General features: G+C 34.4%; 1 protein-coding gene across 1 annotated transcript; it reads left to right on the top strand.

Moving 5' to 3' along the window:
* Nucleotides 1-50751: 50751 nt before the first annotated feature.
* LOC127078701 (mediator of RNA polymerase II transcription subunit 33A) lies at nt 50752-57414 on the top strand. The gene is made up of 12 exons (XM_051019137.1): nt 50752-51187; nt 51287-51397; nt 51662-52003; nt 52120-52439; nt 52538-52629; nt 52746-53112; nt 53249-53459; nt 54447-54561; nt 54651-54812; nt 54912-55566; nt 55678-55884; nt 56113-57414. The coding sequence occupies exons 1-12, from the start codon at nt 50925-50927 to the stop codon at nt 57240-57242; spliced, it is 3975 nt and encodes a 1324-aa protein (XP_050875094.1). The 5' UTR covers nt 50752-50924; the 3' UTR covers nt 57243-57414.
* The last annotated feature ends 14675 nt before the right edge of the window (nt 57415-72089 follow it).

Below are 72089 nucleotides of genomic sequence, written 5' to 3'. Positions count from 1 at the left end.
CGGCGCATTGATTCTTACAACTATGGATAGTGAAGAGTTCACTCGTCCTGTGAATGCAAATGCAATCAAGAAATACTTCTCCTAAATAATAAAAGAACAGCTCGCTAAGTTGAAAACCTGAAAGGGCGACTTAGGCAAAAATGAGCGTCTCGGTGGATTGAAAACCCGAAAGGGCGATCCAGGCAAAAATTAGAGACATAAAACATAAGAATTTCCCAAAAAGTTGAGTACCCCACCTTGGGGCAACTTATGCAAAAATTAGGGATTATGGCAAGTAATTGCATTCTGTTGATCTTCAGATTTGGAAGGCTTGTTTGAGCACCAGGGTTGACATCAATTCATCCCCAGCAGCGGTCAAGAGCACAGTGGATATCGAGAGTTGGTAGAAGGATTAAGGATAATTTAATTCAATGTAACCTTTTTCCATTGTAAATTACCATTTTCAACTTTGTAAAATCCATGGAGTCTTGTCATTTACAAACTACCATTCTATCAAATAAAGTTGAGCTTTTATCCAAATTGTTTCTACTCTCACTTACTTCAGCCAATAGTTTTAAATTTTATTATGATCATTTTGAAATTAAATTTAAAAAATTAAAATCAAGTCTTTTCTTAAATATATAAAAGCAAGAATTTTTCAAAGCAATTAAAATGAATATCAACAGCATTTCAATGAATAGCAAGTCCTTAAGTGCGAAACATCAGAGGTTCCCCAAGAAGTTAATCCTTCGGGTATCCCTAGATGTTTGTGTTGATTCAGTTCCTTGGCGGAATGTTTGATTCTCAGTGGAATCCCTTTCCTCGTCCCCATCTGATTTGGTTGATTCAGATACCCTGCGGTGTGTTATTTTCCCTGACAGAGTTTCTGCCTTCCCCAGCGAAGTTCGTATTTCCTCAGCATAAGTGGTTGATCTCCCTAGTAGATCTCTTTGGTGTCCCCACCAATCTCCATTCAACTTGCTCCCAGTCAGAGTTTCCTCCTGGTTTCTGAGCAGCTTGTTATGTTTATTCTCTGTAGGGTTGTCTCCCATTTTTATGGTGCTTACCTAAAATTCCCCAAAGATTGGATGTTCTGTCCTCAGCAGATCTCCTTCTTCCCCAGTTAGGTTTGAACCTTTGGGATGTTGATCTCTCTGTTCTCCATCAGTTGTCTCTATATTTTATGGATTGACCGAGGATTGTACCGGTGGTTCAAATTCTTTGTGACACCTTTATATCCTTTGTGATCATTTTGTCAGCATAATCATCATATGTACATATACATATACATTCATATAATTTCATAATTTGCATATCCTACATCCTCATATTTGATTTGTTTGAGATTTTTTATTCTCTGTTATGGCAGTATTTTATCCCCATACCAAATCTGGTGTCTGTCCTCCTTCAATTGTAGAGTGTCAACCCCGTAAGCAGAAAGACTTTAACCTTTCTCTGTTTCCCTACTGAGTTTGTTTCCTCGTGGATAGTTGTTATTTCAGTTTCCTCTTCAGTGGATATTCTAGATGGAATTACTCCCCTTGAGTTATGTCCTCATTGGGTTGAGTCTCGTTTGACTATTTCTTTCTAGCTCCTACCTAGATAGACACTTTGGTCCCCTAAGAGTCTATTACCCAGTAACTGGTAATATTCTTCTTAGTTTGCAGTTTGTTACTTCTTTCCCAATACCCGACAAAAGTACCCTTATTTTTCTCCTCAGTAGAGTCACCAGTGGATCTATTCCCTAGGAAGTGTATCCTTGATATGTTCATCCTAACTAGTGACAGATATCTTTCTTTCCCCTGCCTGAGTTTATCCTTGATATGTTCACTTTAACTAGTGACGGATATTCTCATTTTTGGTATTCTACCCAATAAAAAGGTAGTTGTAATCCCTATTTTGTTCCTAGAGAGTTCATCCTTGATATGTTCATCTTAACCGATGACGGGTTTTCTTCTCCTTGTGGTTTTCTACCTAGTAACCGGTAGTTGTAAATCCTACTTTGTCCCCTCGCAAAGTCTATCCTTGATATGTTCATCCTAACAGATGACAGATTTTCTCTCCGACAGTTTTCTACCAGCTTTCGATAGATGTAATTCTTACCTTTTTTGTTCAATTGGTATATCCTTGATATGTTCATCCTAACCGATGACGGATATCCTCCTTGGCACTTCCAGGCAAGTCTATCCTTGATATTTTCATCTTAACCGGTGATAGATTTTCTTCCCTGTTGAGTTTATCCTTGATATGTTCATCCTAACCGATGACGGATACTCTCACCCTTGGTCTTCTGCCCAGTAACTAGTAGTTGTAAATCTTATTTTTCTACAGTTACCCCCAGCAAGGCTATTCTTACCCAGCAACCAGTAATGAATTTTTTTCCTCTCCTGGAATCCTCAGCGAGTCATCCTTGATATGTTCATCCCAACCGATGACGGGTGTTCTCTCTGTCAGATCTTTATTATCTCCTTACCCAATAACAGGTAGTAGATAATAGATTTATGCTCCTCCTGTGTTGAAGTTTATCTTCCCCAGTTGAGTTGAGTGCACATTTCCTTAGTGAAATCGCTTTTCCCCTGCATAAGTCGAGTATTTCCGTTTTATCCTGACTTACTCATGTTCCCTGCAGATGTTGTTGTTCCCCGACTGAGTCTTTCCATTTTGTATGGAATTCCTCGAGTCCCCCAGTAGTTTTAAGTCGTAGCCTGACATATGCATAACTCCTTTTTCCCCCAGAGTCTCTGTCTCCCCAGTGAGTTTTCCTTACGGAATACATTATACTCCTGCGGACTTTTGGTCTCTCTGATTTCTTTTCCTTTGTGGCAGTATTTCCCCACAGAGCATTAACTTTTACATTCATATCATACGCATCATAAGGTCTCTTAGGGACCAAAGTTTGTTTCTATATTTTGTTACTTAAGCCCATTCTACTGATTCGACATGAAGATTTTAACCTTCGCCTCCTCAGTTAGAATGTCCTTAAATAGGGGCAGTTGTAAGACCCCAATTTTGACCCTAAGATCCCTCATGCAATTTCATCATAAGCATTAGCATTGGGATCATACCTTGGCATCCTCCTTACCCCTCTTTCATTGGGTTTGTTTTAGGAGAGATCACCAAGCACTTTGTGATTATATCATACTTGTATTTTATCATTTCACTAACCAAAATACCAAAATATGTCTTTGCATTTGTCTAACTCTTTTGTAGAAAGGGCATGATTCCATTGATTCATCAAGTTCACATCTAGGGTTTGAGACCCCCATGAACAAAGAGCACAACCAATAATTGATCCAAGAATGGTTATGAGCATCATATATGAGTCCCAATGATCTCTACATGTTATTTTGATCATGTTTTCTTCAAGAGTTTAAGGGTGATTTGCCTTGGAAACCCTAGTTTGACTGAGTATCTTGAGTAACTTCTCCAACAAGCTATCTCACCAATTGATCAAATTTCTCAAGGGACATTTCAAAATTCATCATCTTATTCATATATGATCTACCATGAGCCTATAAAATCAAGATAATTGAAGATTAGCAAGTTGGTTGATGGTGGTTGGCCAGATGATTTCATCTGATCAAGGCCATAACTTGCTCAATTTTTATGAGATGAAAGATTTCCAAGTTTCAGAATTAAATTAAATGTGTCTACTTCAACTTTGATGTTTGAAGTGGGAGCTAATTCAACTTTTTTGAGCATGTGATATGAGGTTACGTTATAGGTCACTTTTGACTTATACCATTGATCAAGTGATTTTTCCAAACTTCAAAAATGGATAACTCTATCATTTCAAATATAAATGATATGAAATTTGTGACCATTGTGAAGGTCTTGGAAAGAGCTACAACTTTGATGAAGACACGTTTCTCATTTGAAGCTCATATAAAAAGTTAAGCAATGTGGAATATTGAGACATATGGCTTGACACTTAGAAAAAATTTGATATGTCAAAAATTTCCAAACTTCCACCTCAAGTTTATTCAAGTTGAAAACTCCAAATAGAAAAGTGTTGAACCTGAAAGTTGTTCCTCTTAATCTCACCTTTCCAAAGAGCTCAAATTCATTCATTTTGGACAAGGAATGCATAGGTTGCGCACGGCATGAACATGGTGTCATCACTTGGCAAGGATCAAGCTTCAAATCAAAATATACACTTGCCTTGCAATCCAAGATGAATTCATACTATCTAACATTCATTTGTGGATTTATGGCAATGATTTTACGGGCCTATGCGCGCCGATGCACCCATGCATCATCAATGACCAAATTTGGAAATTGAATTCAAGTGTGCAAAAAGCAATGGATTCAGCTATAAATAGAGCCTCATATGCTCAGCAATGAACACACATTCGCGCTAGCTTTGATCCCCCATCTCTAACCCTCACATTGCAAAGGATAAACCTGAGAAATTCATTTGAATTTGAGGTTGAATTTACACTGTTTTGAAATTCAAATCTCCAGAATCCACAGCCTTTTGAGCATTCAATCCTTCTTCTACAAGCATTTGGAGTGAGATCAAGCACGAGCAAGAGCAAGATCAGTTGAATCCAGACCTCCATGGAAGGTATTTTCCAGAAATTTTGATCTCTTCAATTCTTGCTCAATTCTATTGATTCTTTGGTTGTCTGAAGTCCTACAAATATAGGCAATAAGATTGAGTTGCTTTGAGGTCAAATCGAAGCAACTCAGTTCATGTACCTCAAATTTTCAATCCATGTATCTCTCAATATACTTGGAGTTAGAGTGAATTGAGGCCATATTCGAACTCAGTGCCATTTTTACTTTGAAATCATGTCCTTGTTTTTAATTTTGGTGATGGTTGAAAGTGGACCAGTCCAGTGAGGTCCACCGGAGAATAAGACCGGAGCTACAGCTCTGGCGATGTGTTGGCATCTCTCACAACCATATGATCCATCTAATTTGTTTTAATCATGATCATTCCTTTTGAATACTAATGTTATGGTGCGCTGACTCATGTCCATCGTGGATAGCGCGTTTCTGGCCACTTGATCTGCCACCTCAATTAATGAGGGAGATCAAGTGGTCCACGTTTTTTTCTGATATTTTAATTTTCATTTTAATTGCATTATTTTCAATAATTCATATTAAATTCAATATTGATCCAAAAAATATGGGACTTTCACCAAAAAAAATCAAATATTTTTCTCTTTCATATTCTGAATTAAAATAATTTTTGGATCATTATTAATATTTTTCATGAATTAATTGATTTTGCGTTTGTTTTTAATTGTTTAAAAATATTTTTAAATGTCCAAAAATTATGAAATTTTTTCTCCAATGTCCTTTGACCTTGTTTGACCTATGGTAAATATCATGGCCATTTCTTTGGTGAGTTGATGAGATTTTAGGAATTGGACAAACCATATTTAATTTAAATGCACTATTTTAGTATTTTAATTTGAATAAATGTCAAATAAATTTGTTGACCAATTGCGATGACTTGTTTATGTTTGACTCTTGTTGTTAGACCTTGGTCAAGGTTGATTTGACTTTGTCAAATTAATATCATTGGATTTAGGGGATTGATGGAATGTATATTCCATCTCCCAAAATGAATGGATGATATTAATTAGGTAAAAGTCCTCCTTTCACCAATTTGTGATTTAATCCATTCCCCTCCTACTTCATCTTATTCCCTTTCTTCATTCATTCATTCCATTTGGCCTATGATATCACATAATCCTAAGCCTAGTTGATTGAAAAATTGACATGAGTATGGATGAGATTAGGCCATACCTTTTGCATATTCTTTTTGTGTGTGGTATATTTAGGAGCATAGTCCATTATACTATGTCTCTAACACGCATTAACACCAAAATTCTATTGCTTGACCTCAAATAGTTGTGACTTCTACATAAGTCCAATTAAGATTGCTTAACATAGCGCTAAATTTGTGACATAAAAGGCATAAGCATTCTAGTTAGTGAGATTGTAAGTCTCCCCTCTTTCATGGTATTGTGTGAAAACTTGGCCTTCTTTCCTTCCTTTGGAATATGTTTTGGCTCAAGGATTCATGCTTGTGATAAGTGGGTTGAGTGTTCTCCAAATAATGTCTTGAAAATGAAAAGAAAAAGCAAAAAAATACTAACTTCTAACCAATTAACTACTAACTTTTAATTTCAAGTCCTTTACTTTAATGCCATTTAATTTTTTGCCCCTATTCATTTGCCATTGTTCATATCATTCTAATTGTTTATGTTAATTAAATTTTCACTTTGTCCATTTGGACCATATTGTGTGATATATTTTGTTTGTGTATATTTTGCTTGTTTGTGTGGTCTTTGACCATTAATATACATAATAATAACAAAAACCCTAAAAAACTTTTGAGTGGACTGTTGGCTTGATCTTGGACAAATGGACTTAGAATATAGGAAACCTTCCTATGCTAAAGGACTTGGCCAATGCCAACTTGTTGAAGAACCAAGTGCTTGCAATTTAAAATTCATCTCATACATCTTTGAAGACATCTCTAAGTTCATCTGCAACATGATCATTGTGAAGCTGTTATTTTGAACTTGTGACTTGGGGAATTCATCTGTTACATGGGTTACTTTGAAGAAGATCATGGAATGGATAAGCTTGGATGTGGCTATCTTTATTTGATGCCTTGCTCTTCAAGATAATATAATTGTGCATTTGTGTGTTGCTTGATTCTAAAAGTCCAAGGAAATTCTGGGTTTCTATTGACATTCTTGTCTATTGGATTGCTACCCATTTGGTCAGATCTTTTCAACTCTAAACTTTTAATTTTGTACATAGGGTAGTCTCTTCATCTTCTCCCCATTTCTTTAATTTAAAAATCTCTCCCTCTATTTTTTCAAAATCTTCTTTGTGTGAACTACTTTTGTTCTAAACTTAGACTACTTTTGCAAAAAGATAAAAACTTTGGCCTTATGCCATTGCATTTTCAAACTTCTTTTCTTAAATCAAACTTGTAAATAGACTTAACTATACTTGACTTAAACTTTCAAAAATCCAAAAAGAACTAACTCATTCAAACCATTTTTAGGCCTTTGTGCCTTTCAAACTTAATTTTTGTTAAAAATAATGCATCCACTTTGAAATTTGTATCACGGACTACGAGGTTTTGATCCCTCATTTTTATGTTGGTACGTAGGCACAAGACCGAAGGTCTTGTCAAACACAAAAAATATAATTAATGAATTCTTTTCTCATCCCCCAATTCTATTTGTTTATAAACATCACTTTATACCAAGTACATATGCACACAAAAAGGGCTCCCTAAGAGTACCTAGGACACTTTGGGTGCTAACACCTTCCCTCTGTGTAACCAACCCCCTTACCTGTAATCTCTGACATTTTATTAGTTTTGATTTGAAAACTTCTTACTTTTGGGTTTTGTTCGTACTTTTTCCCTTTTCCCTTGGAAACAATAAAAGCGTGGTGACGACTCTTGTTTTTTGATCTCTAGCTTGTCAATAGCTTGATGATCATGAATTTCCCGCTAGAGAAATTAAGTGACCTTGTGCTCAAGAAGATTTTGACGTTCAAGCCGGATTCCAGAGGGAAATGGACTCCTAATTATGAAGGCCCATATGTTGTTGAGAGAGCCTTTTCAGGCGGCACATTGATTCTTACAACTATGGATGGTGAAGAGTTCACTCGTCCTGTGAATGCAGATGCAGTCAAGAAATACTTCGCCTAAATAATAAAAGAACAACTCGCTAAGTTGAAAACCCGAAAGGGCGGCTTAGGCAAAAATGAGCGTCTCGGTGGATATAAAACCCGAAAGGGCAATCCAGGCAAAAATTAGAGACATAAAATAGAAGAATTTCCCGATAAGTTAAGTACCCCACCTTGGGGAAACTTATGCAAAAATTAGGGATTATGGCAAGTAATGTAACAACCTGAGTTTTAGTGATGAAGAATTGACCGACCAGGGGAGGAACCACAATTTGGCTTTGCACATTTCCATGAATCGCCAAGAATATGCTTTGTCCAATATGATGGTTGACACTAGCTCTTCTCTGAATGTTATGCCAAAGTCTACTTTTTCCAAGCTCTCTTATCAAGGTGCTCCTATGAGGTTTAGTGGGGTTATGGTGAAAGCCTTTGATGGCTCGAGGAAAATTGTGATTGGAGAAGTTGATCTCCCGTTAAAGATAGGTTTGTGCTCTTTTCATATTATGTTTCAAGTGATGGACATTCATCCCGCCTATAGTTGTCTCCTGTGTAGCCCATGGATTCACGAAGATGGTGCAGTAACGTCAACCCTCTATCATAAGTTAAAATTTGTGAAAAACAAAAAATTAATGATTGTGGGTGGCGAACAGGCCATATTGGTAAGTCATCTCTTTATTCTCGTACATTGATGCTGACGAAGCTGTGGGAACTTTGTTCCAAGCTCTTTCTGTAGTCGATAATGTTGTTAAGAAGAATGGGTCATCCATGTCTTCTTTGAAAGATGCCCAACAAGTTATGGAGAATGGTCGATCTATTGGACGGGGTCAAGTTGTTGAGCTTGCTGAAAACAAAAACATAGCTAGTTTAGGCTTCTCGCTTGGTTCAACTCATAGAGACTTGAAGCATATTCGAGAAGTTTTTCACAGTGCTGGTTTCATCCACTCCGAAGATCAATTTGTTGCTGCAATCTTGGAAGATGATCAAGAACGAGAAGCGCCAAACTTTATGACGCACAAATTGATGTGCCAAAATTCAATTGTTGTTGACGTTCCCTCTATTGTTCACTTGTCAAAGTAATATGTTTTTGTTATTTTCAAAAATCCTTTCACCATGCCCAAGGTGAAAGAAAGTGAATTTATGTGGGCTTTGTTTCAAATATTATCATCATTAATAAAATATTATTTTGTTTATCCATATTATGTTTTCTCTTTTTTGCTTTTTCTGAAAAATGGTAACATAAAAAACCAAGATAATAATCACTTTTATATATGCAACATACAATGTATGTGTCGCAACGCGAAAAACAACCGGTGGAAAAAAAAATAGTTTACAGAGCCGCCACCGACGCTATTCATCCTATGATGGAAAGGAAGCGCATGACTAACCTAAGAAAGGGAAAGGAATGGTCTTACGACCAGAGATTACAAGGTACGGGAGTCGGTTACGCAAGGGGAAGGTATTAGCACCCCTCACGTCCGTCGTACTCGACGGGATCCACGCTCAAAAGAATAGGAAAAGAATAGAATAAGGTTGCTAATAAAATTGCTCGAAGAAATTGCACAAACTGGAACAATAAAACAGGTGAAAGAAGATGGAGGAAATGGCTTCGGCAGGATGTCGCATCCTGGGCCTACGTAGTTTGTCAGAAACAGACATCAGAGTCAACGTAGTTCGGGGAAATAGAAACATGCTCGCTAGGATATCGCATCCTATGCCTACGTATCTTCTCTATCCAGAGGAAGAATCAGAGCACTCGTAGCTCGGCTAACGCACGCCAAAACAAAACGCCAAAAAGAGACGTTGAGACGTCACAAGAAACACTCAACAGGAAACAGAATGCCAATACATGGACTTATATCCGGCTCCTAACAACAACAAACAAAAGGAAACAGAATGCCAATACATGGACTTACATCCGACTCTAAACAAACCCAAAGCAAGGAAACAAAATGCCAATACATGGACTTATATCCGACTCCTAACAATAACAGACGCTAACCAGCGTACACCAAAGAAAAAGGTTCTTAGAATGAACCTCAACAAAGTAAACAGATATCCAAAGATGAACCCCAATTGAGTGACAACCGTCACAAATGAACCCCAAGTGAGTGACAACCGTCACAAATGAACCCCAAAGATGATAACCGTCATCACAAATGAACCCCAAGTGAGTGACAACCGTCACAAATAAACCCCAAGTGAGTGACAACCGTCACAAATGAACCCCAAATATGATAACCATCATCACAAATGAACCCCAAGTGAGTGACAACCGTCACAAATGAACCCCATAAGGTATAAACATACCACACACACACACACATTGAACAAACGAGTACTCACACCAAAGAAGACAAACAAAGGGTGAACACACACAAGACAACACATCAAATAGAAAAAGGGTGCCCAGAGAGATTGCTCGCAACCTCCTACCTACGTATCTCATCTGGTATGAGAATCAGGGCGACGTAGTTCCCCTTAACAGGGGAAACAACAAACTAATAGGGAGTCTGGAACTCGAGCCTAATAGTTGTCATGCAAACAATATCCCTAAGTCGGGAATAAGAGTGATGAACACACACAAAACAACAAAGAAGAAAAGGTTTACCGGAGAGATCTCGCTCAATCTCCTGCCTACGTATCTCATCTGGTATGAGAATCAGGGCGACGTAGTTCCCCTTAACAGGGGTACAACACTCTCCTAACCAGAGACCACGGAAACAACAAACTAATAGGGAGACTGACTCGAGCCTAATAGTTGTCATGCAAACAATATCCCTAAGTCGGGAATAAGAGTGATGAACACACACAAAACAACAAAGAAGAAAAGGTTGCCCGGAGAGATCTCGCTCAATCTCCTGCCTATGTATCTCATCTGGTATGAGAATCAGGGCGACGTAGTTCCCCTTAACAGGGGTACAACACTCTCCTAACCAGAGACCAGGGAAACAACAAACTAATAGAGAGACTGACTCGAGCCTAATAGTTGTCATGCAAACAATGATCCCTAAGTTGAGGTCTCTAACATGCATCCTACTTCCTCAGAAGTCAATCAAACAACTCTTACAGAAATGGAGATGAGAAGAGGAAAACAGATAAACACACTAACATAAGTGAACAAGCATCACTCACTATATACAAACAAGAGGCTTCAAACCAAGGGGTAGGCTTTAGTCAAGAGGGATCATATCAACCTCGACAAACAAGCCAAACTGTACAAAGGTAATTTGTAGCTCTTAACCACTAACATTGAGAGTTAGGGTGAAGCTGATCAAAGATGGAAATGAGGATGAGACCTCATGCTCTTAACCCTGGCCTGGGTGAGCTTATGATAAAGAAAGCGTGGGGATCCAGAAAGTGGGATCCTATTCCACTTGACAGACACTGGACAAAGATCTTGGGTTCATGTTCAAGAGCATCAGCACGTAGTGCGAGCATAATGAACGACTCACTGAATAACAGGGGATTGATTGCTAATCCCTTTTATCAGTCAATTGCCTCTTCACGTAGGAGGACTTATCAAGTAACATGCCTCACTTGGAGGTCTTTGGCACAATCTGTAAACAAACACAAACAGAGCCTCTTAAGGAGGACTTCAGCCAGCAAAATGCCTGCCAAAAAGGTGACAGGACTTCCAGACTACATGGAGTAAGAGAATAGCTACCTAAGTGGTGTATCAACCATAATCCAAAGCTCAAGCAAGAGCTAAAAGCTAGCAACTAATGTACCTATACAAAAGCTAAACAGTTAATATCTCAGACAACCAATCAGAAAACAAACAGACAAACAGTCTAACTGTTACACAATTCAATGAGCAATGCTCAAGGACTCGTATGAAACAATGAGCTCAACACATCAACTCAAGTCCCTACAAAACACAAATAAATCAGAACACAATCCAATTTGCATCTCAAAAGGTGAGCAACTCAACCATTAATGCTAAGTGTCCAAACCTGAAACACAAGTCAAGGTTAGTTCATGTACAAAACACTAGTACAAAGACTAGGTCCAAAACCAAATCAAATGATCAAAACAGAAGTCAATCTTTCATATATTGCACATTCAAACAATCAATAAAATGTCCTCAAAAGGACCAATATCAATTCATAGGGCAAAGGAATCAAATGATCAATGTAAAGCAAAGGCAAGCAAATATGCACAAAATGGACATCCAAATTAGAAAATCCAAATCAAAATAGAAAAGCATGCAATGGCCTTGGGATTTTTTATGCAAGCTACTTATGTCATGAACAAGCAATGTGCAAAGTATCAAATCCAGAAGAGTTCAAATGATAGGTGAACAAAAATGCACAAATGCAATGCCCAAAATGTGACACAAATTGTCACACTACATCTTCATGTGTCAAAAACAGTGATAACATATGAGAAAAAATTCAAACCAGTGCTCAAAAATTCATACCACATGTGAAGATCAAGCATGCAAAAATTCAGATCAATTGGATCAACACATAACATTTCACAAAGCATTGATCATAACATGTCAAATTAGCACAAGGTTCAATCAAAAAATCCAAAATAAAAATCTAGAAACAAACAATTCATGAAAACAGCCCTATAAAAAACTAGACATTTAAACAAGATTATGAAAAAAAATTGGACTAAATTTGGAGCATTTTTCAATTTTTAATGATTTTTTAAAGATGAGCAACATAAGATGAAATATTAAAATGAAATGGAGGGAAAACAAATATTTGAAAATAACCAGAATTAATCTGAGCCACATGATCTAGCGCGAAAATATAATCAGCGGTCCACATTCAAAGAAGCAAAACGCAGCGCATCATTTATACAATCAGCATGCACACTAAGCATTCAAAGTACACATGGCATAGTCAAAGCAACATGGACGAATCAAACGCACACGCAATCAACATACAAGGCAGACACGCAAGGTAAATGAAACACTGCATTTCATTTACACAGTCATCACGCATACATCATCAGTCAAGTAACACATGGCGCGGTCAAAGGAATCCAGGCCAATGAAACTGCTACGCAGGCGCAAACGTGGAAGCATACATGGACAAAACCCTAAGAGTTGCAGACGGCGGAGCCGATCATCTTCTCTGGCCGTCTCCGGCGGAGCTTCAACAATATTTTTCCAGATTTGAACAAACAATACACCATTCGAAAGATCTTGCAGCATAGAACTCGAATATCATATTCATTTATCCTAAATCATCATGAATTGCACGGATCGAGCAAAAACATTTTCAACATCAAAACTTTAATTCAACCATACATGCTCATTTCTCAACCAAATTCAAAACTAATCATATCAACATGTTCAGCTAAAAGAGATCTACACATTCATGTACATAAAACATCAAAATGAGAGAATCGAATTCAACCTACTTGGAATTGCAGTTCTCTGAATTCGCGTGTTCAAGCTCTTTCCAGCTCCAGATCAACTTCCTTAACCTTGCCTTGAAGCTTTGTGCACAAAAGATCACTTGAAACCACCTAGATCTACTCCAATTTTAGAATTCCATTAACATGATGAAGCTTTTGATCTGCATGATTTCTAGCTCAATTGTCCAAACCAAGGGATGAATCTTGCTCAGAATTACACCAGGAGCATGAATCTACAAAGATCTTTGGTGTTTGTGTGGAGAATTTGAAGTTTCGAAGAGAGCGAATTTTGGAGGGAAATGGAAAATTTGAGATCTGAATTTTCTGTTATCAGCAATTGCAGTTAGGGTTTGGCTTTTATATGATGCACTAATCATGCTGCTAATCCAATTAAACTTGTGCTAATCATGATTAGAGAGAATTGAAGTGAAATACAAAAATGCAAAGTGAGCTTAGCATGGCCATGTAGCACGTGACCTTTCTCATGCAATGGCTGAAATTCACTTAAAATTAACCAATAATCATGATGGAATGGTTAAATTGCTTGTACCATAAGCCAAATTCAAATTGTGGAATTTCCCTCCAAAATGAACATGAATGGAATAGTGAGCATACAAGCTTCTCTCATGTATGGCAATGTTTCATTTGAAATTTATTGGTCACGAGGAGTACCTTGCAAAAAGAATGGACCAAATTGGAGCTTTGTATCAAAAGTTATGTCACTTTGAACTTCCATGCACACCTTGTGATCATTTGGCCATAACTTCTCAACCAATCATCATATGAACATGAAATAGGACTTTTTAGAAAGGGGAGACAAACATCTACAACTTTCATGTTCACCAAAAATCCATTTGAAACTTCTTTGATGTTGATAAGTCAATTTGAATATGGACCAGAAACTTGCCATTTTTGGAAACTTGAAATTACAGGTCATTTTCCATTTTTGGAAACTTTTGCCATGACTTCAAAATCTTCAAGATAGATATTTGAAATGACAAATAGACTTCATTTGAACATGAATGAGGTGTATCAACTCACTTCCCCAACCTCAAAGTCCTCAGTTGACTGCACAGTTGACCATTTGGTCTTCAGATGATCATGAAATGCTTGACTGAATTTGAGCCTCAAACCCTTGATGAAATGGCTTCAAAATGAAACCTTAGCTTATGTAAGCTCCTCATAACAATCATGTGATCTCCATCCCCAGCAAATACCTCATCTCCCTGAGAAACCCTAGCTGGAAGAATGACATTGATTAGGGTTGACCAGAGGTCACAACCCTCATCCAAAGGAACTTGAGGATGAATCATGAAACCCTTGATGATGATAGAACCATGATGATGGTAATATACCCTTGAAAACAATATAATTCTCAAGATCTTTGAAGAATCAAGAAACCTTAACTGAAGTCCATGCCCTCAGATGGTTGATCATCAATCAATAGAAACCCTCAGGCTTGAATCATGTAACTTCTCCATCTTTTGAAAAGACTTTGGAGGATGACCTTCTTATTGTCACATGAGATGCAAAAATGAAATGCCTAATGTCCTAAAATATGAAATGCAATGTGTCAAACTAGTCTCAAGAAGAGGAGGGCAAATTTTGAGGTGTTATAGTATGTTTATTTTTTCATATTCTAAAATCAAGCATAAAATCATTATGCAGATTGATTATTAAACCCATTGAAAATAATGACTCTATGCCCTCTCCGAACTTTGAATTACCAGTGTTTGAAATGGAAGAAGAGGATGTTAAAGAGATTCCTGATGATATTTCCTATTTGCTTGAGCATGAGGAAAAAACTATTAAGCCTTATAAAGAGCCGTTGGAAGTGATTAATTTGGGTTCTGAAGAGAATAAGAAAGAAGTCAAGATTGGGGCACTACTTCGTCCAGATGTTAAGAAGATGATGGTAGAGATTCTTAGAGAATATGTGGATGTGTTTACTTGGTCTTATCAAGATATGTTAGGTCTTGATGCTGATATCATGGAACATAGATTACCATTGAAGCAGAGTGTTCGCCAGTTAAATAGAAGTTGAGAAGAACTCATCCTGATATGGCTATTAAGATCAAGTAGGAGGTTCAAAAGAAGATTGATGTTGGTTTTCTTGTTACTTGTAAGTATCCTCAATGGGTGGACAACATTGTGCCTGTTCTAAATAAGGATGAAAAAGTTCGGATGTGTGTTGATTATAGATATTTGAATAAAGCTAGCCCAAAGGATGATTTTCCTCTGCCACACATTAACATGTTGGTAGATAATACAATTAAGTTCAATGTCTTCTCCTTTATGGATGGTTTCTCCGGTTATAATCAGATCAAGATGGCACCTGAGAACATGGAAAATATAACATTTATTACACCCTGGGGAACATTCTACTATAGAGTGATGCCTTTAGGTTTAAAGAATGTTGGTGTAACGTACCAGAGAGTTATGACTACTCTTTTAAATGACATGATGCATAAAGAGATAGAGGTCTATGTTGATGATATGATTTCTAAGTTGAAGACTGAAGAAGATTATGTTGAGTATTTGTTGAAGCTGTTTTAGCATTTGAGAAAGTTTAAACTCCGCTTGAATCCTAATAACTGTACTTTTGGTGTTTGTTCAGGAAAGTTGTTGGGCTTCATTATCATCCAGAATGGTATTAAGGAAGATCCTTATAAATTCAGAGTTATTCAAGAGATGCCTACACCAAAGACAAAAAAGCAAATTAGAGGATTCCTAGGGCGTTTGAATTACATCTCCAGACTTATATCTCACATGACTGCCATATGTGGGCCAATATTCAAGGTTCTCCATAAAGATCAAGGTTGTGTTTGGATAGAAGACTGCCATAAATATTTTGACAACATCAAAGAGTATCTTCTTGAACCTCCTATCTTGTATCCTCTAGTGGAAGGAAGACCATTGATCATGTATTTAACTGTGTTAGAAGAGTCCACAGGGTGTGTACTTGACAACAAGATGAAACTGGTATAAAGGAGCATGCCATTTACTATTTGAGTAAGAAGTTTACATACTGTGAGTCTCGGTACTCCATGCTTGAGAAGACTTGTTGTGCTTTATCCTGAGTCGCCAAATGTCTACGCCAGTATATGATTATTCATACCACTTTGGTTGATATCCAAAATGGATCCAATCAGGTATATTTTTGAAAAGCCTGCTTTGACTGGGAGGATTGCTCGTTGGCAGATGCTATTGTCTGAATATGATATTGAGTACTATACTCAGAAAGAGATTAAAGGAAGTATTCTTGCATATCATTTGGCTCACCAGCCAATTGATGATTATCAATCCATCATGTTTGACTTCCCTGATAAAGATGTTATGTACTTAAAAGCTAAAGATTGTGATGAACCATTTCCAGAAGAAGGACCAGAGCTTGGATCCTGGTGGGGTTTAGTGTTTGACGGAGATGTTAATGCTTATGGTAATGGAATTGGGGAAATCGTCATTACTCCTCAGGGTTCTCATATCCCTTTCACTACAAGATTCATGTTTGATTGTACAAACAACATGGCAGAATATGAAGCTTGTATCATGGGTGTTGAAGAAGTCTTTGACTTGAGAATTAAGATTCTTTATGTATATGGAGATCCAGCCTTGGTGGTTAATCAGATTAAAGGAGAATAGGAGACTCGTCATCCTGGATTGATTCCTTACAAAGATTATGCAAGGAGGTTGTTAACTTTCTTTAACAAAGTTGAGTTTCATCATATACCTCATGAAGAGAATCAGATGGCGGATGTTTTGGCTACTTTGTCTTCTATGTATAAATTAAATCGTTGGAACGACGCACCTCATATCAGAATTATGCACCTTGATAGGCCTACTTATATGTTCACAATAGAAGAAGTCACAGATGATAAGCCTTGGTATCATGATATCAAGTGTTTCCTCTAAAATCAGGAGTACCCGCTTGAGGCATCCAACAAAAATAAGAAGACTTTCAGAAGACTGGCTGGAAATTTCTTTCTGAATGAATATGTGTTGTACAAGAGAAACTTTGATATGGTCTTTCTCAGATGTGTGGATAGACACGAAGCAGACATGTTAATGCAAGAAGTTCATGAAGGATCTTTTGGTAGTCATTCCAATGGACATGCAATGGCTAAAAAGATGTTAAAGGTAGGTTACTACTGGTTGACAATGGAACCTGATTTTTGTAAATATGTGAAGAAATGCCATAAATGTCATATTTATGCTGATAAGACTCATGTGCCTCTGACTCTTCTCAATATTATTTCATCCTCATGGCTTTCTCTATATGGGGAATTGACATGATTGGTATGATTGAACCCAAATCTTTGAACGAACATTATTTCATTTTGGTAACTATTTATTAATTTACTAAATGGGTTGGAGCAGCATCTTATGCTAATGTGACCAAGCAGGTTGTGGTCAGATTTAGCAAGAATCAGATTATTTGCCGATATGGTGTTCCAAGTAAGATCATCACTGATAATGGGTCGAACTTGAATAATAAGATGATGAAAGAGCTTTGTGACGACTTTAAGATTGAACATCATAAATCTTCTCTTTATAGACCTAAGATGAATGAGGTTGTTGAAGCTGCAATTAAGAATATTAAGAAGATTCTCCAGAAAATGATTGTGACATATAAGGATTGGCATGAGATGCTCCCTTTTTCTTTGCATGGGTATCATACATCCATATGCACTTCAACAGGGGCCACCCTTTTCTCTCTTGTGTATGGCATGGAAGCAGTGCTCCCCATAGAGGTTGAGATCCCGTCAATGCGAGTCTTGATGGAAGCCAACTTGTTTGAGGCTGGACGGTGTCAAAGAAGATATGATCAATTGAATTTGATTGAAGAGAAGAGGATGACAACTTTGTGTCATGGCCAATCATATCAAAAGAGAATGGAGAAAGCATTTGACAAGAAGGTTCGACCCCTCGTATTCAGAGAAGGTGACCTCGTGCTAAAAAAGATCTTGTCTTTCAACACTGATTCTAGGGGCAAGTGGACTTCTAATTATGAAGGCTCATATGTTGTTAAGAAAGCCTTCTCTGGTGGTGTAATGACTCTTACGACTATGGATGGTGAGGAGCTCCCTCATCATGTAAATGTCGATGTAGTCAAGAAATACTTTGCCTAGAACAACTCGCTAAGTTTAAAATCGAAAGGATTTCTTAGGCAAAAATGAGCGTCTCGATGGACTAAAAACCCGAAAGGGAGGTCCAGGAAAAAATTAGAGACATAAACAGAAAATAATCATCCCGGTAGATTGAAAATCCGAGAGGGAAATCTAGGAAAAAGTTAGGGATTATGGCAAGTAACTGCATCAGGCCAGACTTGATCATTTGAAGCAACATTGCCTATAAAAGATTCTCATTCAGTCATCCTCGACCGAAGTTATGAGCATAGAGGAATTCAAAGTTGTTATGGAGAATAGTGGCCATTGTATTTCAATACAGCCCTTTCCATGTACTTCCCATTTTTCAGCTTTGTAATGATCCATGGAGTCACGCCATTCACGGACTAGCATTCTATCAATAAAATTTGAGCCTTTTACCCATTTTTTTTTGTTGTTTTTATCTTGTTTTAGTTTACGAAATTTCATTTATTTTTTATAATAAGTTTTGAAACAAAAGATATATAAACAATCATGTTTTTGAAATTTACAAAAATATTTTCCTCGATTTGTGAATATAAAATAGGAATGTCAATAGTGATCTCAAGGATGGTAAGATCTTGAAGAGTGGAGCTCAATGTTCTTCCAAGAAAGATTTTCCTTATGAGTGTATTAATATTCATTAGTTCTCATAACAGTGATTGCGAGAATGGTAGGATCCCCAGTGAAGTTGCCAACATGTCTTTATAGCAAATTTTGTTCGGACATTTCTTATCCTTATCGAACCTTTCCCTCCCTCGGGACGGAGTTCATGCTTTTAGAAGACTAGCTTTGGGTCTCCAAGAAATATCTTTTTTCTCACTCTAGAAGGATTTAAGCTTTGTATCAAGATTTAGCTCCTTTGATGGCTTATGATCATTCATTACAGGGTTTCCTTCAGCTGAATCCCTAGCAAGATCTCCAATAGCATCTCCACCTTGTTAAGATTAGCCGAGTATCCGGTTGTATTGTGTCATCGGTCTAATCCTTTGTGCCTGTTTTGTCAGCATATTCATACACATATTCATATGCATATGCATAACATCATGGTGTTTATGTGCATCTTGCATTTCTTGGTGTTTCCCCACTCTCTGGTGTTTTTCTCCCCATGGAGCATGTGCGTCCTCTCTCCAATAGAGTGTCGACCTTAAGCAAAAATGCGCTTATAATTCCCAATGGAGTTTGATCCTCGTGGAAGGTTTTGTTTTAATTTTCCTTTCCAGTTCATTATTTGGATGGAATTAATCCCCAGTTGAGTTCTTTTCCTCATTGGATTGAGTCTTCTTTGACCGTTTCTCTCCAGTTTATTCCTGGGTTGAACTTTGGTCCCTGGGCTTATTACATTTGTTAAGCTATCACTTGGCTGATAGTTAGGTAATATTTTTTCTTACATTTGGTAGGTTACCTTCTTAAGTTATCATGTGGCTGATAATTGGTAATCTTTCCTTTCGGGCTCATTACCTTTGTCATGTTATCACTTAGCTGGTAGTTAGGTAATATTCCTTCTTACCTTTGGTTGGTTACCTTGTTAATATATCACTTGGTTGGTAGTTAGTAATATTTCCTTTCAGGATTATTACCTTCGTTAGGCTATCACTTGGTTGATGGTTAGTCAATATTTCTTTTTACCTTTAGTTAGTTACCTTGCTAAATTATCACTTGGCTAGTAGTTGGTAATATTTCCTTTTGGGCTTATTACCTTTGTTAAGTTATCACTTGGCTTATAGTTATGTAATATTTCTCTTGCCTATGGTTGGTTACCTTGTTAAGCTATCACTTGGTCGGTAGTTGGTAATCTTTCCTTTTAGGCTTATTACCTTTGTTAAACTATCATTTGCTGATAGTTATGTAATATTTCTCTTACTTATGGTCGGTTACCTTGTTAAGCTATCACTTGGCTGGTAGTTGGTAATCTTTCCTTTTGGGCTTATTACCTTTGTTAAGCTATCACTTGGTTGGTGGTTAGATAATATTTCTTTTTACCTTTGTTTGTTTACCTTGTTAAGTTATCACTTGGCTGGTAGTTGATAGTAGTTCCTTTTGAGCTTATTACCTTTATTAAGCTATCACTTGGTTGATGTTAAATGATATTTATTTTTACCTTTGGTTGGTTACCTTGTTAAGCTATCACTTGGCTGGTAGTTAGTAATCTTTCATTTTGGGCTTATTACCTTTGTTAAGCTATCACTTGGCTGATTGTTAGGTAATATTTCTCTTACCTATGGTCGGGTACCTTGTTAAGATATCACTTGGTTGGTAGTTGGTAATATTTCCTTTTGAGCTTATTACCTTTTTTAAGTTATTACTTGGCTGAGAGTTAGGTAATATTTCTCTTACCTATGGTCGGTTACCTTGTTAAGCTATCAATTCGTTGATAGTTGGTAATATTTTCTTTGGGGCTTATTACCTTTGTTAAGTTATCACTTGGGCGATGGTTAGATAATATTTCTTTTTACCTTTGGTTGGTTACCTTGTTAAGTTATCACTTGGATAGTAGATGGTAATCTTTCCTTTTGGGCTTATTATCTTTGTTAAGCTATCACTTGGCTAATGGTTAGGTAATATTTCTTTTTACCTTTGGTTGGTTATCTTGTTAAGGTATAACTTGGTTGGTAGTAGGTAATCTTTCCTTTTGATCTTATTACCTTTGTTAAGCTATCACTTGGATGATAGTTAGGTAATACTTCTCTTACATATGACCGATTACCTTGTTAAGCTATCACTTGGCTGGTAGTTGGTAATCTTTCCTTTTGGACTTATTACCTTTGTTAAGCTATCACTTAGTCGATGGTTAGGTAATATTTATTTTTACCTTTGGTTGGTTACCTTATTAAGCTATCACTTGGCTGGTAGTTGGTAATCTTTCCTTTTGGGCTTATTACCTTTGTTAAGTTATCACTTAGCAGATAATTTGGTAATATTTTTTTTTACCTTTGATGGGTTACCTTGTTAAGTTATCAATTGGTTGGTAGCTGGTAATCTTTCCTTTCGACCTTGTTACCTTGTTAAGCTATCACTTGGTTGGTAGTTGGTATTATTCCTATTTATTCTTAATACCTTTGTTAAGCTATCATTTGATTGATAGTTAGGTAATTTCTTCCCCTAGTGGAGTTGGACATCCCCTTTGATTGATATTTTCCCCGACGGAGTCTTGCTTTGATAAGTCCCCCTCGATGGGTCCTTGGTTCATTTGTTTTCTGATTGTGCATTGGTTTCCTTCCAATACAATAGTTATTCCCGAGTCGAGTCGTTCCCCGGTGCTTTATTTTCCTGGAGGACATCCCCCTTTTCTCCAGCTATTTTGCACTGAAGTTTTGTATGCACATCTTTCTTTTCCCCTGCGGAACTTTGTTTGTCCCTAGTTGGGTCCCCCTTTGGAATCAGCTACTCTCCTGTAGAGTTTTAATCTCCTCTTTTCTCCAACAATTTTTTGTCTCGCATGGCAATATATTCCCCACAAAGATCCTTGTCTGCATTCATATCTTATCATAAGCATTTTTGCGGTATCTTAGGGCCAAAAATTGGGACTTCTGTATTTAAGTCCCTTCAATCTCGTTGAGACAAAGATTTCAATCTTCATATCTCCAAATTGAAGAAACTTAAATGGGGGCATATGTCATACCCTAATTTTTAATCCTAAGATCCCACATATCATTTGCATCCTTGCATACAAACAAGATCACATATTTGTCCTCTCCCTCTTATATTTGGGTTTACTTTTTGTAGAGATCATCAAGCACCTATTTGTTGGTGCTTTACTTTTGTGTTTATTACTTATCTAACCACTAATCAAAATAGCAAAAATGTGTCTTGTTTTCCTTAAGTTTATTGTGCAAGGTGGAGCTTTTCATCAAGAGCATCAAGCATGGTTCCTCGGCTAGGGTTTTTGATGATTTCTCAAGTCAAAATATGTTCAACCATTGATTATCAAGGGGCTTATCTCTCAAAAAAATATCTTTAAGGTTCTCAAGCATCTTTCAATCTCATTTTGATCAAGAGCTTCTCAAAGTTTTGTTGCTTATTTCTCAAGAGAAGTCAAAAGTTCATGTGTTTATTTCCATGTCTTCTTCAATAAGTTACTTTAAACTTTGAGCAATTTAATCAAGATACATTCAAGGACACCTTATTTTGAGTTCATATGATCATCCATGTACCTTGAAATGCAAGAAAAGTCCAAGTACACAAGTTTATTCCAAGAGGTTTGACCAAAAAGTCAACATTTGAAGTCAAAGTTCAAAGGATCACAACTCCTTCAATTCTCAATATTTTTGAATGCTTCATTTTTCATATGAATCTTCTAAATATCCTCTACAACCTCTCTTTACATGACAAGCGCCAATTATGCTTGGAGGATCATCAAAAGTTTGAAGACATTACAGGTCATTTGTGAACTTAGTGAGCTTTGGCCTATTTTCAAGTGACTTTTTCTCAAATTTCAAGGTTTATATCTTCTTCAATTTTCAACATTTGAGGCTGAATATTTTTTCACAATATCACTTGTGATGACTTCTACGAGTTTTCTTCAATGATCAAAGACAAATTATGCTTGGAAGGCCATGTAATTGTTTGAGACATTACAAGTCATTTTCAGCCATTTGGGACTTATAATTTTTCAAGTTACATTACTAGATTTTTATGTCAACTTTAACATGCCACAAATTTGTTCTCAAGCATCCAAATGCAATCTTTAGTGGCACATTGTGATCTTTGATATGATGTCAACAAGTTTCAAGAAGAATGGGATCAAAAAGTCTCCTGAGCAAGATGCCCCATTGAGTTGAACATGGTGACTTAGAATTGAAGAAATCATCATGATCTGAATTGTGAACTTCACTAATCCTCAATTACAAGCCAATTCACCATGTGTTTGGACGTAAACATGTTTAATCAAGTCTCCAGAAGTTAATTGACTCATAAAACGCATGATTTGGCTGAGTTTTGATGGTTTTGCTAGTCACACTTTTCACACATCATGAGCGATTTGTTTTGCATGAATTGAGTATCATTTGGCAGGTATGAGATCACCAATCACTTCCTTATAAATAGAGCAACATAGTTACTTTATTCCCAAGCTCTGGAGAGCCAAGAAACCTCTACTTCACTCCAAAAAATTGAGCTATCGTGTTTTTAATTTTAGCTTGTTTCAATCTAATTTTTTTGATTATATTAACACCTTTGGTCTTCTCTGGAGCCTTTGTAACAATTCCCAAGCTCTCAGACCCTTTTAAGTGACCTAACCGGATCAAGCTAATTTCCATCATGCACTTTAGCCTGATTGTTGTTGGATCTGCCACATCAATTAATGAGGTCAAATCCAACGTCTCTTATTTTTTCTGATTTTATTTATTTTTATTTTTCTATTTTAAATTTCATTTTCTTTTAAAATTCATAGAAAATTCATCTTTTATAAAAAAAAATCAAAAATAATTTATAAAATTTTCTTTAATTTTGCTTCATCTGACTTTTATATTTTCATATTTTATTTTATAGATTTTCTATTTTTCTTGGATTTCCTCTTTTTTACTTTGTTTTAATTGGTTTAAAAATACTTTGATGCATTTAAAATTTCTGAAAAATTTATTTTATGCTTCTTATTTTTTTTCTAATCTTCCATAATTTTCTTGGCCATTTATTTGGTGTTTTGAAGGGCTTTATGGATTTTCTCTTTTATTTCCCTTTTAACATTTTTTTAAACATATTTTTAATACATTTTATTTTATTTTATACTTGTTTGACCTTTGTTGACTTTTGTTGGCCTTAGGTCTTAGTTGATTTGATCATAGGTCTGATCAAACTCAATGGATCTTGGGTGTTGATGGGTGAAAACCCTAATCCCCCAAAATGGATGATTGATTTTGATGATGATTACTTGGTCAATCCTTTGATTCAATTTGGGTTTGATTTCTCTTGTCTTCTTCTTCTTCATCTCTTTTTCTCCTCTTTTCTTCTCTTGATCAATGTGATGGTTTGTGTGCATCTTATTCATGATGTGTGGATTGGTACTTGATGATCTTTCATCATTTCAAATCTACCTCCTAATTGATCATGGATCATTTAAGGTACTTTGAATTGATGCATAAGTTTATCTTAGGTATCATGAAGTACGGATTGATGTAATGAACCACTCTCCTAGCCTTTGTGCTTGATCTATCCTCTTTTCTTTTTTGTGTGGCATAACTTTGGACTAACACAAATATTATTATTGACTGATCTCAGATAGTTGTGACTTCTATATAAGTCCAATTACGGTTGCTTAACATAGCGTTAAATTTGTCCCGAATTGGAAAGTAAGTAATTTTCATAAGTGAGATTGTAACTCTCCTACTCTCCATGGTATTGTGTGAAAATTATTGTCTCCTTTTGACCTAAGAGAGCTAGTGGCATACTTGTTGATTTTATCCAAGTTGGAGCCCTTCTCATGGTGATGTAGAGGTCCATATTTTCATAGTTGTTGGTGAATAGTTAAGTGTTCTCCCAAAAATGACCTATTGAATTTCTCTTTTTACTAACATATTATTGCATTAACTTTACTTTAATAGCACTGATCTTATACTCCTGCTCTTGCTATTTACTTTATGCTCTTATTTTAGCATCTCATATCATATTGTTTGTGCTTATGTTATTTTCTCTTTGTCCATTGGGACTTTTTTCTTTCTTTTAAAGACATTAATAAAGAAAAAAAAAACCTAAATTTTTTGATTCTCTTGATTCATGGACTTGAGGTTGTTATCCTTGGCATTATTATGGAGTTATAGACTTAGAACTAGGATCTTGACCCTTGCTTTGGAAATTTGTGATTTGAGACCTTGAGATTCATCTGGTACCTTTAACTTTGAGTTTCTTTTGAATACTTAGCTTGATTACTTTGGTTTTATCTGATACATAGATTATTATTTGTTTATTTGGCTTGTTTGAAGATTAATCCAAAGGAGAAAATTCTTGCTTGACTCATGTCATAAAACTTATTAGCTCTTGGTTAGATCTTTCCTCTCTAGCTTTTACTTTTTGTTCTAGGATAGTCTCTTCATCTCCTCCCCTTCTTTAATTTTCAAATCTTCTTTTTTTTAAACCTTCTTATTTTCAAACTTGAACCACTTTCTCAATAAACCTTGACTTTTGTCAAGTGATTTTCAAAATCTTTTTTTAATAAATGCTAATACATTTAAAGTACATTCAGACCAATTTCAAAAGACTAAAATATTCATAACTCATTCAAATTATTTTGTACCCTTTGTACATTTTTTCTTTTAAAACTTTTTTCTCAAAGTCTAGACATGAGTCACTTCCATAGTTGAGATGTAATTCTCATATCCCCATAGTATTGATGATAATTCTTTTTCATCTAAGAGAGCTAGTGACATACTTGTTGATCTTTATCCAAGTTGGAGCCCTTCTTTATGGTGATGCAAAGTTCTCATACTTGTGGGTGAATAGTTGGGTGTTCTCTTTAAAATGACAAAATGTATTTTCATTAAAAATGAATCAAAACAAACATCTTTGTTATTTTTACCACGAACTATGAGGTTTTGATCCTCCATTTCACTTTGTTGGTACGTAGGCATAAGACTTAGGAAGTCTTGGCAAACACACAAATTTTAAAAACATTTCTCTTCTCATCTCCATAATCTTTTGCAAACAACACCATTTTAAAGCCAAAATGGACAGATTTTCAAAGAGGTTCCAATAGAGTATTATAGATGTTTAAGGTGCTAGTACCTTCCCTTTGTATAACCAACCCCCAAACCCTTATCTCTATTTTTATTAGTTTTGTTTTAAAACTTCTCTGGGTTTTATTCGTTCTTTTTCTCTTTTCCTTTGGAAATAACAAAAGCGCGGTGACGACACTTGCTTTGTGAGTTAAGTTAATCAATAACTTAATCTCAAAATTTGTACCGCTACAATCAATTCGTCCACGGTTTGAGTGAGTAACTTATTTTGAGCCAAGATTGCTTCGTTTGTTCTCAATTTAATGATTCCAACTTTCCTTTGTGACAAACCTCTATTATATTAGACCTGATGATCGTTGAGTGCCATTCAATCAATAATAACTATTGCATTCTCTGTACTCTTAGAAATTAAAGAACCATATGTAGTTGTATCTAACAGAAGTTTGGGTTGCAGTTGAAGTTCATTGCGAAAAATATGAATCAATGTGAGATCATCGAAACCATGATTTGGATATTTCCTCAACATGGACTTGTAACGCTCTCATGCTTCACAAAGTGTTTATGTTGAACCCTGAGCGAATACAGTAATATTTATCTTGGCATCCATGAATTTCTTATGTAGAAGAACCTGTTAAGAAACTTCTTCTCAAGTAAATTCTAATTGGTCATGATCTGAATTGGTTGGTCTAGATACCAATCTTTTACTTTACTAATCAAGGAGTGAGGAAATAATCTCATGAATGCAATTTCTTCATTTGCTTCAGATGCTCCAAGGATACAGACAAGCTCATAGAACTTAGCAAGATGAGTATATGGATCTTCATGGTTAAGTCCAACGAAAGGATTCACATAAATGATTTGAAGCAATCCAATCTTCATCTTGGTTTGTCTGGTAATGAGACTAGATTTCACATAACTTTAATAGATATCTTATTTGCTGCTAATGAGACTAGATTTCATGTATGATTCTTTTCTACAACCTTAATTTCTTCATTCTTAGCAAACATCCACATAAAGGATGCAACTGCTTCTACATATGTGCACTAGGTATCCCTATGGCGTGATCATATGGTATGGAATAACATCATACTCCTGGAGATTTCTAGTTAAAAAAATAATACTCACAGATCTTCTTGCTTACTCCACTTGTACAATGCCTCTATCAAGTATACACAGGTTTTACTAGTCATCAAAGAATACAACTAACACACTTGAAGATGGTTCAACATCCATTGCGATAAATAACACTTTTTATGACAAAGTTTTCACCTTGAACATGCCAAAAACTGAGCGTATAGGTCCTGGGAGCGACCTGTTTGACTTTATTATAGTAAAAAAACAACCTTTTGCCTCGATTTTATAAAAAATTGAGATAATATAGCTATAAGTGAGCGTCAGATTTTCTCCATAAAAAAATAAACCTATTGCCTCGGTGTTTTTGAAAACCGAGGGAATATATCTATAAGGGAACACACTTCGAATCCCTCTAACTGCATTTAAGTTTTTTTCAATGATTTCTCACTTGACGTCTTCTAATCTTCCTTTTTTTCTTAGTTAATTTTATTTTTTATTTTTTTCTTGTTAATTAGTAATTCTCAAATTTTTTGTTATCAATAAAAACGAATAGGCAATAATATGAAAGGAAATATTTCATTAATTAAAAACATGACAACAAATAACTATTCACATATTTAAAATTCCGACTCCATTCAACTTCAATAGTATTACTATTATCCATCTCTAATTGAGAGAAAAGTTCAGAAATAACTCTTCCATATGGTATGAGGAAATTCATTTCCTCCCTAGAGATGATTATCATTTTCTTTAAGAAGTCAAAAATGGTAAGAGGAAGATTAACTCTGGTGTTCTTGGTAAGGAATAACAAGAGATGCTTGTCATCCCAAGTAAGTGTTTCCAGTTGTTTCTCTCTTGGACAAAGATTTGACACTAGAAATTGATATAAAACTTTTCCAATTGGTAGTAAAGTAGCAGGACTGCTAAGATTATCTTTATTGGCATAAATTAGGCAAAGGTGATCTGAGTAGACTTGTTGAATCTATAATGTTCAATACAACAAACTTCCTCTTTATATTTTATTGTCTTAGCAATAAGTAACTGAGTAATTCTAATAGGAGAGTCATTGACATAGGACTGGATTGACTCAACATCATGACCAGATGACCAAACTGAGACATTTAACCATAACTCTTTAACGAGATTAATGTAGATGAGTCCATGAAAAATGTAAAAGTAACCATTCAACTTTTGTTTATGAATAATTTTCCTTAGATCAAAACATTTGTATTTCAAATCATCAAAATCAACAAACTTTTAATTGATAACGAACAAAAGGTTTTCATCTAAGGTTGTTGAAGACATTTTTAAAGAAAAGAAAAGACTTTAAAACTAGGTTTGAAGACACAAAGAGTTGAAAATGAGACGTTGAAACTAGGAATAATCTTTAAATAAAGTGGAGAATAGGAAGTGAAACAATCAGAGAAGCTCAAACGCCTCCTTGAAAATCCAAAAGACACATTACATTTTTGAATATGGATGATCATTTCTATTCCAGTGATCATTCCAATGCGTGCCATGATTTATTCTTTTTAGAAATAGAAACCACATACTACCCTGGTTTTTAACAAAACCGAAGGGGCAGTCAACGTATTATCTCGATTATCCAAAAAATCCTAGGGAAAAAAATACTTCAGGAACCTTTTTTATTATTAACTTTTTTTTGTAAACTAAACGATATATCACGTCCATGTATTTTATTATAAAAGCACTCGTTAAACATATTTTACCATAATCCTAACATATATTTAGTCACTCTAAACTCGAACACATCATTCTTTTGGGATCCATATCACAACGTGGTGTTGAAGTTGTTGTTGCTATTGTATTTAGAAGCATGAAAAAGTTCTCTATGATGGATTGGAAGTGCAGAAAAACATTTTTTCAATGTTGAAACATATAATTCTTTTAGAAGTTGGATGCATACAATGGTTGAAACAAATAACTCCTAGAAATTGAATGCGTGCAATATTTTGAACACATAACTTCTTACACCAAAATTCTTCTTTTGTTGTATTATTTTTTTTCAATATTCTGCGTAAATAATATAATTTTTTTTTTAAAATCATGTTCACCTCGATTTTTAACAAAATCGAGGGGATAACTTAGCTGATAATTTTAGATATTGATCACCAATTATAAACAAATCTTTGACGTTCATTTCATGATTATCAACTCTCAAGACACTACCATTAGTGATCCGCGTGAAACCTAATTTTTTTTCATTATAAAGGTCTTCTGATATCTATAATTGATAAATAAATGTCATGAAGTGCTTGAAACTATCTACATCCTCCACTTTAAATTTTGCCATTAAGAGTTCTCTATGATGGATTGCAAGTGTAGAAAATTATTTGGGTTCAAGGTTTGTGTTTTTAATATTCATTTGAGCAGAAAATCATTTATTTTTGTAACCTTTTTTGTTTTATATTAGAAACAAATAACTGCAAGGTGAAGCATTTGATCTTGCCCAAATATCAAGGAGTCGAAGATCCAACATATGATCTTCAGGGATAAATTAATTTTTATTTTAGTATTCTGTGTAAACAATGTAATATTTTGGGTAAACATTGTATTTTGTAAATAAATTTTATTTATTTATTTTCTACCTAAACAATGTAACGAATTTCAATTAAAAAATCAATTTATCTTACCCCTAGATTTTATTATAAACCGAGATGAATGAGGTGCTAGTTTTGTAAATAATAAAAATATAGATGTTGGGGTTCAAACCCATGTGAAAATTAATTTATCCCTCAATGTTTAAAAAATCAAGATGATAAGTCGTTACTTTTCATGACGTCATTCGTTATCTTGGTACTGCAGCCGAAGTAAAATGCATTTTGTGTTCTTTATTATGTCAATTTAAACATTCATGTTCATTGATTATAAGATATTTGTATGTAACAATCCTCTAGATAACCAAATGATATAGCTTGTAAAAATCCGTAGTGTGGTAACCTATTCACTCTCATATTCAAGTTTGGATCGATGATATTGAATATAATGTAATGGTAAATAATTGGATTCAGTGATTTAAAACATATTAGAATTCATTTTATTTGTTTATATTCAACCATCCAACCTTTATTCCATTCATACTATATATAATTAGATCTATTTTTCTTTTATTTTTCTTTTCTACAATTTACTTGTAATTCAAAAAAGAACATATAAAAACTAAACAAAAAAAAACCTATTTGACATCAAAATTTTAACTACAAAATACGATCTCACTTTTCTTTGATGTCAAGATATCATTTATGTTTTTATTTCCATGTCACCTATTAATGTAACGAATGTAATCATTTTTTCAAATTGTTCTCAAGAAAAACTCATTTGCTCATATTAACGGTTATGAGTGAATATCCACTCCCACCTAACGCTCGTACATTTTAAATTGTAATTACGCCAACATGAAGACATGTTACGCTAAAAAGAATTCCAATTGTATAGAAAAATTGTAACTTTTGAAATTACAGCCTATCCCTTTTAATTTGTTGTAAGGATGTTTTTTTCTTTGTAATCAAAATATGGTATTAATTAGAGCACTAGGGGTGCTCTAACCCTTACAGCTGATACACTAAAAAACAGAAAGAAAAAGAAATTACAAAAGACATTCACTAGGGGTGCTCTAACCCTTACAACTAATACATAAAAATATTGAAAATTACATTGGGGACTTTGAATTCTACCAATAACACTTCACCTTCAATTTGTCATTTTGATAGCTAAAACTATCCCATTCACATTTAAAACATCACCTTGGAATATAATTCTATTCCTTTTAATCCATATGTTCGAAACTGTAGCCCTACAAATTAGACCTTAATTTTATTGTTTCACGCTCTTTGACAGCTCCTTTTTTAAATGATTGTAACAATGTCAACAAGATTGATCCACCAAAATAGTGATCTCAATCCACTTTTTCACCTCATCCATATTTTCCTAGATACTTGACATTGAAACATTAAGTGATAGATGTTTTCATCCTCTATAAAACATAACGCACACGGAAAATCATGATTGTTGAATAGAATTCCTCTTCTCTTGAGTTGATCTCTACATGGTAATCTATTGAGGAACAACCTCCAACCAAACAACTTATTAGCTTATGCACTTCTTCATCAATGAATGCTCTATTCTCCTCACCTACCTTGTGTTTCTTCTGAGATACTAATTTCACAGTGGGATCAATAGCGAGCCTGTGGCATACCACTCTTGTATCTTTGCCTAGAATATCAAAGGGTTCCCAGAAAAACGAGTTTATGTTCCTTCTGAGTAGGGAAACCAATTATTCCTCTTCAAATTCATATAAAGAGGTTCCTAACTTGGTGACTTGGTTATCTAATGACACATTTCGGACTTAGATCTTATGTGGGAGTCAATATTTCATTCTCGTTCCCCAGACTAGTGTCATAACTTCCTAAATATGTATCATGTGCTTCTGAATGGGGAGCGGTGCCTGAGGTGACATCTTCCCTTCTCATTTCCAGACTATTATGATAGCATTTATGGGCGATCTTATGGTCCCCTGAACTAATCCAACTCGCCCATCAAGTAATAAGTACTATAGGCTCAAATGAAGAGTGGACAAGACCTCCCCTAACAAGTTGAAGGTGAGCCTCCCCAAAATGGCATTGTAGAGAGATAAGGTGTCCACCACAAGATATTTTATTTTAAGGCTTAAATAGTCATTTGGTCCCTACAAGTTGGCGTGTTTTTCAATTTGGTCCTGAATATATTTTTGTATGGAAATAATCTCTGAATGTTAAATCTTTTTTGTTTTAGTTCTTAAAATCAAAATCTGCAGGTTTCCTACGGATTGTCCTTTGAAATTTCCTGTGGACTTAAAATCTGCATTTTTCCTGCGAATTTTCACTTGGGAACTAAAACAAGAATGATTTTAACATTCAGAGACTATTTCAAAACAAATAACTCAGGAACTAAATTAAAAAACACGCAAACTTAGAGAGACTAAATGACTATTTAAGTTTCATTTTAATTGTTTTTGCACTTGACAGAGCTATGGATAAGAGTATTCGGGCATGTGCCCCTACTAATTTTTTAACAAAGTTATTTGAGTATTAATACTAGTGCATATTTATATAACAACAAATAAAAAATATTTAACTAAAATAATAAAATATAATTCATTGATTAATTGAGAAAGTATTTTTGCTATAGATATATGATTATAAATTAGATATGGATGTATGATTATAAATTAGATGTAAACTCATATAAATAAGGGCCTATTTTTTTTAGTCACCTTAGAATAGAGATGAAATTCATTATGCATGTCTCACATAATTGTCCTTTGACCTTTTCTATTTAGAATACGTCTCATATAGCAATTGCTAAAATTGGATTGGAAGATGTGAGTTTGTGATATTTATCGTGAGTCTAATAATTGTACAAATGCATTTGTTAACATGATATGTGATATAGGTCCTAATTTAATGCTTTATGAGCGAGTTTATGCTCAAATTTATTTTCTTTTATTAACTAATTGTATTGGAGTTTCTACTTCTATATTGATTGTTATGTAATATTTTTTCTTTGGGTTTTGGTCTTATTTTCTTTAAATAAAAATTATTTTAATTCTTAAAAGTTCAGTGATTCAAATCAAACTGTTAATAAATTTTATTTGTTTGAATTAGTTTAAATTTAAATTTTAAATAAAATGACTATTAACCAAATATTTCTAATATTTTGACTTAGTTCTAGATTGATAGAGCTTCATTTTTAGAGGAATGGAAAATTAAAATAAAAAATATTTAATATGTTAAAAAATTATAAGATGTGAATTAGAATTTTTTAAATTGAATATAACTACTATTCCATAAAAAAAAACTTAGTTCAAAATGACTTTCAATAAACAAAATTACACAATTTGTTTCTTAACAATAATTAAAAAAGAATTATTTGATCTTAACAATAATTAAAAGAGATATTTTGTTATATATATATATATATATATATATATATATATATATATATATATATATATATATATATATATATATATATATATATATATAAATTAATTAATTTATCATTAATAAATTGTCATCTTGCATTCAAACTAAAAAATCTATATAAATATATATAAATTATTTGACTCATACATAAATATATAATTATATCATATATTTGATTTTTGGTAGATTATTGCCATTTTTTTAATATGTTAAGAACTTTTTTAAAAATTTGGTTTTGTATATATTTATATTTTTAAATTTTTACTTACTAAATTAGCATAGATGGATGATATTGAAAAAGAAATTTACTTAGGATGGTATAGGATGCATTATTTTATGTAGATTATTGCAATATTTATTTTAATTCTTAAAGGTTAAGTGATTCAAATCAAACTATTAATTAATTTTACTTGTTTGAATGAATTTAATATAAATATTAAATAAAATTATTATTAGTCAAATATTTCTATTATTTTGACCGAATTCTAGATTGATAGAACTTCATTTTCCGAGGAATGAAAAATTAAAAAAAAAAAGTAATATATTAAAAAATTATAAGATGTAAATTATAATTTGTAAAACAAATATAATTTCTAATAAAAAAAACTTAGTTAAAAATGAGTCTCAATAAAAAAAATACACAATTTGTTTCTTAAAAATAGTTTAAAAATTAATGTTTGATCTTAACAATAATTAAAAGAGACATTTTGATATATATAACAAAAATAATTAAATTAATTTATCATTAATAATTTGTCATCTTTAGGAATGATAATGAGTAAGGTATTATAGTATTCATTCACATATTCACGGTTTCAAAAAATCTCGATACTTGAATCCATATCCGTGTGAACACTAATATTTATATTCGTATTCATATCTTAAAGGTACCTAAGTACTCGTACTTATACCCATTTATCCGCATTTCTAATAAAAAATAATATATCAAATATAATTTATCACGTCGTTTCAAGTTTTTAATTACATTAAAAAAATGTAAGGATGTTATTGTTGAGTTAAGAAATAAATAAATATTTATATTAAAATACATACAAGTTTAATAGTGATGTATTTAATAAAATTGATAAATTAACAGGTATATATAATAATAAAAATAAAAATATATAAATATATAAATATATATTGAACGGGTATGAAACAGAGTGGGTATTAAGATACTTCTATCCGCGTTCATATCCGTTTATTTTTGTGGATAATTATTCATACCTCTATCCGTATTTATTTTACGGATTTTTACCCTATCTATTATAAATAATTTTGCAGATATCCACTAAATATAAGTCCAATTGTCATCCCTAATCATCTTGCATTCAAACAACTTAAATCTGTATAATATATAAAAATTATTTGACTCATATATAACTATATAATTATAACATATATTTTATTTTTGGTAGATTATTGCCATTTTTTTTATATGTTACGGACTTTTTTAAATTTTGTGTGGATTTTTTTTACTTACTAGATTACCTTAGACTGGTCATATTAAAAAGACATTTGCTTAGGACATTATTTACGTTTTTGTTATATTTTACATAAAAATTTGTTCTAGAAAAATTCTTTTCGAATATTTTTAAAATAGATATTTATTTTAATTCTTAAAGGTTAAGTAATTCAAATCAATCTATTATTTTTTTTATTTGTTTAAAACAGATATTTTTTTAAATAGATATTTATTTTAATTCTTAAAGGTGAAGTAATTTAAATTTTAAATAAAATAATTATCAACAAAACATTTCTAATATTTTGACCAAATTCTACATTGATAGAGATTCATTTTCCGAGGAATAGAAGATTAAAAAATATATATTTAATATGTTAAAACACTATAAGATGTTAATTAGAATTTGTAAAAATAAATATAACTTCTGATCTATTAAAAAAAACAGAGTTCAAAATGAGTCTCAATACAAAAAATACACAATTTGTTTCTTAACAATAATTATAAAAGAATTGTTTGACCTTAACAATATTTAAAAGAGATATTTTGATATATATATATATATATATATATATATATATATATATATATATATATATATATATATATATATATATATATATATATATATATATATATATATATATATATATATATATATATATATATATATAACAAAAAAGATTTAATTAATTTATCATTAATAATTTTTATATTGTCCAAAAAAGTACAAAAGTGTGGGCAAAGGCATAGAGACACTAAGGTCCTAGTAGGTATATTACACGAATGGTGTGAAAACTAGCTCATGGTGGAGAATAGACATGTACAATGGTTTTTTAGAGTGTTTAAGGGACCAGCTCATGTGAGATGAGAGGCCCTGTTGGCGGCCGACGCTACCAGATAGCAGACAGGCAGTTAGAGTGATGTTGTTAGGGTTATTCGGAGCGGAGTATTCTTTGAGTAACGTTGGTTGTAGTCAATGTGTATTACTTGAGTCCCATGTCCCCGTTGAGGGGTACTCTAATTATAGGGATTCTCCAAGGCTATGGTTTATGGCTCCTTGGACGTGATCTCGTTCGTTCCCCTTTTTAGGGAGGTTGTTTATAAGATGTATCTCTGGAGTCAACAAGAATTTTTTCTTACTTAACTTTTATGTTGAACGAGCTGTGTGGGTGGCTCCACTGGACTACGTCTGGGCGACTCATTTTTTAGATGATGAGTGCCCTGATATAGGACTTTGCCAAATAGAACACTACATAGTCCCTCTACCACTAGGATTATTCCGTTAATGGGCGAAGTGTTTTAAATCATCATTCTTCTCTAAAGGCTCTCATCGTCTTGCTTGTGGTTCTCTTGGCTGAGGTCAACGCCCTCTTCAAGGCGAGTCATTCAGCATAGCACAAGGAAAATAGCAGGTGAGTCCCTCAATTGAAAGTGCTTCGGTCTTGCCTATGCCTATGTTGCACAGACGTTCAAAAGGTATGGGAAAACGTGTCGGTATTTATGGGATGTCAACTAATTTAGCCAGATTGAGTGTTGGAGGGGAGAAAGCATAGGTGACATTAAATGCACCTCATGATGACATTCCTCAAGAAGACAAATCGGTATGCCATGTTTACACGTAACCATTAAGCATGAGTACTTTCCCGCTTCTAGAGTCAGCTAATTAGGTGTTCATGCGAGTCCATTTCTTTTAGACTTCCTATATATTTTCGGAAGTAATGCTTCCCTCTTTCTTTCTTCTATCCTCCAAACCCCAATGCTTCTGAATTTATTTTCGTCTACCATGGTGAGGAAAACAACTTTCATCCATGTGCGAGACATAACCCCCATGTATTCTACTACGGATATGATCAACAAATTACGTCATGGCATTAGTTTCTCTAGTACAGATCGCGAGAGGGATGTGCTTATGGAGCACTATTCAAGTGAGTAAAGAGTGAATATGGACACTTTTGTAGATCCATTTGCTCTTTACTTCTACCTGCACCTCCCCATTGTTTATGATTTGGGATTTATGATTCTTTTCACTTCTTTCAAAACATAGTTTCTAACTGCTATCAACGTGACCCCATCCCACATTACTCGAAATGCCTGGAGAATACTTAGGGATTTTCAGATAGTGTGTCGTCATCTGGGGGTGTCGCCCTCTGTCCAGATGCTTTTGTATTTTTTTTCTAGGCGGAGTTTCTTCCTAGTAGTGGTTGGATGACTCTACATCCTTTTATAGGGGTGCGTTTTTTGAAGCCTTTTGCCATACCCTACGAGGATTGGAAAGATAAATTTACTCGAATAAATGGGATAGATCATGTGTCTCCCGTCATGGTGGGAGCGGGAAGCAATCCTTTGTTCCCTTTTTCCTGGACCCCCGACCCTAAGGCCATTGTGAGGGTGGACTCACACATCCTCCCTCCCTTGGATTGCAAGGTGATCCAGGCTCTAGAGTGCTTCCTCCCCCTAGAGTGCAACATCCTCATTTCTTGGGACCACGAAGACGATAATGGAGTAGATGAATACCTAGGTAAGAGTAAAAGTGTATATTTTTATTGGCGTTTCCTTTATATGGGCAGGTTCTAACGGCTTGTTATATGCATACGAAATGATGGCGGTACCTCTCGATGAAAAACGAGAGTGCCTCGTAAAAATGCAGACGGTTGATCAGCGGGCGGTGCGATCTTTTTCTTACGGCTCTTATGCCACTTAGGGAGCGACACAAGGTGAAACCTCACGGGTAGCGGAGATCTGTCCCCTACCTTCTCTAGGCATGGAAAAAATTATCCTGCCTCTGGTGGGAACCAAGGAATAGGGACTGAGAGGTTGGTAGACGCCTAACCTCCCCCTGAGCCCTATTTATGGAATGACCCTGCCTTTGATGCCGCGACCTTTGACGATCATTTCTTTTATGTACCCAGGAACTTTCCTGATGAATATCATATGCTTCATGCTTTATCTCTTACCCAACTATCAACTTTGTTGGAGGCTCAGTTGGTGAGGTGCTTTCTAATGGAAAGAGTGTTGAGGGAAAAATGTGTCTAGACCATGGGGAGAATTCATTTTGGGGTGTCAAAACTAAAAAAGTGTATCCGTGAAGGTGGGATGGTGCTAAGGCATATGAATGAGAGAAGGGATAATTTGAAGGCACTTGCCGAGGAAGCGACAGGGGAAATGATGATCTAGAAAACAAAGGTGGATGGTTTGAAGAAATTTCTCAAGGACACTCAGAGTGCCCTCGAAAGCACGGATGAGCGCGTCTCCCAACTCACGGACGGAGTCGTGGTGGCCTTTGTAATCATTTTGAGGAGGCGAGAAGGAGAGTTGCTTTCCTTTATCCCCATCTAGATTTAAACCCTCTTGACCCTTTCAAGGTAGTTCTGAATGGGGAGATGGTGGACGAAGAATGACTACTTGCCCATCCCCTCTCTCTTTTACACCAGATGGGGAACTGGTTTAATTTTGATTAACCTTTTTTGGGGCCTTTGTAATTACATGTAACAGCGACACCCATCAGGGGTGTCTTATTATTAACTATTTTTAATATTTAACTGCTCTTTTCTTTAGATGCCTCGTGGCTATGATCTCCCCTATTAGGCGAGAATGATCTATCCTTAAGAGATCCAACAAATACCATTGCCTATATGGGCGGAAATGATCTATCCTTAGGAGATCCAACAAATATAATAACCTTTATAAACGGCAAGGATCCACCCTTGGGGGATCCAACAAATATAACTACCTATATGGACAGTAAGGATCCACCCTTGGGGGATCTAGAAAATGTAATTTCCTCTCTGGGTGGAAAGGATTCGCCCTTGGGGGATCCGTCAAAGGTAACTGCCTTTGTAGGCAAAGAGGATCCATCCTTAGGGGATCCAGCAAAGGTAATTGCCTCTCTGGGTGGAAAGGATCCACCCTTGAGGGATCCAACAAAGGTAATTGCCTCCTTGGGCGGCAAAGATCTCCCCTTGAGGGATCCAACAAATATAATTTTCTTTATGGGAGGCAAGGATCCACCCTTGGGGGATCCAGCAAAGGTAATTGTTTTGTTCGTCATGGAACTAGATTTTTTGTGTAGATATGGAATAACGAATAAAACATATATATAAAAGGCGCCCAACCTCCTAGAGTTCGCCTTTTTTTCCCTTACGCATGAAGGGTGTGCTATCTTTAATTTGAGGCTTTTTGCATAACATTTCATGGCGATTACCTGATCTCCTCAGACCACTCCAACTTTCCCATTAAGGAGCGGGTATTTCATGCATAAATACAGGGTAAATAAAGCGGCTCCCAACTGATTAAAAGGTGGCCGTCCAATAATCATATTATAGGAAGAGAGGTGTCAATGACTAAGTACTTAACCATTATTTCCTTGGCGTAGTCTTGTTCTCCGAACGTGATTCTGAGGGTGAGGTAGCCTTTCACTTGCACCTGTTCTCCTGAGAATCCCATCAATGATCCATGTAAGGGCTTCAGATCCTCGAGATTAAGGCGCAATCTCTTGAAGGCGTCCCAATATAATATATCAACGGAGCTTCCCTGGTCAACCAGGACTCTTTTGATCTCCCATTATTAGAATTTAACAATGATCGCCATGGGATCATCATTGTGAGGATGGATGTCGAACGCATCTTCTTCCGAGAAGATGACCACAACTTCTGGCACCTTTTGGCTTGTGATCTCGAGGAGATTATCTACACTCAGGAATTGACATGCGTACCTTTTGCAGGCGGAGATGGTCTTGCCACCTGATCGGAAAACTAGCAAGTGTACTATTTTACCTGTTATAGTAATAAAGGGGAAATTCCCCGAATGTCGATCTCAATGACTGCAATTTAATATTAAGTTCAATTCATAGTTCAATTAAACAAAAATTATAATTGGGGTTTTTAAATTCAAAATTATAGAAATAAAGGCAAATGAAAATAGTAATAAAAAAAGGGTTTGCAAGGTATGAGGAACAATGCTAGGGAAGGTGTATGATTTATCCCTGCAACAACTCTGAGTCACTATTGCATCAACAAATATCAATTACCACTAGTTCTCAATGGTATTTTCTCCCAAGTCCTTGGTGAGAAAACCTTTAATCATTCTACCCTAATTTCTATGTCCATAGGCAATTAGGGTGAAGTTAAGCTTTATTATATCAAGAATGCTCTGATTCATACAGGGTATCCATAGTCCTAGATGATATCTACTGCAGAGTAATCTAATGAAAATCTTACCAATGGAGGTCCAGCCTAATCGATAACCACACAACAATCTCGATTGGTACGAAAGAGAAATCATTAAGCACATCAAAAGATTACCGTAAAAACAATATTATAAATGCAATCGTAAACTCATAGTCATTACAATTCTAAATCAGGGACATCCCCCTAGCATTGGGGGGTTTATCTACTCATATTGTTCAAAACAAATTCAAGATAAAAAAATACACATTACAAGTAATTGGATGACGTGGATCTTCAATCGCTTCCGCTCATGAAAACCTTCCGCTCTCTGAATTCCTTAATCTTTGTAATCCTTGCTTGTTTGACAATACTGTGTTCGCCTCGTTCCAAGATGATATTTGCTCTTGTAGAAACTCTCCTAATATAGTGAAAATCCCTTGGCAGAAGGTGGAAATCTCCAAAACGTCCATGCAACTCAAGCCCGGTGAAAAAGCCCAAAATTTGGAAAATTAGCATTTTTGGCTAACACAAGCGGATGTGTTAGCTATTTGCCTTGTTATTCCTTGCTGACACGCCCCAGGTGACCTAACACGCCCGTGTCAAGCTGACACGGGCGGCCGTGTCAGGCCATTGTTTTGGGCATTTCTTGTACTTTCTTGGTCTTCCTCCTGACATGGCCTGTGTTAGGCCTCCTGAATTGAGAAATCTTATTTTTTCGAACGCCATAACTTTCCACTTTCTTGCATTTAGTCCATTGGATATTCTCCATAGACCTGGAGGGCATAAACACGACAACTGAAGCGTAAAATCATGAAATCACAAAATAAAACTGTCAATTAATAAAATTGCTTAAATAACTTAGGGGAATGAAAATTAACTTTAAAGGTACCATAATGCGTACACAGTGTCTCAAAATCCTTGGTTTTTTGTCGGATAAGCAACGAAAACATAGTGAAAATGGTGACCAATCACAACCCTAAACTTAGCTCATTGCTTATCCTCAAGTAATGTCCTATACGACAAAGTTTCACTTCCCAACATTTATATTCTTACCATGATACTGTTGATATATTTCGCCAATGCCTTCACTCTCCCTTTTATAGTTCCTTCTTTTTCTAATGAGTTTTCTACCTCACTTCCTCATCGAGGTACCACTTCACCTGTCAGCTTACATCACACTCTCACCAAGTCTCTCGGGGTTAAAGTATTTTCACTCCCAATTTAGAATATGCAATATCGACTCATAAGTTTGAAGAGTTTCTCCTTTCATATCAAACATACACAACACACACTTTTTGAGGTTTTCGGGTTGTAACGGGGCTTGAGTTATGGTGTGGTAAATATAAACAAAAAAGAAAACAAGTGGTTTTGGGTTCAGAGCCAATGTTAATATTCTTTTTACTGTGTTTTATTCTTTTCTTTTTCAATTGCTCAGTTTTTCTTTGATATTCTCTTTTTTTTCAACTGAATGCTCTTTCTTCGATGAATGCTTCTTTCGAACCATCGACTATATTTCGTTATCTCAAATTTTTTATGGTCGTTTTTCTTCTGCTTATTTTTTTCCGTACTCACCTTGGTTTTTGATACTTATGGGATTTACCCCAAACTTAGAATTTAACACAACTTAATGACATCACATTGACTCTGAACAGGGTAAGGAAGTGTTTTGGGTTGCGGGTTACATATATGTGGTTAGACAAACAAAGGGTACAAACTCAAATGGGTTTAACAAAGGATAACATTAACGGGATGGCTAGAAAGACTCAGGGCTATAATCAAACAACGTGCCTCAGTATGTGTATACATGAAGTGAAATTCCTAGAGAACCTACGCAAAGTCAGAGGGATAAAGACATACCTGAATATCGTTCATGATGACAAATGTGTTTGGATTTTTATGCATTCACCATGTTAGGTAAAGCTTGACAGCATCCACAGTACTTCGAGTATGGTGCGGCTTCTTACTCAACTCGGAATGCACAAGGAACCTACGTTAGTTGAGCTTTAGAAATTGCGTCCAATCTTTTCTTCAGCAGGATCGACTTTCTGGGAAGATCCTTCACAACAAGCAATAGTAAGTGGAGTGATCATTTCATCCACTACCGCTATTGATCATTACCTCATCCAACTATAATACCAAGAACCTGAAATACATGAAACACATGATACCCGACAGTAAAAATAAACTAAATGTGAACGGTAAAAATTTGGAACTAATCAAATAAAACATAAAACAAAACAAAAATAAAGGCAAAAAGCATAGGAAAAACTCCCACACACATGAACTAAACATTAACCTCAATGTTTTAGTACAAGATAGAAGGAAGGTGACTCACAGTGCCCCACTGAGGGGGGATGGGGAGAAAAGTGCAACATGCCCCCACGAAATTCAAATTTTCCAAATAAATTTAAAATCTGCAGGCCTGACACGGGCCGTGTCAGGCCACTGTCTCTTCTCTTGGTTGGGCGTGGCCTTCAGTGTTCCTGACACGGGCCTGACACAGGTGGCCGTGTGAGACTATTGTTCTGCTTATTTTTCCAACTTTTTACATGTGAGTACCTTCTCCCTTTTATGCAAGGCACTATGCAAACCTAAAATAACAAACAAACACAAATAATAATTAGAAATAGTAACACGTGGGTTGCCTCCCACAAAGTGCTTCGTTTAACGTCGCATGGCTCAATGGTTTATTCCCCTTGTTATGGGGGTACTTTAGCCTTCAAACTTTGTTGCATATCTTGTCCAAAACTAGGAAGCTGTCTCTTTCATCAGTATGGATTCCTTTGTGCCACAAGTCCTTTTTAACCTCCATCTCCTTACCTTGTTTTCGTTTTCTTTTCTTTCTCTTGGTTTTTGGAATGAAGATGAGAGTCTTTCCATTCATGGTGGCTAATGGCAGTGGTGAAAGTCGAGAGGGCCTTCCTGTATCTTTCTCTGATGTTGGTATGTTACTTTGCCTTCTCGCCTCTGTCCTGATTAAGCCTACTTGATAGTGAGATTTTGCATCTTCCTCTAGCTCCCGGTCTTCAATAACATTCAATGTTATCTCTTTGTCGTGAGCTTTCAAGGTTAACGTGCCCTGGTCCATGTCGATATTTCATCGACTTATCTGCATGAAAGGTCGACCCAGAATGATGAGTGCCTCATCATCTTCAGGTATGTCTAGGATTACAAAATCAACCAGAAAACTCAAGTCCTCTATTGTTACCAATACGTCTTCTACTATACCATATGCATCCTTTCTCGAGTGATCCGTAAACTTCAGATTTGTCTTTGTATCACTGACATTTTAATACCCAACCTGTGATAGATTGATAATGACATCAAACTCACACTAGCTCTAGAATCTATTAGTGCCCTTTTGAAGGTTCTTCCTTTAATTGTGCATGGTACTATTACCGTTCCAGGATCCTTCTATTTGTTTGGAATTTTCTGCTCCAATGAATTTGCACTATACTTTTCCTTCCAGACTACCAATTCTTCTGCTGTTGGTTTCTTTTCGGCCATTACCTCTTCCATGAATTTCTTGTACATGGGTATTCTCTCGAGTGCTTCAAACAAAGACATATGACCCTCTACCTTTTTAAACATTGTCATGAATTTCTCAAAGTCTGACTCGCTTGGTTCCTTCTTTGTCACTCTCTGAGGATAGGGCAACTTAATCACCGATTTAGTCTCCTTTTTAATTTCCTCTTCAGTTGGCTTGCCATGTGGTATAACTTTTTCCCTTTTTAGAGGCCTTTTTATTTTTCGTCATGACAATACTTATATGCTCCTGATTTCTTGGATTTTGAACTGTTTCACTTGGTAAGGAACCTGGCGTTCGAGAACTTGCTAGTTGTTGTGCTATCTGACCCAGCTGAACTTCAAGATTCTTTATAGAGGTAGTGTTGTTTTTATAATTGTTTTTAGTCTCTTCTTGGAATTGCAGACATTAAGCGGTCATATTTTTAATGGAAATCTCCCAGCCTGCTTTCTTTGGAGCTTGTTGTTGTTGATATTGAGTATGATATTGACCTTGACCCTGTTGTGGAACATTCCCTCCTTGATCATTGCATGAGAAGTTTCGATGATCTTTCCAACCTGGATTGTAAGTGTTGGAGTAAGTATTATTCTGCTTTAAGAATTGTATCTCTTCAATTTGTTAAGGAGTTGCAAAGAAATAAACAATGTGTTGAGGTCCATTATAGATTTCACATGTGATGGTCTGAGAAGGTTGAATTTGAGCTACCTGTTGAGTACCTATATTCATTGCTTTCAATTTCTTCTCTACTTCAGCAACGACTGTATCTTCCAAACGGATTTTATTTGCTTCTACTTTCAGGTCAATGACTCCTTCAGGTTTTCTTGTACACCTATCATATATTTTCAAATGCTCATTTGCAGCTATCGCTTCAATGATCCTTTTAATACCAACGGCTATTGAGAAATTTGTTGAGCAACCGACTGCTGTATCAATTAACTGTTGTCTTTATTTTCAGCCCATTGACAAACATCTGTGTTTATTCAGTCTGATCCATATTATGAGTTGGACACGCTATCAGGACCCTTTTGAATCTTTTGTAGGTATCTCCCAAAGATTCACCATCTTTCTGTTTGAAGTTCAAGATTTCATAACTTTTTCTCATAAATACTGATGCGGGAAAATACTCATTTAAGAAAGTTGTTTGCATCTCTTCCCATGATGTAATACTGCCAGCTGGAAGAGAGTAGAACCACTCTTCCACCTCTTCAGATAAAGTGAACGAGAACATTCTTAACTTCTTTGCTTCATCAGTATGACCATCAATTTTCAAAGTAGTACTCATGGTCAGGAATCTCTGCAGGTGATTGTTGGCATCTTCATTAACCTTTCTGGTGAAAGATTTTCTCTCAAGTTGATTGACTGTGCTAGGATGCAGTTGAAAGTTCGTCACATTCATCAGTTGGTTGACAATGGTCAATCTACCACCCGGTGCATTTGCCCCTCCATAGTCGCCTATGAGTCTTTCCTGAGGTGGAGGCGGTAGAACTAGAAGAATTTCAGCCATAGTTTCTTTTTATGAATCTGAGTGATCAGAGGGAACTTCTTCTTTGTAATCCAATCTAACGTTTCTACGTCTCCGGTGAAAGGTTCTCTCAATTTCTGCGTAAAAAAGAAATTTTGCTGAGGGCTTTCCTCACATACATAGATTAGTGAATGAAAATATATAAATGACAGAAAAATAGTTTTATTGCAAAGCAACAAAATTTTAATTGAACTTAAAATTAAACTCTATATTTTGGCAGTCCCCGACAATGGCGCCAAAAACTTGATCGGAAAAATAGAAAGTGTACTATTTTACGTGTTATAGTAATAAAGGGGAAATTCCTCGAATGTCGATCTCAAGGACTGCAAGTTAATATTGAGTTCAATTCATCGTTTAATTAAACAAAAATTATAATTGGGGTTTTTAAATTCAAAATTATAGAAATAAAGGCAAATGAAAATAATAATAAAAAATAAGGGTTTGCAAGGTATGAGGAACAATGTCAGGAAAGGTGTATATTTTATCCCTGTAACAACTTTGAGTCACTATTGCATCAACAAATATTAATTACCACCAGTTCTCAATGGTATTTTCTCCCAAGTCCTTGGTGAGAAAACCTTTAATCATTCTACCCTAATTTCCATGTCCATAGACAATTAGGGTGAAGTTAAGCTTTATTATATCAAGAATGCTCTGATTCATACAGGGTATCCCTAGTCCTAGATGATATCTACTGCAGAGTAATCTAATGAAAACCTTACCAATGGCGGTCCAGCCTAATCGATAACCACACAACAATCTTGATTGGTCCGAAAGAGAAAGCATTAAGCACATCAAAAGATTACCGTAAAAACAATATTATAAATGCAATCGTAAACTCATAGTCATTACAATTCTAAATCAGGGACACCCCCTAGCATTGGGGGGTTTAGCTACTCATATTGTTCAAAACAAATTCAAGATAAAAAGTACACATTACAAGTCATTGGATGACGTGGATCTTCAATCGCTTCCACTCATGAAAACCTTCCGCTCTCTGAATTCCTTGATCTTTGTAATCCTTGCTTGTTTGACAATACTGTGTTCGCCTCGTTCCAAGATGATCTTTGCTCTTGTAGAAACTCTCATAATATAGTGAAAATCCCTTAGCAGAAGGTGGAAATCTCCAAAACGTCCATGCAACTCAAGCCCGGTGAAAATGCCCGAGAACTGGAAAGTTAGCATTTTGGGTTGACACGGGCGGCCGTGTCAGCTCTCTGCCTTGTTATTTCCTTGCTGACACGCCCTAGGTGACCTGATACGGCCGTGTCAGGCTGACATGGGAGGCCGTGTCAGGCCACTGTTTTGGGCATTTCTTGTACTTTCTCGGTCTTCCTCCTGACACGACCTGTGTTAGGTGACACGGGTGGTAGTGTTAGGTGACACTGGTGGTCGTGTCAGGCCTCCTGAACTGGGAAATCTTCTTTTTTCGAACGCCCGAACTTTCCATTTTCTCGCATTGAGTCCATTGGATCTTCTCCGTGGACCTAGAGGGCATAAACACGACAATCGAAGCGTAAAATCACGAAAATATAAAATAAAACTGACAATTAATAAAATTGCTTAAATAACTTACGGGAATGAAAATTAACTTTAAAGGTACCATAATGCATACACAATGTCTCAAAAATCTTGGTTTCTTGTCGGATAAGTAACGAAAACATAGTGAAAATGGTGACCGATCACCACCCCCGACGAATCCTCCGGATATGGTGTTGAGAGTGCGATGCATCACTTGCTTGCCTTCGTCCCGAGAAAATTCTTTGGCCTTACCTGACCTAGGGGCTTTTGGTATCTTCTCATTCTCGTGGGTTGCATCGTTTCATCTGGTTAGAGGGTCTCCCTTTATGTACTTCTTAAGGCATCCCTCATGTATTAGCTTTTTTATTTCCTTATTTAACTGGTAGCAATCATCGGTGTGATGTCCTTTGACCCTATGGAATTTACACCACCTTTCGGGCTCAAATTCCATTATCTCGGATATGGGGGCAGGTGGGGTTGAGATCTTATGTAGGTGGAGTACCTCGCGCCAAATATGTTCTCGGTGGATGTTCAAAGGCGTGAAGTTCTCTGTCGCCTTCCCCGCCCTCTTGAACAAAGATTTTCCTTCACAGATGAGTTGTATCTATTCTTCTTTGAGGGATGAGAGCTTTCGGCGTCGGTGACACGATCCTTGACGTTGTGAGGCTTATTTCAGTGTTGTTTTCCTCGCCTTTGATGCAACGTTCCATCCTGGCAACTACTTCGGCCGATGTGAGCGTATACCTTTGGGCAATGGACTCATTGAAGTGTCTCGCCTTGAGTCCGTTCTGGAACGCTTCCACGGAGATCTCTTGGTTCAGAGGGACTACCTTGATTGTGGCTTCGTTGAAGCGGGCAAGATAGTCCATTAGCAACTCTGACGGACCCTGCCAGATATTTAATGGGTCGGTGGTGGACATCTTCCTGTGGCAATTGGCGACGAACTGGTGAACTAGCTTTCTCACAAATTCATGATAGCTGCTAATAGAGATTTGTGGGAGGCCCATATACCATAGAATGTCAACCTCCCTAAGAGTACCTGACAAGAACTTACACTTTAGAAAGTCTGGTACTCTTATGATGGTCATCTGAGTGTTGATGGAGGTAACATGTTTATAGGGGCCACTGCACCCTTCAAACTTGGTCAAGGGTGGAGGGTTGAAACCTTCGGGCCCCACGATAGGCGTTATTCTATCATAAAAAGTATAGGCGCGTGTGTGCCCCTATAAGAGAAGGAAGATTCAGAGTCCTTAATATGTATATTACACGAATTGGGGTGAGGGCTAGCTCGCAGTGGCGAGTAACCTTGTACGACAATTTTTGAGGTTGTTTAAGGGACCAACTCACGTGAGGTGAGGGGTCTTGCTGGAGGTCGGTGCTGTTAGATTGCAGGAGTGATATTGTTAGGGTTACTCGGAGTTGAGTCTTTTTTGAGTATCATTGGATCGTAGTCCGTGTGTATTACTTGAGTCCCTTGTCCAATTTGAGGGGTACTCTATTTATAGGGATTCTTCAGGGCTAGGATTTATGGCTCCTTGGACATGGTCTCGTTCGTTCCCTTTTTCTAGGGAGGTTATTTACTGACTATATCTTCGAAGTCAACAATGACTTTTTCTTACTTAACTTTTATGTTGAACAAACCTTGTTGACTGCTCTACTGGACTACATCCAAGCGACTCATTTGTTAGGCAATGGACACCCTGCTCTAGAACTTTGCCAAACAGAACACTACACATTCAAACTATCAAAATCTATATAAAATATAAAAATTATTTGACTCATTCATAAATATATAATTATAACATTTATTTTATTTTTGATAGATTATTGCCGCTACATTTTAATATGTTAAGAACTTTATTTTAAAAAAAATTGTGTGGATTTTTTATATAATTTTTACCTTCTTAGATTAGTTTAGATTGTTCTTATTGAAAAGACATTTACTTAGGATAGTATATGATGCATTATTTACGTTTTTGTTTATATTTTACATAAAAATATTTATTCTAGATTATCTTTGAGTATTTTTAAAGTAAATAAATTTTTTATTTTTGTTTTTATCCCTATCCAGTCAAACTAATTTGGTTTGGAAATCAATTTTGATATTAAGTGATTTTCAACTCCTTTCCAATTACAATTGAAGATTATTGAACTGAGGATTTCTTTACCAAATCAAATGTAAATTACCACTAAATTAATTAACTATTGGTAAGTAAATATTTATTTTAATAATAAATATTTATTTTAATTTTTAAAGGTTAAGTTTTTCAAATCAAACTATTATTAATAATTTTTGTTTGTTTGAATAAATTTAAATTTAAATTTTAAATAAAATGATTATTAACCAATATTTTTAATATTTTTGACCGATTTCTAGTTGTAGAGCTTCATTTTCCGAGGAGTGAAATATTAAAATAAAATAAAAAATTTAATATCTTAAAAAGATTATAAGATATAACTTAAAATTTGTAAAATTAAATATAACTTCTAATCCAAACAAAAACTTAGTTTAAAATGACTCTCAATAAAAAATATACACAATTTGTTTCTTAACAATAATTAAAAAAGAATTGTTTGGTCTTAATAGTAATTAAAAGATACATTTTAATCTTTATAACAAAAAATAATTTAATTAATTTATCATTAATAATTTATACTTACTAGATTAGTTCAAATTCATCCCATGAAAAAGACATTTACCCAAGACAGTATAGGATGTGCTAATTACGTTTTTGTTTATATGTTACATTAATATTTATTTTAAAAATCTTCTTTTTCAATATTTTTGAACTAAACAATTATATTAATTCTTAAAAACTAAGTGTTGTAAATCAAATCATAAATAACTTTTTTTTAATAAAAAAATCATTAATTGATTCATATTTAAATTTCAAAAACAATAATATTACTAATATTTTGACCAAACTCTGGATTAATAGAGCTTCATTTCCGAGATTGAAAATTAAAATAAAAAAATTATTTAATATATAAAAAAGTTATAAAATGTAACTCAAAATTTATTTAAAAAATTATATCTTTTAATTCTTAAAAAAACTTAGTTTGGAATGAGTCTCAGCAAAAAAATATGTAATTTGTTTTAAATTATAGTTTTAAAAAATGATTATTTAGTCTTTACAATAATTAAAAAAAATATAAAATGTAGTTTAGAATTTGCAAATACATAAAAATAACTTTTATCCATAAAAATAATAAACAATTTATTTCTTAACAATAATTAAAATAGGATTACTTAATCTTTACAATAGTTAAAAGAACAATTTTGGTCTTTATAAAAAATAAACTTTAATTAATTTATCATTTAATAAACTGTCCATTTTTTTATCTTTCTTTCCTTAGAATTCAAATACCAAAATCTATATAAATATATAATAAATATTTTGACTCATGCATAAATATATTATAACATGTACTTTATTTTTGGTAGACTATTATTGCCACTACTTTTTATTATGTTAAATACATTTCTTAATTGCTGAGGATTTGTTAACATTTCTAATTACAAAAAGCTGATATCTTTATTTTGTTTCTTTTTTTACTCAGGCCTTTTTAATTACCAAAAAGGAAAGGTTGTTTAGATTTTTTTAAGACTATAATTCATGTATATTCTAATCTATTGTTTTGATCCTCTTTATTTTCATTCAATGCAAAAAAGGATACAAATAATATTATTCCTTGATACTATAATATTTATCATTTTATAAAAATAATTATTATAGTATATTATCATTTTTAAATTTCAATGTAATTTTAGTTACTTTTTCAATATATTTTTAAGTTATATATATATATATATATATATATATATATATATATATATATATATATATATATATATATATATATATATATATATATATATATATATATATATATATATATATATATATATATATATATATATATATATATATATATATATATATATTACTTAAAGAGTTATTATTCTTTATTTTTTATTTATAATAATGAGAAGAATTTAATTCATCCCTTAAATCAGTCAAAATTTAAATATATTTTCTCATAATTTCAAATATATATATAATAATTTTTGTATATCATCAGTCAATTACATCCCTTAAATAATTAAAATTTAAAAAAAAAGCAATAAACTTATTAAAAGACAAAATACTTTATTATTTATTTATATATTTTTGACCATCATTAATACAAAAAAAGTTTTAAAAATAGTATTGTACATATTAATTAGAAAATAAAATTGATTGAAAATAATAATAATAAATTAAAAAAGAAATATAACATTTATTAAAATATTTTTTTTATTAACATAAACAATAATAATAATAGTTAAAAAAAAATCTAACAAATACTTTAAACACTCTCTAGATATTTAAAAGAGTCAAGTCAAATTTTATAAAAGTTTGTGTAATAAATTCATTGAAAATTGAAATGTTTATTTTCTTTCAAAATGAATTAAAAATTTTCAAAAAGTGTTCTTATTAATAAAACTTTTAATTGAATAAGTTTAATAAAATATTATTAAACTCTGTATAATAATTTAATTGATGGATTTTCGTATGAAAAATGGATAGGATCATACCATAAAAAAACGGATAGCGAAAATCAAATTCCAAAATTACCCTCCTAAAGTTTGACTTAAAAACCAAAATTCTAGTCCATAACAGAAAACCTGCATTCATTCACACAAAAAGGGCAAATGGGTAACAGAGAGACAGACACAAACATATGAGAGTGAGAGAGTATAAAAACAAACACATATGTTATTGTTATTGTTGTTCTTCTTCTTCTTGTGATTCTTAACAGGACTTGAATCCTCTACAACACAGTCCTACCATGGATATCTCTATCCGAAAGTCAATGGAAGAGTTAACAAAAGAGGCACAACGAAAGGGTAGTGATCCTTTTGTTTGGGCTATTCAGATGTATTCCAGTTTGAGTTCATCTGGAGAATCTTTACCCTCTTCAGAACTCGCTGAGTTTTTGGTTTCTTACATTTGTTGGGACAACAATGTTCCTATTATCTGGAAGTTTCTAGATATGGCATTGATTCATAACATGGTTCCTCCTATGTTTCTTCTTGCTCTTCTTTCTGTCAGGTTTGTTAATTTCACTTTTCTCAATTTTTTCATCCGTGGTTTTTATTTATTTATTTTTGTTTTTAATTATTAACTTTTTTTTTATTTTTGTTTTTGCAGGGTTATTCCTTGTAGGCATGTTCAACCCGCGGCTTATAGATTGTATTTGGAGCTCATCAAAATGCAAGCTTTTCAACTTAAGTCTCTTGTTGAAAGACCGGATTATCAAAAGTGAGGTTCAATTTATGTAATTTATGCAAATAAATACTTGTTTACGTCCCGATCGTGTTATGTTCTTTGATAATCTTTGTGATATTCTTACTACATTTATGATTGGTTGTTGAAATCTGTTTATTGTTGGTTATGGCTATGACTTTGGCCCTGTTTGGATAAACAGCTTAATTAAGTGCTTCTAGTTTAAGCGCTTATCGTATAAGTGCTTATGTATAAGCTACTTTGGTTCCTTATTAACTCTTTTGGTTATGTATTGGGCAGGGTTATGAAATCTGTAGACGGTGTTCTTCGTCTTTCTCAAATATTTGGCATGTCACAAAGGGAGTCTGGCAATTTGGTGGTTGAGTTTATTTTTTCAATTGTCTGGCAGTTGCTTGACGCATCGTTGGGTGATGAAGGATTGCTAGAATTCACTCCCGATAAGAAGTGTAAATGGGCAATGATATATCAAGAAATGGAATTGGACGGACACAATAATTATGGTGATACTGAACATAAGGAGAGGTTACGTAATACTAATACGCTAATAGCTATTGAGTTGATCGGGAGGTTTTTGCAGGATAAGATTTCTTCGAAGATTCTTTGCCTGGCTCGGAAAAATTTGTATGTATTTGTAATTCGTAATATTTATATTTTTGTTTCACATTTGTTGAAGTTGATAAGATTCTGAAATTTCCTATCTATTCATTTTTTCATTTTCGTTTCCTTTTTTTTATCAGGCCTGCACATTGGCTAAGTTTTGTTCAACGGCTGCAGCTTCTGGGAGCTAATTCATCAGCATTGAAAAACTCAAAAACTCTAAGTCCCAAGACACTTATGGATTTGACTTCAGATACTTGTATGGTATTGTCTCAAGAATGCAAAACAACTTCACAGAAAAAGTTCTCTAAAGTTATGGGTTTTGAATATCTTTCTTCTGCTGCATCGTTGTTTCATGGTACAACTCACTCTGCACTTTGGATTCCGCTTGATTTGGTGCTGGAGGATACAATGGATGGCTATCAAGTTAGTGCAACAAGTGCCGTTGAAGAAATTAGTGGTAAGACCGTGGAATACATATTGGAATTTGACTGAAGTGCTAATTTGTCCTTTTAACTTTAATTGAAGTTCTCATGATTTTCATGTTTTGTTGTTTAGGTTTGATAAAGACCCTTCGAGCAATAAATGGCACCTCTTGGTATAACACTTTTTTAGGCCTTTGGTTTGCAAGTCTTCGGCTTGTTCAGAGGGTAAAACTCTTCCTCTTTGACTTAGTGTGTTTTCTTGTGAAGTTTTGTCTTAAATATATATTTTTCATCGATTACTTCGGCTTACTTCTTCAAATTAACTTTTAATATGTTTATAGGAAAGAGATCCTATTGAGGGCCCGATGCCCCATCTCGATACCCGCTTATGCATGCTGTTGTGTATCATACCTCTTGTCGTTGCCAATCTTGTTGAAGAGGAGGAGGAAGAGCAGATGCCCGTTGATGAAAACGGATATGATCGTACAGATCATCGCAAAGAGGAAAGGGTTCCAGGAAAATGTCGTCATGATTTAGTCTCAAGTCTCCGAGTATTGGGCGATTACCAGAGCTTGCTCACTCCACCTCAATCTGTTACTTCTGCCGCAAATCAGGCGGCTGCAAAAGCTATGCTATTTATTTCCGGTGTCACTGTTGGGAGTGCGTATTTTGATTGCCTCACCATGGCGGAGATGCCAGTCGACTGTTGTAAGTGATATTGCATTCTAAATCTATATCAATTTGTGTGACTAGAACTCTTTAATTGTGAAAATTTCACCTAAAACTACTTGTTTGTAAGTTAGCATATATTTTTGAAAAGTTTAAATTGTTTTTTCTTTTTCAGCTGGAAACATGCGTCATCTGATAGTTGAGGCTTGTATTGCTCGAAATCTACTCGACACTTCTGCGTACGAATGGCCAGGTTATGTGAATGGACAGATCAATCAAATACCTCAATGTATGCCAACTCAAGTGCCTGGCTGGTCATCATTTATGAAGGGAGCCCCACTTACTTCAGTGATGGTGAATGCTTTGGTTTCAAGTCCTGCCACAAGGTATCATCAATTTTTCGCTTATTCAGTCATTTAATTCATATACGTATGGCTATTTGTGAGTACATTTGAAATGTGTGAATTTTAGGCTAAGGTATTCCTGTTTAGTATTTATGGTGTATTCCCTCCTATGTAGGCCTATAGACACAATGCTATGACCTTTTTATCAAAAAATATTTTGAAAGTCCCGAGCAAACCATAAAATAAGCCACTTAAGACGTGTTAATGGTTCTACATAGATGTGTTTCTACCGGTTTTGTCAAATAGGGGCTATTGTGTCAAGGTTTTAAGTAACGGTTGCGTATAGGCTTTCGCGATTTCGGCTGATACAATTTACATGTGTTGCATTACATATTGCAGTCGTCGCAGTGTGAATTAATCACAACATTACACAATACAATTTGATTCCTTTTTCACTACAAAACAAATTTTTAGTTCAGAATTTTGCAGTTATAAAGAATATTTTCTGATTTGTATTTTCATATTCTAATTCTGAAAATTTTGCATCTGTAACGGTGTTTCACGGCTGTTACAATGTTTTGTCGCGGTTGTAGTGGCTTCTCATCTGTGATTTTTGTCTCTGCATTAAAACAGTGAATAATGGTATTACCGTTTGTCGCGGCCGGTTTCGCAGTAGTGGACCATTTTTTAAACCTTTGTGTCATAGCATAGCAGAATTTGGAGAAACCGCTATTGTTTTACGATACCCGATTTAGTTCAAAGTGTTGTCAAATTGCAGCTACAATTATGCTATAGCGTAGCGGAATTTGAACAGACTGACTAAATACCACAAACATTCATCATAAACTAAATTTATACGATAACAATGGTGACTAAAAAACGGGTAGACTCTAAATTAGTTGTAAAATACTGACGCCTGGTCTTCAGTGTTTGTTTTTCTTTCCTGAAGCCAGGAATGTGAGATGCTCTTTTTTGTAAATTTACCAAAAGCTAAAGCAACTGAATTTACGCTCCTGGATTTGATGGAAGCTTAGCAGAACTGGAGAAAATTTTTGAAATTGCAATTGCGGGATCAGAAGACGAAAAGATATCTGCTGCTACCATTCTTTGCGGAGCATCCCTAATTCGAGGCTGGAATATACAGGTATGAAGTTATTCAATGTATACTCAAAAACTAGCTTCTTCTGAATGACCTTCTCAACCTAGTAAATTTTGCATCTCTATTTTATGCAGGAGCATACTGTTCATTTCATTCTCAGGTTATTATCTCCACCCGTTCCAGTAGATAACTCGGAAGGAAACAACTATTTGATTAATTATGCTCCGATACTTAATGCACTCTTCATTGGGATTGCACCTATTGACTGTGTCCAAGTATTTTCGCTCCATGGCCTGGTAAGTTTTACTCTATTTTCTCTCCAATGCGATTCTTATATATACAACTAACCTTTTTCTTTAAACTTCGAATTAATGCGTTTCCAAATCTCCAACCAGGTTCCACAGCTTGCATGTTCGTTGATGCCAATTTGTGAAGTTTTTGGGTCATGCATGCCTAACATCTCATGGAAACTTACATCTGGGGAAGAAATATCCGCCCATGCTGTGTTTTCAAATGTATTTATTCTTCTTTTAAAGTTATGGAAATTTAACTGTCCTCCTCTTGAACATGGAATTGGAGATGCGCCAACAGTTGGTTCTCAATTAACTCCTGAGTACTTGCTATTAGTACGAAACTCTCATTTATTGTCTGATGGGAACAACCGCAAGAATAGTAACAGGAGGAGACTCTCAGAAATTGCGAGTCTATCGTCGCCGAATTCTGTATTTGTCGACTCCTTTCCAAAATTAAAAGTCTGGTATCGACAGCATCAAGCGTGCATCGCTTCTACACTCTCTGGTCTTGTTCATGGAACCCCTTTTCATCAAATAGTTGAGGGACTTCTTAACATGATGTTTAAAAAGATTAATAGAGGAAACCAAGCTAGTCTTGCTTCCGGAAGCAGTAGCTCTTCTGGGCCTGGAAATGACGATGCCTCTACTGGACCAAAGTTGCCTGCTTGGGATATTCTTGAAGCCATTCCCTTTGTAGTTGATGCTGCTCTCACCGCATGTGCTCATGGAAGATTGTCTCCGCGTGAGTTGGCGACAGGTATGCATGTTTTTTCTCTGATGAATCCAACAAAACAAGTTCATGTTCATGTAGATGTTTCTTGATGTACATAACAATATCATAATACTGTAATGCTTTTCTTAACACCAGGGCTTAAGGATTTAGCCGATTTTCTTCCGGCATCTCTGGCAACCATAGTAAGTTACTTCTCTGCCGAAGTAACTCGAGGAGTTTGGAAACCAGCATTTATGAATGGAACGGATTGGCCAAGTCCTGCTGCAAATCTACAGAACGTAGAGGAACAGATAAAGAAAATCTTGGCTGAAACTGGTGTTGATGTGCCTAGCCTTACTACAGGTTTTCTTCTTGTTACCCTAAATTCTAAACACTTTTTATATCCTGACTTACAATGCATTTTTTGGAAACGCAACACAAGTTACATTTATATTTCATCTTTTACACCGCTTGATTCGAGTATTAAGTCCAATTGTTTTTTAGGAAATGTGATCCTCCATCTTCCTTTTTCTTTTTCAACATTAATATGAAGTTGTCTATTGTTGTGACCATTGGCTGTTATTTCCACAGGAGACAGCTCTCCTGCCACACTTCCGTTGCCATTGGCTGCCTTCACGAGTCTCACCATAACCTACAAAGTTGATAGATCATCGGAGCGGTTTCTTCATTTGGCTGGCCAAACACTGGAGGGCTTGGCTGCAGGTTGTCCATGGCCTTGCATGCCGATTGTTGCTTCCTTGTGGACGCAAAAGGCAAGACGTTGGAGCGACTTCCTTATCTTCTCAGCATCCAGAACGGTCTTCCTCCATAACAGCGATGCAGTAGTTCAACTTGTTAAAAGCTGCTTCACAGCTACCCTCGGCATGAGTAGCTCCTCTATTTCATGCAGCGGCGGTGTTGGAGCCCTACTCGGCCATGGATTTAAATCCAATTTATCTGGAAGGATTTGCCCTGTTGCTCCAGGAATTCTCTACTTACGCGCTTACCGGTCAGTCAGAGACATTGTTTTCTTGACAGAAGAAATCGTTTCAATCTTGATGCAGTCAGTTAGAGAAATAGTTTGCGACGGGCAGCCAAAACAGCCGCCACTGAAAAAGTTCAAACCAACCAAAGACAGTGCAAAATACGGACAAGTTTCACTTGCTTCAGCAATGACAAAAGTAAAACTTGCAGGCGCACTCGGTGCTTCCTTAGTATGGATATCAGGTGGTTTGGCGCTGGTTCAGTTATTAATAAACGAAACCTTACCGTCATGGTTTATATCCAATCACAGATCAGACCAAGAAGAAAAATCTAATGGAATGGTTGGAATGGTTGCAATGCTCGGCGGATACGGACTTGCTTACTTTGCAGTCCTCTGCGGTGCTTTCGCTTGGGGAGTCGATTCATCATCGTCAGCCTCAAAGCGACGCCAGAAAGTATTAGGGACCCACATGGAGTTTCTTGCAAGTGCACTTGATGGTAAGATATCACTCGGCTGCGATCCAGCTATTTGGCGCGCGTATGTGTCGGGTTTTGTGAGTTTGATGGTAAACTGTACACCAAACTGGGTGCTGGAAGTTGATGTACTTGTGTTGAAGAGACTGAGCAAAGGGTTGAGGCGATTGAATGAAGAGGGGCTTGCTCTTACTCTGTTGGGTGCTGGTGGAGTTGGTACAATGGGTGCTGCAGCTGAACTCATCATTGATACTGGAATCTAAACATTTTACCATGAGCTTTTATGATATGTACATTAGTTAAATTTCTTGTATAACAAGCTATTTAGCTTTTGAATTATCGTAGTTTTTTATTTTATTTTAAAGTAGCACAACGATAGTGTATTTTTTTGTCAAAATATACTATCGGAAAAATAGTGAATTTTTTGTCAAAATATATGATGGTTTATTTTAGCAGATTTGAGTTTATATTGTAGGAAACTTATTGAAAAATTCTCTATGTTGGAGATTTCTAAATGTATTCTATGATTTATTAGGGTACTTTTTGAAAAATTAAAAATTCTCTATGTATTATAGTTATTTCTAGCTAAAATTTCTCTCTCTTTTTGATTAAGTAATTTGATGTAAAAAAATTGTTTGCATGGAATCATTGAACACCTCCTCATGACAATAACCTGAAAATTATACGCACCCATATAATCCTATAATATTAAAAAAGTAACGTTAACTTATGTCTCTAAGATCTAAATTAAGAATTAAAAAAAATATTGTGTTGAAAATGGTGTATTGATTTGAATAAAAATATAAAATTAATTTTTTTTATTGTTTGTTCCAATATAATTTTTTTATAAATGGGTTTTCTATAAAAATATAAAATTATTTTTTTTATTGTTTTTTCCAATATAATTTTTTATAAATGAGTTTTCTATTTTGTGTCCCTAGGACACAAATTAACATTACCCATATTAAAAATATAAAGAATGTGATGATTCACTTTATAAGAAACTAAAATATCTCATTTCAAGAATTCTCACAAACATTATAAAATACTATAATAAGCCTAAAGATGATGGTAAATACATTTCCTAAAAGCACTACATGGAATGGAGATATATTTAAGGAGACATTCTAAAAATATATTTTCAGACTAAATTTAGTCATAAAATTGGGGTGTAATTAAAAAATAAATAATTTATGTGTGTATTGAGTTCGTCCGGAGATTAATCTCCAAATTTTAAAGGATATTTTGAATTTTCATAGCTTGTGTTATTCCACCACATAGAATGGGATAAGAGATCCCCTTCAATGTTTTGCTAAACCTAGTCATAGTAGTTAGTATGGAGATATGAGAGTCCAATTTCTTAATGCACCATATATGTTTATTAAACAACACGGAAATACTAAAATGCCTCCAGTTTTCAGAGATGCATCTTCGGACACATCCAATGAACACTCAGCGTATGCCATTCTGAGTGACGTTCTATAAATTGATTTTTTTAATTCCGAAGATTCATCTTTAAAATATTTCAAAAAAATATTCATAATTGATCAGCTCACTGGAAATTCCAGAGATGCATCTTCGGAAGGTTGGATGAAATTTTGAAATGTTCTGTCAACTTTGCATGTAAGATATTTTTGGAGATAATCTGATAAAACATACAACTGCATGATCACACATCCATTGTTGTTTTTCTTTACAAACCCTCACCAAAAAACTCTTTCATTCTCGATCCACATTTTCACTCCAAATCTCCAATCTTGTGGTTAATCACACCAAAGGTAACAAAAGAAGTTAGAATTTCAGATAAAAATCATTTATTTCAAGCTGCATTGCTCACATTAATCATGTTTTTTGTCTGAAAAAAGTGCAATTTTTACGGAATGTGTATGAACTTTTTCGAAAATGCATTTCCGATATCAGTCTGTGTTTATTTTACAGCTCTATTTTCAGCAGTAACGCTTATTTACTGTTTTGTGGTAATTGTTTTCATTAGATATGGTGCACTCTGATATTTCCTCCTAACAAGTTGTGTATCTGAATGTTCAAGGTGTTGTTGTGAAGGTGGTAGATGTTGGTAACCAATTTAAAAATGAGCAAGAGTTTAAATGTCGTTATCAAATGCTTCAATGGATTCGTATGGAGTGACAACTCAACGATGCAGTATCCTTCGTATTTTGAACATGTTGACAAAGTTTTTCCGGTCTTACCAACTCCAAAATATCTAAAAAGTGTTTCCAAAGGAGCTCACATTAGCAAACTACTTCCTATGCTGTCTCCACCAAATATTCCATTCATTGACGAGATGACAGTTTTTATGCACAAATACATCGAGTGGATCGTCAATGTTGGGGAGGATGAAAATTGTGGATATCGAGTTGTTTCGACTTTACTCGGTAAAGGAGAAGATAATCATACACTTCTCCGCCGTCAACTTATCCAAGAGTTGAAGACTCATAAAGAATCATACACATGACCGAACGAAAAGAAAGAACACTTCGATGAAGTTTACGAGTCTCCTATTCCTTGCCTTAGTGGACCGACACTAGAGGTAAAATTGATGCACTTCCCTGAAATAGGTTACCTCATAGCATGTGTGCATGATTGAGTTCAACAACTTTGAGTTTAAGACGGATGCAAATGTAAGGACTATGTGGAATACATTTTCCGTTTCGAAACAAAAGTTTTGCTTGAGTTGAATGTGACGATTCCAAGATCGCTTGAAGATATTCTAAAGATGTTGAAGTGTTCATCTGAATATTAAAGTGTAATGTTGCATTTTATGTTAAAATCATCCATGTAATACTTATTTTATGTTATGAAAGTTAATTTTATTTTGTCAAATTACATGTTTTTGGTGCCTATTTTTGATAGTGATGTGCAAACGTCCCAGAAATGTATCTATGAAAATATAACAACGATGCATCTCCGATATTAAAAAAACTAACTTGTAGGATATAACTAAGAATGAACTACACTGAATATGTATTAAGTGCGAATAAAGATATATATTTTTGCATGATGGTTAAAAAAATATATAGGATACATTAATAGATCCTACAAAACTTTTCTTAAAAGTTATGATTTATGAAAGGAAATTCATGTTGGAGAGTTACTCTTAGCTTTATGTTTCATTAATAAACACCTTGTATTTTTTTTAAAGTCATATCCTTTTAGATTTACCAATCCCAGAAAGCTGCATATTTTTTTTTTAATATTTTCATTTTATATTTAATCTCAAAAAAAGTTAAATAGGAATTAAAAAAAATATTAAATAGGGATTTAATTTCTTTTTACTAAATAGGGATATCTCATAAATTTTTAAAATTGACAAAGATGCGCGGATTATGTTTGTTCTAAAATCCGAAACAAAACAAAGATAAAGAAAATATAAAGTATTTCAGAATATTCTAAAATCAGATTTAATTCAAAAATAAAGAAAAGAGTGCATTTCAAAATATGTAACCTAAATATTATGAAAGAGGGTTCACATTCAATAATCCAAATTAAGTATCAGTTTGTTTTAACTTTAAAAAAAAATGATTTTTTCTTTATATTTTTGAAAATGGATTTTATCAAAATATTTTTTAAAATATTATAAGTTTTTTTAAATTTGTTTTTTTCTAAATTAAAAGACTAATTTTGATATACTATAACATAAACCTATATTATTGAAGATCAAAATATAGTCAAAATCACAATTTTTTCAAAAAGTTCTATTTCAAAAATATTTTTTATGAAAAACTATTTGAAATAGCTTCAAAATTAAGTGATTTTTTAAAATTTTGATATCCAAATTTTTTTTCTCGGTAAAATGATAAAATACTTAAAATAACATTTTAAAGATAACTATTCAAATCAAATTTTCATTTGAAATTTTTATGAAAAGTTTTTTTGTAAATCTTTTTTACATCAAAATATATTATATTATAAAATTATTTTAAAAAAAGGCAAAACAAACTGGGATTTTTTACTAATATAACCCAACTTTTTAAATTATTTCCCAAAATAACCCAAGTTTCAAAAAATTTCCCAATCTACCCCACCTTTAATAGGGAGGCGCCAATTGGATTGGCGCCCCCTCTTAAAAATTACAAGGAGGCGCCAATTGGATTGGCTAGGGCAGGTGCCCTAGCCAATCCAATTGGCGCCTGTGTGTATTTTTTAAGAGGGGGCGCCAATCCAATTGGCGCCTCCCTTAAAAAAGCCTCAAATGAAAAAACTTCCAACATGAAAGTTGTAGATCTTTTCAAAACAATGAATTTAGATATAAATTTTGCAACATTTGGATTTTTTTTGAGAAAGTTATGGGCAGTTGAAGTTGGACTTCTGAGTTTTTCAACTGTTATCTGACCTATAATGTTTTGTATTATTGCATGTGTTTCTTTTACGAATATGAATTTTTGTCCAACATAACATTTGAAGTAGACATCTTAAATTTTGCAATGCACTTGGTCCCACCTCAAAATAATTAAAAATGAGTGAGTTATGTCCCTGCGAACTTGACCCAAAATTAGGGTTTCTGTCAAAACAAGTGTAACAGTGTTTGACCGTCATAGACAAAATTTCAGACCCTAATTTTGGGTCAAGTTCGCAGGGACATAACTCACTCATTTTTAATTATTTTGAGGTGGGACCAAGTGCATTGCAAAATTTAAGATGTCTACTTCAAATGTTATGTTGGACAAAAATTCATATTCGTAAAAGAAACACATGCAATAATACAAAACATTATAGGTCAGATAACAGTTGAAAAACTCAGAAGTCCAACTTCAACTGCCCATAACTTTCTCAAAAAAAATCCAAATGTTGCAAAATTTATATCTAAATTCATTGTTTTGAAAAGATCTACAACTTTCATGTTGGAAGTTTTTTCATTTGAGGCTTTTTTAAGGGAGGCGCCAATTGGATTGGCGCCCCCTCTTAAAAAATACACACAGGCGCCAATTGGATTGGCTAGGGCACCTGCCCTAGCCAATCCAATTGGCGCCTCCTTGTAATTTTTAAGAGGGGGCGCCAATCCAATTGGCGTCTCCCTATTAAACGTGGGGTAGATTGGGAAATTTTTTGAAACTTGGGTTATTTTGGGAAATAATTTAAAAAGTTGGGTTATATTAGTAAAAAATCCAACAAACTGACCCTAAAACCCGACCATAAATAGAGAAACAACAACAAATAATTATATCAAAATCAATGAAAACATAAATAAATATAATAAAATATTATTTAAAATATAAAATGTATGTAATCCAATCATATACATTCTAATTTTTTTTTTGTTGCTAAAACTGTATATTAAAACATCATCATTTTCAACACTCTCAAATATATATCAAAGACTATTTGTAACTTACTCCAACTCAAAATCTTTAAATTAAATTAAATTTAAGAGTTAAATTAGCATTTTATTTAATTATCCATTCAATTAAATTAAATTTAAATGTTATGATTTTGAGTAAATTAAAAACACTTACTCTTGAAGTAAATTGAATATATATATATATATATATATATATATATATATATATATATATATATATATATATATATATATATATATATATATATATAAATTTAAAAGACTTAAACCAAATTTCAATCGTTAATATGAATAAATCAAACAGTCATATAAATGATCTATTTTTTAGAGAAAAAATGATCATGTATTTATTTATTTATTTAACATAATTGTTTGATTCAATCATATTAACAGTTGAGAGTCAGAATCCGTTGACACCAGGTGTAAGTCTAAAAGACTTACACCAAATTTCAACCGTTAATAAGATTTAATCAAACGGTTATATTAAATAAAAAAGTACATGGTCATTATATATATATATATATATATATATATATATATATATATATATATATATATATATATATATATATATATATATATATATATATATATATATATATATATATATATATATATATATATATATATATAAGTTCAGGATCAAATAATACAAATGTGTCAAATTTAATAACATGACACTTCCGATAACTCTTTAACGCATAATCGTATAATGAAATCCATCGTTGGATTGAAAGATATTATTATATAAATCATGTCTATAAAATTTAATATCAATCGAAAATCATTTGACATGTCAACGAGATACACAAAAACTAATATCTTACAAAACTTCATGAAAACCGTTAATTTTTATCATTCTCTTTAACATATCAAATGATTTTTTATCGATGTGAAATTTTACAGATGTGATATATATGATAATATCTTTCAACTTAACGATGAATTTTATTATACGGACATAGAGTGAAGAGTTGTCTGAGGTGTCATTTGATCCTGACTTTTATATATATATATATATATATATATATATATATATATATATATATATATATATATATATATATATATATATATATATATATATATATTTACTAATATTTGTCTTGGTCTATTATATCAAAATCATTTGTATCGAGGTCTTCAATATATAACTTTAACATCATCTCAAACTATGATATTTATGGATGACAAACAAGCATGTCTGTTCCGTAAAAAAAAAGGTGGGGTGGGGCATAAATTTTTGTGAGTGCGGACCTAAAAACTTAGTCTGCACCGCATAAAAGTGAGGGCGGGGCGGGCCCATGGACATTGAACCTTTTAGGCTTAAAAATTGCCAAATTGTATATAAAAGTCTGTGTCCGTAAAAGTCTGCAAAAAACAAAGTGGAGCAGGGTGGACACATTAAAGAGTGCAGGTCTAAAACCTTGATCCGCCCTACGAAAAATTGCTGGCAAAACGAGCACGGCGGGCTGCGCCCGTTTTGCCATCCCTAATGATATCACCTTGAGCATGAATGTGTTTATTATACCTAACAATTCTAAAATATATATACAATTATAATATGTTGCTTTTTAGTTGACGATGTCTTACTACATTAGAGTTATATGAGGTATTAAACAACCGTTATTCAAATATATATGTACTGGAGGTTTAAATTATTACACATAAGTAACAATAACACAAATATAAATTCAAAATTGAAACAATTTTATCTGCATAAAATGATTGTTACATACATATTTAAGGCAAACGAGTCACTCACTTTTTTTTGGTGTGCCTCTAACGAAAAATATGTTTATGATAACTCATTTCAGTTTTTGAGAACCACAATGCTTTTATATTTTTTCGCAATAAAAAATATTTTATCTAGCATAATCATCCATTTATCTTGAAGCACTGCACCGACTTCTTTAAGTGCTTGACCCAATTGAATCGTGAAATTCTGGAACGCAGATATTAGATATCGTATGCGATGCCACAACACTAATATCAAGACTTCACACAACAATAATAGTAAGTAGATAACAAATATCGTATACGATGTCAAGACACCATGATCAGGACATGTCACACCAGAAACAATTACAGTGTAAAAAGCAGGAAGTAAATAACACAGGTCAATTGTAACCCAGTTCAGTGCAACGTCACTTACATTTGGGGGCATCCAAGCCAGGAAGGAAATCCATTATAATAGTATTAGTTTGAAGGTCTAAACAACCTATGATTTTACAAACTTCTCACCTAATCACTACCCTTGGAATTTCTATCTAAGACTCTCCTAGATATGAGACCCCTCTCACTTCCCTTCAATCACACAACAATGATAACAACTGAAAACAATCAAAGAATAGAAGACACACTTCCAATGAAATAGAATACACTCTTACTTAAAAGCTCATGAGTTATTCACAATTACAACTCAATAAACTCAATCCAATTCAAGTATCAAAGAGATAATAGAATGGCTCATAAACAATAACGACAACTAAACCTTAACAATAACAATTTCCAGCGCAACTCTCTCTTATGTCCATTAGGTTTAGTAACGTCCTTTTAAATAGCCTTTCGTAAGCATGAGCTTCGGGCTAAAAAAATAGCAGATCAAAACAAACCAAATCAAATTTGATGTCTCATTAAATGTTTTGACATATGTTCTGCATAATATTTGATCAAATCAAATATGATGTCTCCTTAAATGTTTTGACATATGTTCTGCATAATATTTAATCAAATAAAATATGATGTCTTCTTAAATGTTTGACATCCATTATGCAGAATCAAATCTGATATCTTCTTAAATGTTTCGACATCCATTCCACAGAATCAAATCTAATGTCTCCTTAAATATTTTGACATCCATTCTACAGAATCAAATCTGACGTCTCCTTAAATGTTTTGACATCCATTATGCAGAATCAAATCTGACGTCTCCTTAAATGTTTTGACATCCATTATGCAGAATCAAATTTGATGTCTCCTTAAATGTTTTGACATCCATTCTGCAGAATCAAATCTAATGTTTCCTTAAATGTTTTAACATCCAGTCTACACAATCTTCTGTAGAATCAAATCAAATGTTTCCTTAAATGTTTCGATATCCAATCTGCACAATCTTCTACAAATTCAAATCAAATATTTCCTTAAAATGTCTCAACATCCTTTTTTATGAAACAAATGCACAACTGAAAACGAAAAAAGAGTTCCTAAAATAAACCTTCTTGGACAGTCAGATATGATAGCTGAATATTCATAGAATCTTTAGATATCTCATAATAAAATAAGTTTTTCAAGAGGTAAAAAAACCATACAAAGATGTCTGATCAACATGTCACGACATCTTGCTCAACATCTTGCTGTGATACATGTTTTAACAAAATTACTGCCAATCATAAAAGCACACACCTAACAATCTCCTCCTTTGGTAAATTTTGGCTAAAACAACCTTTGCAACATATAGTTGGAGAAAAGATAAAACAATAGTAATAATCACAGGCACAAAAACCAAACAACCAAAAACTTGGTATAACACCAAGACATATCAGAGGCACACACAATGTAAATAAGTAGTAGAAACCCAGCCTCACAGAAAAGACATAGAGAAAAATAAACTTTCACACTCCAAGCCTCCTTCAGAAACAAAATGTAAGACATTCTGTCTGACAACACATCAAGCACACAACAACCTAAGCACAAACATAATTCTCTTAAACAAATTGTCAAAACATTATGTCTGACATCACAACAAGTACACAACATCCTAAGTACAAACAAATCAAACTCCCCCTGAATGTCATGATTAGCAACACATAAATAACTCCCTCTGTCACACAGGAAACATACTCCCCCTCAAAGAAACAACCTTCACATAGAGAATAAAATAAATCAAGAGCACAACTAGTACAAATCTACACTATCTACTCCCCTTTTTTAACCAGAATATGACAAATCAAGCATACATTCATCAATGGAAACAAAATTATAGATCAAAGCAGTAGCAGAACATGTGAATTAGAGGTACATACCATGGCACACAGAGGTGCAATATTCAGGGAAAAGACCCACAAGAAACATACAAAATCAAACAGAAAAAACAACAAATCAGATGTCAGCAAAAGCATCTAATTCATTCCTTGTTGGCTCAATGTTTGAATCAATGTCTTCCACATTTTCTGAAGCATTAGTTTACTGAGATGATGTTCCAACATCTTCATCGACATTAGTCCCTTTTACAATAATTGAATCATCAACCACAACATTAATGGATTCCATCATGCCCTTGGTTATGGAGCTAAATACCATGTAAGCTCTACTATTTCTAGAGTAACCAAGAGATATCCCTTTGAGATTCAGATGTCCAAGCTTTTGGTGCCATAACTTGACTTCATCTTCCTTGGACATTAGGCATGTGGAAGAACAAGTAGTTTCATGTGGAATAACCTTAGGTTTCCACTCCTTTCTAGTTTTAATCTTTACATGATTAACCCTATGATATGTTGGATGTTTTGGATAACCATATAATTTGTAGCAGAAAGGCTTTATATGTCCATATTTACCACATTAATGACATTTCAAAGGCAAAAAATTAACTTTAGTTTGAGTTTTCTGATGTCTGGAAGGATGTTGTATCATTTGGTCGGACATCATGGGCTCATACTTCCTTTCTAGAGGAATACATTTTGTCACAGGGTTTTTTCCTTGTTTATTTTAACATTGGTAATTAAAACCTATACCTTTTAAGTTTCCAACCCGTTTTCCAAGTTAAAGAATTTCATCTAGCATATTAGACCCATTGCTCAACATTCTTATGGATTTGGTCATGTTTTCAAGTTTAGAAGACAATAGAGTTACCTCATTTTCAAGATCAGTGAAAGTAGATAAAAGTTTCTCTTTTTCAGCCTGTAGTTGAGCTATGATTCTCTTTTGCTCTTCTCATGTCTTACACACCTCTTCACTTCTGACACAAAGCTCTTTGTAGGAAGCGACCAATTCTTCATAAGAGACATCCTCATCATAAGAATCTTCATCAGATTCATATCTACCAGTGAAAGTTATAACATGCTTAGCAGTTTCATCATCAGTTTCACCTTCAGAATCATTAGACAAGCCCTTCTTTTGTTTCTTGAGATACGTGGGACATTCTGATCTAATGTGACCAAAACCCTCCATGATAATGAATACCTTTTTCTTGATTGGGCTTTTCTTTTGTTCTTTCTTTTCTCTGAGAATCATTGTTCTTACTGATGTAGAATGACATGTTCTTGACACCAGGTCTTGACTTCCTATCCATTTTCTTTAACACCTTATTGAATTGCCTCCCAAGAAGCATAATGGCATTAGAAATTCCTTCATCAGTCTCCAAGTCACATTGATCCTCTTCATCCTCAATATTGGAGATAAAAGTTATGCTCTTGTTCTTCTTTTCATATCTATCACTGATAGCCAATTCAAAAGTTAGAAGTGACCCAATAAGCTCATCCGCTCTAATGTTGCAAATGTCTTGGGCTTCTTCAGTAGTTGTGACCATCATGTCAAATTTCTTAGGTAAGGACCTGAGAATTTTTCTAACCATCTTTTCTTCTGACACGTTCTCTCCTAAGGCACTAAGTGGATTTGCTATTTCAAGAACATTCATGTGAAAATCATGAATACTCTCATCATCTTTCATATTTAGATTCTCAAATCTAGTAATGAGAAGCTGAAGTCTAGATGTCTTCACTTTAGATGTGCCTTCATGGGTGGTTATGAGAATTTCCCATGCATCTTTGGCCATAGTACATGTGTTTATTAACTCGAATATTTTTTTGTCAACTCCATTTAATAGAGCATTCAAAGCTTTGGAGTTTCCAAGAGCCAAATCATCTTCTTCCTTAGACCAGTCCTCTCTAGGCTTCAAGTCAGTAGCAGTCTTCCCATCTTTGTCCTTCACAATAGGATGTTCCTAACCCTGGATGACAACTTTCCAAGTCTTGCCAACCATAGATTTTAGGAATGCCTCCATATGTGCCTTCCAATAGTCATAATTGGTGTCGTCTAAGATGGGTGGTTTGTTAACAAATCCTCATTCCATGGTACCATAAAGTATCTCCCTGGAGCTCACCCAAAATAGAACAGGGTGCCTGCTCTGATGCCAATTGAAATTCGGGTACACATATATCAGATGTCGTATGCGATGTCACGACACTAATATCAAGACTTCACACAATAATAATAGTAAGCAGATAACATATGTCGTATACGATGTCACGACACCGGAATTAGGACATGTCACACCAGAAACAATTATAGTGTAAAAAAAATGAAGTAAATAACACAGGTCAATTGTTAACCTAGTTCAGTGCAACGTCACCTACATCTAGGGGCATCCAAGTCAGGAAGGAAATACAATATAGTAACATTAGTTTGAATTTCTAAACAACCTCTAGTTTTACAAACTTCTCACCTAATCACTATCCTTGGAATTTCTATCTAAGACTCTCCTAGATATGAGACCCCTCTCACTTCCCTTCAATCACGCAATAATGATAACAACTGAAAACAATCAAAGAACAGAAGACACATTTCCAATGAAACATAATACACTTTTTTCTAAAAAGCTCATGAGTGATTCACAATTACAACTCAATAAACTCAGTCCAATTCAAGTATCAAAAGGATACTAGAATGACTCACAAATAACAACGACAACTAAACCCTAACAATAACAATTTCCAGCGTAACTATCTCTTCTGTCCATTAGGTTTAGTAACATCCTTTTAAATAGCCTTTGGTAAGCATGTACTTTGGGCTAAAAAACATATCAAACCAAACCAAATCAAATCAAATCTGACGTCTCATTAAATGTTTTGACATCTATTCTGCATAATATTTGATCAAATCAAATATGATATCTTCTTAAATGTTTTGACATATGTTCTACATAATATTTGATCAAATCAAATATGATGTCTCCATAAATGTTTTGACATCCATTATGCATAATCAAATCTGATTCTCCTTAAATGTTTCGACATCCATTCTACAAAATCAAATCATGATATCTCCTTAAATGTTTTGACATCCATTCTACATAATCAAATTTGATGTCTCCTTAAATGTTTTGACATCCATTATGCAGAATCAAATCTGATGTCTCCTTAAATGTTTCGACAACCATTTTGCAGAATCAAATCTCATGTCTCCTTAAATGTTTTGATATCCATTCTATAGAACCAAATCTAATGTTTCCTTAAATGTTTCGACATCCAGTCTGCACAATCTTCTGCAGAATCAAATCAAATGTTTCCTTAAATGTTTCGACATCCAGTCTGCACAATCTTCTGCACAATCAAATCAAATGTTTCCTTAAAATGTCTCAACATCCCTTTTTGTGAAACAAGTGCACAACTGGAAACGAAAAAAGAGTTCCTAAAATAAACCTTCTTAGACAGTCAGATATGATAGCTGAATATTCAGAGAATCTTCAAATATCTCATAATAAAGTAATTCTTCTAAGAAGTAAAATAAAAGCTGCAAAGATGTCTGATCAGCATGTCACGACATCTTGCTCAACATCTTACTGTGATACATGTTTTAACAAAATTATTGTCAATCATAAAAGCACAGACCTAACAAATCGACTTTGTGCCCTAGCTAGAGGTAATTCTCAAAGTTATTGTTTACCTCACTTTTTAGATCAAGAAGAATGATGTTATGGGATTTAACAAACCGATTGAATAAAACCCTAATACGACACAAAATCCTCAATGAAAATATTTATTAACATTGATGACATTTTCAAAATATTGATGCATAAATAGAGGCAATTCATCTTGATTTGAGAAATATTATCATATTGGTAAAGGATTACATGATTGATTAGTATGACACACACTCTTTCTATTTGTACACGATGGCTGAACAAAATTCTCAATGAGAATGACATATACAAACCTATAGGGTAATTATATTACTTGACTTCCACAAGAAGATCCTTGTTTCCCTATGGGTAATTATATTATTGGACTTACACAGGAAGATCCTTGCCTCCATACAAGATAATTATATTAATGGACTTCCACAAGAATATCCATGTCGTCCTATAGGGTAATCATATTGTTGGACTTCCATATAAAGATCCTTGCCACCCTACAAGGAAAATACATTATTGGACCTTCATAGAAAGATCCTTAAATGCCTTAATAGGCCACTCAGTCAACACCAATACTATGAATAACATAAAGGACGTCACAATGAGAATGACATATACAAATCAACAAAGGCATGGATGTAGACTTTAAGGGAGGCTCCTAGAAAATGGGAGTACGAAATGCCAATAGAGGGTAAGAATAGGAATAAATTTATAAAACACAGAAAATTGGGTTTTCCCCAAGAAATGCTAGGGGAAATAGTCCTCTAGAGGACTCAACTAAAGTCTCTTTCGAGGGACTAAACAAAAGTCTCGCCCGAGGGACTTAACAAAATTCTATCCCAAGAGACTTAACTATAGCCTTGCTCGAGGAACTCAACAAAAGTTGCACCTGAGGGACTTAACTAAAGTCTCACCAGAGAGACTCAAATGAATTCTTGACGATGGACTCAACAAAAGTATCGCCAACTAAAGTATCACCTGAAGGACTCAACAAAAGTCTCGCCCAAAGGAATCAACTAAAGTCTCACCAGAGTGACTCAACAAAAATCTCGCACGAGGGACTTGACAAAAGTATCTCCCAAAGGACTCAACAAAATCTCTTATGAGGGACTTAACTATGTCTTATCAAGGGAGTTTCTAAAGAATCCTCACCCAAAAATATCATATGAAACTTTGAGATCGGAAGGCAGGAATAAACGCCCAAATAAGGCTCCTCAGGAAGGTCTGAATGCAATTCAGGGGTTAAAACAATTTGGCTTCTAAGAGCCCTCATTCTTGAAGGATTGTGTAGTGGCACAATCTCGGGTTTCCCATTTATTTGTTCGATTGCCAATCTTTTGGTTCAATCACGACTTATCTGGGTGCATCAAGCGAACTTCACATTCTCTGTACATAATGTGTTATCATGGGTAGAGCGTATATTAGATCAATAGTCAGTACTTGGGATGTCGTGGGGCTTAACTATATCTCTTGGATATATAGGTATCAACCACTCATTCTTGTGAAGGTCATTATATTCTATAGAGACTTGACTCACTCGATTCAAGATCCAAAGGGGATTTAAATACCTCAGTACAATGATATTTGAGGGGATAACTGATAACATCAGGAAATACACCTACATAACAACTTCCCACCTAATGTGAGCTAGCTCTTAACACTCCAACAACCTTAAATCTTCTAATAGTCCTTATCCATTAAGGGTTGTCACACATATTGTACTTTATCTAGTACAATATGTATGTTAGTTTAGGAGGTAGAGTGACTTTCTTTAATCCAGTTATGAATGTTTTTCCTTTTTTCTCCTATTTTTCATAAATTATCGGCTAAGATGTGGAATATCATTGTTAAGATTCAAAGGAGGTTTTTATTAGAAGGGCCAAATGGTAATCGTAAGGTCCATTGGATTTGTTGGTCATATGTGTGCAAACCTAAAAGTAGTGAGGGTTTGCAATTGATGACTGCTACCTTATCATCTTAGCCCTTATAGGTAAATGATGGTGGCACTTAATCTCCGAGTCTATTGGTCTTAGAGGGATATTTATATGGAAAGATATGGATCTCGGGTCCTCTCTTATTTTCTAAGGGGTTGGAGCGGTATACTCTGACCTATTTCCTCATGGTGCAGAGGTATTTCTCTCCTAGGCTCCAAATTGAGTGACA

This window comes from Lathyrus oleraceus, chromosome 1 (genome assembly GCF_024323335.1).
Source record: "Lathyrus oleraceus cultivar Zhongwan6 chromosome 1, CAAS_Psat_ZW6_1.0, whole genome shotgun sequence".
NCBI lineage: Eukaryota > Viridiplantae > Streptophyta > Magnoliopsida > Fabales > Fabaceae > Lathyrus > Lathyrus oleraceus.
Note: the sequence above shows the minus strand (reverse complement) of the source record. Positions and strands in the feature narration are given on the sequence as shown.

Excerpts from the sequence above, each read along its gene's own strand:
- LOC127078701 (XM_051019137.1), top strand. The coding sequence starts at position 50,925 with ATGGATATCTCTATCCGAAAGTCAATGGAAGAGTTAACAAAAGAGGCA. Across the intron at positions 52,004-52,119 it reads TGCCTGGCTCGGAAAAATTT|GCCTGCACATTGGCTAAGTT; the intron begins GTATGTATTTGT and ends TTTTTTTATCAG. Across the intron at positions 52,630-52,745 it reads GTCTTCGGCTTGTTCAGAGG|GAAAGAGATCCTATTGAGGG; the intron begins GTAAAACTCTTC and ends ATATGTTTATAG.